Here is a 72,089-nt window from a genome sequence, read left to right as displayed (position 1 = left end):
AACTGTAAACCTATCACAAGGTGTAGTTATGCAATGGGCTTCTAAGCTACAACTCAGATGTTTTGCATCTAACATAGTTTTCTGTACAGATTAAAAAAAGTGAGCTGGTCGCATTTTACCCCATTGGGGTAAGATGGGACCNATGAATGAGACATGAGCAATGAATGAGGCAATTTCATCATTTTTAAGGCTCATGCTTAACTTTTTCCATTAAAGATAAGAAAAATAAAACATTTTTGAGAGCAATTTTCTAAAATTGCCCATAAACTGATAATTTTTTCCTATGCATTTTATAAAATTTTTCTCATTATTCCCAATTGGTGCACATGAACAATTTCACTGATTGTAATAGCCCTTACCTAATTTGATCTGAACAATTAAGAAAATAAGATTTCTTAAAATCACTTACAAAACTATAATTTTCATCTGCAAATTCTTTTTTAATTTCAACAAATTTCAGCTTGGCTGCACAGTCAGCAAACTGGAAAATTAGGCAGAAACCACCAGGCACCAGTAAACCTGTAAACATATAAAATTGCCAATAAAATTGGTCAATTTTACCAATTTATAATATCAGGCAGAAGTTCACTAAAATCCTGGGTAAAAACAGCCAGCCAATTTTTAAAATTGTTTCACAGCTAATTTAAACAAATAAAGAATTAAATAGGCTGTTTTATAATTTTTCACTGAATAAATTAGGGAAAAGCCATGGGAGTGGGTGAAATTAGCCACATTCAAAGGCATTTTGTCTGATTCACAATTAGTTTCTTCCAAGTTTTTAACTCTGGCAATTTCACCTGTATCTCTGAATCTTTTTTCTGTTTTTTCATATGGAAATGAAGAAATTGGCCCATTTTTAAATATTTGAAAATCACCTGTGAAACAATAGGTAGTTTTTACCTAGGTATACTGTTAGTGTTAGGAAAATACTGTCCAAAATTTTAGATTAGCAGTTGGCATAGGAATTTGGAATTCTCCTACTTTTTACTGGAATTTTGAGGCTTCTAATTGACAAACTATAGATTCTAAATCTTAGGGACCTGTACTGTACACTTTTCTTAACAATTAGATACTATAATAGATAGGGTTAATTCTAATTAATTTAACAGCAATATAGCAGTTATAAAAATGACAGGAAAGCTATAGTTGCAGCTTGAAACTGAAAGTTAAACATTTTCCTCAGTAGATTTGGCCCGTCATTTTATTTATTAGATTATTAGAATTTAAAACCAGGATAAATTTAAAGAAAAGGGCTAACTTGCATCAATTATCAATAAATTATTAAATCATGATTCATGAATCATGAGATATAATGAATAATTGAATATGGTAAAAAGTGGCCTAAATATCTAGGTTGGTGGCTCTGTTTCTCACAACTGTGCCTTCCCTTTCTGTCCAGTCCAAACTGTTCTCTTAAAATTTCATATGTGACCATGGAAATGGCATACACTGAAACTAATTCAGGCCAGTCAAGCTATTACTTCATGCAGGCTATCCTACCTGAGTTCCTCATAATCAACTACCAAGGTTCCTCATAGCTTTAATCAATCTCTTGGAAACGCAATTTAGCCTATCTACCTAGAACCGGGTAAGATTTATCAAGTCATAACTCATAGGCATTGTTATTGCAGTATACTGAACATTCATTATACGAAAAAAAAGAGCATGAGAGGTGACGGAATTACCTACGATGTCGGAATATACCGCGTTTACCCTAAAAAGTGGCCTACCTAATATCTATTTGTGGCTCTATTTTCCACAACTGTGTCTTATCCTTTCTGTCCAGTTCAAACTGTCCTCTTAAAATTTCATAGTATATGACCATTAACTATGAAAATGGCATAGGCTCCAGCCTCCCAGCCTCCACCGCTACACCAACACTAATTCAGGCCAGTCAAGCTACTGTTAGCTACATACCTACCTACTACCTAGGACAGGTCCTAGGCTGCTAGCTAGACTATTACCGTAATATTACCTACCTACTTCATGCAGGCTATCCCAAAAAAATATTCAAGTTAATCTGATAATGATCTAATCAAATACCTAGGTTCCTCATAAATCATAGCTAATAAATCTCTTGGAAACGCAATTTATCTACCTAGAACCGGGTAAGATTTATCAAGTCATAACTCATAGGCATTGTTATTGCAGTATACTGAACATTCATTATACGAAAAAAAAGAGCACGAAAACAGTTATCTTACTTATCTAGTCGCGAACAAATTGCAACAAAGTATAATCACTCATTTTTCATAGAACTTACCCATAACATTGCTATAGCCGTAAAGATTACTCATGATGAAACCGTGGTTCTATTAAATTTTCTGCCAATCAATAGCAATACCACCTCGGGCACCTAACAACGCCACACTAGATCACTAATCACTCTTTTTCTTCATCGTAATTTACGAATTCTAAAAGAATTTCAAGCTTCAATAAAGAATTAATTATTTTAAACAAATAATGGTTGTTCGTTTATTCATGAAGGAACCAAGAATGAAATACAGCACGCATTTATTTTTTAGTACTTCTTGGCAATTTGTCGTCATTCCCGCACGGAATGGAAACTTTTATTAATTTACGCTTTTTTACGTTGGAATTGAAATCCAATTGTTTTTAATGATTTTGTGTCCTGAATGGTATTAGTGACGCATTAGTTTTGATGTAGAGACACTTTATCAAACTTTTTTATACCAGTGATTGCAGGATATTTTCGTCATTTCTTATCACGCGTTGTTCGAACCTAGTGCGAGTTTACTTGCATTGAGAATCACAAGAACTGCACTCTAGCGAGCACCTTTCCTATCGATTTCAGTGTATTCTTGTCATTAAAATCGCCATTCTAATAACCCAGGTTCCTAAACACAGCCTAGATTCCACACAACACTGGGTTTTCATTCTGATGTAATTGAAGGTATTAATAACTTATGGGTGCAACCCTTGTCAATATCAATATAAAATACCCTGTCCGTATCAATACCCAGTCCAGTAGACACGGATGTATGATGTTACATTCTTTATATTACATGACCCACGCGTAACTATTTATACTCAATTTTTTATTACACGTGCAGGTGGTGGCATGGGGGGCCCTGCGATGGCAGCCATGGCAAGCAGTGGCGCGGGTAGCGGACAGCCTGGCCTCAAGATGCCATCACGCTACATGCCACCTGCCATCATGCAGCAGCAGGTACAGTGATAGGGCCTCAAGAATCTCATGTAGAAGAGAGCAAAATCTCAAGCTGAATCTCATGGAGAAATATAAATTATATTTTTCTTTGGTGAGTGGCTACGGGAGCGCAGCCGTGCACCACCAATTTTGTGCACCATGCGCTACATTTTACTGTAGCGTTAGCGCTCGCTACAATCTAGTGGGTGTAGCGGTAGTGATAGCGCCCGCTACATTTAGGGCATGTAGCGGTAGCGGTAGCGGTAGCGGCCGCTGCATTTCAAAGTAGAGCTGCCCAGCTCTGCTACTATATAGCGGCCGCTGCATTTTCAGTAGCGGTTGCGGCGCTACATTTAAGCAATTGTAGCGGAAGCGGTAGCACCCGATACATATTTAAGTAGCGATACGAGGTTTTGCCGCTACAGCGCTACCGCTACAATTATAGATAAAGCCTTTAGATTTTACTTAATAGTATTAAATATTATTTAAAAACCAGCATGATACATAGGTACATAATATAAATTACAAAATAAAACTGTACGAAAGATTTCGGTGTAATGTTGTCAACCTCAGCCTGTTACTAGTGTCAACATGTTAGTTGTTACCAGAGGTGGGCAGTAGCGCGCTACATGTAGCGGCTGCTACATTTTCAGTAGCGGTAGCGGCGCTACATGTAAGCAATTGTAGCGGTATAGCGGTAGCGCCCGCTGCATTTAGAGCATGTACTGGTAGCGGTAGCGGTAGCGGCCGCTACATTTCAAAGTAGCGCTGCCCATCTCTGCTTATGGGTGCAACCCTTGTCAATATCAATATAAAATACCATGTCCCGTATCAATACCCAGTCCGGTAGACACGGATGTATGATGTTACATTTTTTATATTATATGACCCAAGCGTAACTATTGCTATTCATTTGAAATAAATCGGAAAACTTATTTTTCCGCGTCACCTGTTTAAAATCACAATTTTTTTTTGTTGTTTTAACGTAAAGTTATTAGGCAATACGCGATTACACTGGAGGTTTTCTTGGGCTGCTGGACACGAACTCTGTTGTCACCCACAGTATAGCGACTGGCAGAATGATAAAATTCTGACTACATTTATCAATGGGTGATTGAAAATGGTAGCCACTGGATTACAAGCTGCATAAGTTATGCGTGAATCAATGGGTTATATTTAGATGGATAACTTTTTCTCTAATTTATGCAAGTTGATTCATAATTGCAGTAATAATTCTTCTTCCGCTTTTTGCTTCCGTATTATATTTTTTATGCAAACAATTGGAGCAAAATTTCAAGCTGAATCTCGTGTAGATATATAAATTATATTTTTCTTTGATGAGTGGCTACAGAACTACGAAAACAAGCAGGGTGGCCGAGTGGTGCCAGCTCGGAGTACAAGGATTGGACCATGGATTGGAGCAGTGAGTTACGGGTTCGATCCCAGCTTCCCGTGACAGTTCTGGTCAAAATCGGTGATTGAAAATAGCAAGATTGTAGGAGTGACTTTCGGGTTAAAGCCCAGTAACCCACGAGAAATCTATGATGTCAAGTCTCATAAGACTTTTTTTTTGCCAAATGAACGCTGACACCACTATTACTACTACATTATATATACTTCCATTCTGCCAAACTTGTAAAATGTTCTTGGCCACAATGAGTGGTAACATGTAAAAAAATAAACCGTTGTATTCCATTACTACAGTTTTTATGCGACCATCTAAATGCATGGAAAAATTGAATTTCCAGTATTTATCTAGAGAGCCCATTGGAATAGGAAACAAATATTACAACACAAATTACAGTTCAAGTACCTACTGACAAATTATTAATAAGAGTTAAATAAAAAAATAGTTCTCAATTTTTCTGTCGATTGTTGTTAGAGGGTATTATAATTATTAATAAAGTATTAGGAGATAAATTCTATACAATACCTTCCTTGTCCGTCCGAGAACACGTTTGTGACAGGAAGCTTCCACTTAGCGCGGCGAGATCCTAACCTCACTGCCAACGCAAGCACGAAGTGGAATCAGTGTCAAGCGGCAAAAAATAGATTTACTACAGTTCATAATTTATTCCGGACTACCTTGGAAGATATTCTTTATAAAGTAGCATTGAAAGAGCTCTCCTTTTAGCGCACTACTAACAACATGCTTTAAGCTTAATGCAAACTTAATGACATTCAATAGTTGTCGCTTCATTGGCAAATAATTTGAATTTGATGATGAGACCTTGGATGACTACTTTCACACGTAGAAGAAGGCACTTTCACAGGTAGGAGTGCGTTCTACAAGACTGATCACTTGAGATTCACCTCTCGTCTTCATCTAATTTCTGATTCTGAATTTTGCCGAGATGAATGGGGCAAAATAGGATGCGAGTTTGCCCTATATACCTGCACTGTTGAAAGTACGTTAATATAGATAGATGTTTGCACACACACACGCTGTTAATAAATGAATAAAACCTGCTGGAATAAGATATGCAATGTCTTAATACTTAACTTGAAATTATTCTAGATGCTCCTCAAAATCTAGTCCAATTTCAATATCGTATTTTACCTAAATGCGTTTCTTATTTTTAATTTCATCTTCAAAATCTTGTCTTATAAAATAAAAAGCTGTTACACAAAAAAAATATATATCTGACAGGCACGGCGGGACGGTGTGATAAATCTGTGGACGTTTTCTTACGGAAATTCTCACAGGATATGCAAATTTTATGAAAATAATTACCTTGAATGAATAATTATTATCGTCTACCGTGAGGCCTTTTAACCTTCATTGTGATTTATATCTTTGACTTGGCGGCTGCAGACCACTAAAAGATTTATATCGGATTTTCAAGAGAAATTGTGAACTCAACTACTTCGTAGAATAAAGAGTCACAGAGATATGAATTGTTGACATGCCTAAATTCTGAAATTATGCGAAGAATAATGACCTTGCATTTTTTATTCATGTTTCATTTGGTGATTTTTAAACAAAAAAAGTTGCGTTTTCGCAGCTAGGTTGATGATCTTGCACATCGGAACTAACATCTTTGGAATGAAAGTTTTGTTTGTGATGGCTGAGAAACTGGTATATTTGAAAAAAAAAAAAACAAGAACCGATATACTCCTTTGCTAAATGTAAAATCGATATACTTGACGCAACAGCACAATATCGATTTTGTACTCATATAATCGAGAAACATTCGTGCAAATAATTAAATAACAACTAAATCTTAGTAAAAGGTTTGAAAGCTGTTGGAGGTGAACATGTTTTTACATTAATTGGGAATGATGATCCAATTCCTGATAGACCAAACAAAAGATCAGAGCTTTGATTTTTCAAAAAGCATCGAGTATTATGTACTTCTGGCTTTTAAATCGTCAACCTTGATGGTTAAGAAGCATACAACTTTTATTCACAGCTTGATGGCACAATGTACAAAGCTCGAAAAAATTAGTATTTGAAAAGTAGTTTTTCGACCGCGAGTCAAACAAAGTAGACATCTAGCAACCATGGTTTCCAAGTCCACCGCTGCTCACGTCCCGTAACCATGGTGCATCTGCCTCTCACTTTCTTAGGCGGCATCAGATGTGGTCAAGGGAAGGAGCTTCCTGAAGGTCAATTGATGCCTTCTTGTCTGTGCAGAGTGCAAGTCTCAGGACCTCGTGGATGGCAGATAGATTTACTTCAAGTAGAGCGTCATCTGTTGATGCTGCGACCGCATATGACTGGAGTATAGTTGTTTATTTTACGGCGGCCGGAGAATGTCTTCTCCTGTGCCGCAAAGAACGTGTAGAGTTCACCAGAGTTCACTTATGCAGTGGTAGGTCACAGAAACAGCTTCTTGACTTGTCAGCTTCAATAGCGTGTTTGTTGTTATTTTTAAATTGTCATAAATCTTTCGTTGAAAGTTGTAACTAAGTCCCAATAGGTCAAAAGTTCGGGGTAAGCGAGAAGCGACGTCATCTGACACACACAATTCTATTCTATTATTCTATCTTAATCAACATTAATTTGAAGACATAATAAAAATTCATATTTGAAATAAAAATTTTTCTGTAACAACATTCGGCAGATACTTCAAACGGTCAATAAACGTCAATCAGAAAAGAAACTCTTAAATTTGTTGAACACGCACTGCTCACTGTGATATTGTCCATCCCATAAAATACTCGATATTATGGTTTTTGAGGCATGTGTTACGAAAAAAAATAATATCAGTAGAGTTCCAAATTTGGTGTCAGGTGTACACAAGTTCATTTCACAATAGCCATTACGTTGCACATCACGTACCTCTCAAGGAGCGAGCTCATTTTTTAATGTCTTTCATTCTTAGTTCAACACTTGCTGTGTGGATATGGTATCCTTAACTGATATTTTTCACCCACACAGTAACACTATAAATCGCTTACCATGAAGCACAAACAGAAATGATGGGAAGATCGCAACATTTTTTTTTCTGGAGAAATTATCGTCACCTTGTAGGCTACAGGAAATGACTCTCATCAAATCTTCCCAAGAATTCACCCCTCTCGAGGCAGATGCTCATTGAACCCAGAATAGACAATTTGTAAACTTGAAATATTGCAGACGTGAAGTAGTGGACAGAAGGTCGCTTGCCTTTAGCCTTGCAGGAACTCGGCTTATTGAACCTCTCAAGTCTTTTGGCTGCACCCTGTAACCTGTTTGTCTCCGAACCTGCCGTAGCAAGAAGTACATTCTAAATTACTATGGAAAGCAACAGCTACTTGTGTCAATTCTTGTAAAGGGAAACAAGTGACGAAAGCCGAAAGTTGAAGAGCGAAGTCACTGTGAGGGATGCGTAATTCAAAAGAAAAAGGGGGGATAAAGTAAGGATTTAATGTTGACACATTAGAAAATGGACGTAATTATTCAAGAAAATGAATCATTTAATAAATGTTTGAAAAAGTTTTGTATGAATACTAAAAATCAGGCTCCAACGAACTTGGTGCAATGAAAGAACATTATTAAAACGAAGGGAAAACCTAAAATTTTCATCCGAAATTGAGTCACCCGTAAGTAGCTTGATATATTGACATAACATTACATTATCCTTCAAGCTCATACCAGAAAGTATTGCACATCAATTATTATATAATTACCTACATTAGGCCTCATCACTTTCGACTAAATTTTGTACGTTTTACATTGACGCCATAACAAATAAGAATAATTTTGTATTGTATAAAATAATCATCTCGTGGTAAATACTGATCAGTGAGCATGACACAGCATAAATCTGAGGTCGTCGCAGGAGAAACGCTAAGAATAGAGCTCGGCAATTTGATATCAAGACACTGAATGAGTGGGCATGGAGCTATACAGTCATTATACAGATGGTTTTATCTGATGAATGGCTGCATATGCTTGGGAATGACTGCTCTATGGTAGCCACTCAACGAGCTATTATGCCGAATAAACTTCCCAATGCTCTATTCTTGAGGAACGCCTACATGACTCTCTTTCAAAATGTATAGGGGTCAAGTGTTTACAAGAAAATTAACAAAATTTACCGAACGATAAAAAATAAATAATTTTATAGCAAAAGTTTGGTGACAAAATCGTAGAACTAGGTTTGAGTTTTCGTGTTTTGAAATGACTGAATTGAAAGATTACGCTACCAATTATTTCCTATTGACACTTTTGTCATGTGACAATATATATGAGTGTTCTCAAAATGTATATTACATTTCAAATAAATAAATGGAAATTAGTTTCTTCACAAAGACTTTCATTAATATAGGTGTTTTAAACACAGATCTGAAGCCAGCACTCGGCAAATAATAATGCTCGGAACTTTCATGAGTGCTCGAATATAGTTAACAAACAAATATCACAACCAAAATAATCATTTCTGCAAAAAACTTACGTAACATAGAGTAACACGTTTCAAGGCAATCTTATTTCTCTTCATGCCAGAAGCGACTAATAGAAACACGTATCAAATCAATGTTATTTATATTTTACTCTTGGTGACAAATTTAGAGTGACACGCTGAAGCTATGTTTTTGTTGCGGTTGTAATCACCCCTATATAGTAGTTACAAAGCTACAACATTTGGAAGATAATGGACCTGTGCCCCTTACAACGACGCGCCTGGCGAGGCTAATAGCTTATGCAAATTTGACGACTCTCCGAATATTTTTAACTCACGCAAGCAGAGTCTCACGAAATTAAATTTCCATACTCGCATCTTGGCTGGAATTAAAAAAAAAACTCGAAATACGACGCTCTGTACTACAACCCACAAAGTGCCCATAGACTCAAAAAATTTTGCGCGGCTGCAGTGAAAATACATCGGAAATTATGATGATAAATGAACGCAGGTTTCTTTTTCGTGACATACGAGTTGGCGTGACTCAGTGGGCGTATAGCAATGCTACACAGGAACTTGCCAGGGTCGAGGATTCGTCGCAATATTGAAAAGATTATGTTGTCCGGAGTTTCCTTCCTAAATTGTGCGCTTGCACGCAAAATTCAGTGAAATGAATGGACAGATCGCAAAAAGTATTTGATGGACATATTTTTGTCATTGTATTCTCTGCAAAATTAGTGCATCAGTGCTAATTTCTCTAGCATGTTGGCGTCGAATTTTTGAGTGTCGAAGACAATGTTTCATTCCCACGAGAGGTTGAAAGCTACACTTTATTCGAGATAAAAGCTAAATTCCAACTGGAAATTCCAAAGGCACCGTAACATGTTGTAGAAAATTAATCGACACTGAATTTCATTTACTGTATCGCCATATCGGTTATATTTTCTGAGCAAGTACTATCAAGTATTACTTGGAATCAAAGGAATAGTTGAATAATGAAAATTGTACGGCAGCAGGGATGAAGCTTCGAAGATGGGATGTAATAATTGTTTTCCGGGTTACCAATGAAGTAATTACACACAGGGTACACTTCCTGTCACACGGCAGTCCGTGTTCTCTGCAGCGGGTACCCACAACGAACACTTCCTGTCACACGACAGTCCGTGTTCTCTGCAGCGTGTACCCGCAACGAACACTTCCTCGCACACGACAGTCCGTGTTCTCTGCAGCGTGTACCCACAACGAACACTTATTCTCAGTCTTTCTGATACACCGCAACACATATTCTCTTCAGCTTGCACCCAAAAACGAAGAAATAGGCGTTCGCTTGCTAATTCACTTTATCCGTTTTCCAGGATTTCATCGATTCAAGTGGGTGAGAAGAGTATTTCCAGGTGGCGTCAGGAGTGAATTCAACGGGACCAAATCATAAAAAATTGCCACAAAAACAGGCTTCATAGACATCAGGTTCTACCCAAGGTCATAATAGTAGTTATTTAAGCTCAAATGATAATAGTTCAATCGACATCAATCCACTTGAATCACGATCAATGTTGAATAATAATTCTGAAATGAAAGAAATGAATTTAAACATAAGAACTGGAATAATTCCGTATGATCGACTGAGTGATTGAATTAATTGTTCAAATCTCCAGTAAATTGTGTGACATCGAGGTTGGGAAGCGCCCTAAGACAAAAGGATTTCTCTCAAGGCTACATAACTCAGAAATTGATGAGTTTTCATCGAAGGTCATCAATTTATTACAGGAAATAAACATTCCAATGACGGTTGAAATGTTAACCCTTCCGCAAACATGGCGTAAGGAATGTCGTGGTACGAAAAAAACATCGTCTATCTCATTCATAATACTACAAAAATTTCAGCCAGGTACAAACGTTCATAATTGTCAATTGTAATCAAGTTCGTGATCAGACTTCCACTCATTATTATGAGCAAAAACTTACAAAAGCATTACTTACAATATAGGCTATTGTTTGTATTGTTTTTCTTTGTTGAAAAAAAATGTGGAGCTCCCCATTCAAATTTTGTATAGATGTTTTCTTAATGAAACAGAAAAATACAATTCAATCAATTGGAATTTTGAGAAAAAATCAAAGATATGAGTTATAATAGGCAGAGCGTTGGATATAAGTTAGATTTGAAGATTAATTTTCAAATCATGCAAATTTACTATAGTTTTCAAGCAGGTTTCATTGAAGCCCAGAGAATTTGTTTTATTCGCAATTTTCTTATTAGTTTTTTCAATATATCGAACAATATTTTTAGTTTGAATTGGTAAATCTAGAATCAGGTTACCGATGGACATTTTTATTTCGTTAACGACGTTTCGAATGTTTCTATCATTCATTATCAAGTTAAAAGGCGCATTGAGTGATGAAATTAGCGTCGACATAAGTTCTTTGATTCTAAATTATTTTGTGATTTTGTAATTATTCCTAATAATTTTGATTTTTGATTAGTATCCTATTTACTTGATTTTGTACTTATGTCGACGCTAATTTCATCACTCAATGCACCTTTTAACTTGATAATGAATGATAGAAACATTCGAAACGTCGTTAACGAAATAAAAATGTCCATCGGTAACCTGATTTTCGATTTGCCAGTTCAAACTAAAAATATTGTTCGATATATTGAAAAAAACTAATAAGAAAATTGCGAATAAAACAAATTCTCTGGTCTTCAATGAAACCTGCTTGAAAGAAGAAATTCTGCCAACCTATACTAATTTACTATAGTATACATGAAACCAAACAGGAATATAAGAATTGTTGCTTGGTGGATGACGTCTCTACTTTAAAGGAAGGATTTTTATTTTTGCGCCATGTTTCTAATCTATATTTTGCGCAATCATGACATACTTGCAAAGCAGGGAATTGTTGAAATCGAAGTAAGGATTTCGATGCTAAATTTAACACTGATCGAATAAGTCCAGCTCCAACTAGATAAATTGATATTCCATCACCATCAATTTTTTTTTGTCTAGCCATGAGTTTATTTTTCACTCAATCTTGTGGTATTTTTTTCAGTCATTCGTATTACGGCAAATTTAGTTTTCCAGTAAATAACTACTGTAATTCTGAATACATGAAGTTAGGTTCGCAGATGGCGGCTGTGGCCGTAAGTGTTTATTTAGGGTCTGAAATTTCTAGGAACCGACAGCGTGCGGTCAGTGTTGCAGGTACATTTCCATGCTTCTAATTAAAGTGAATAAAATTTTTTGCCTATAATTAAAATTTGATCCTTGAAATTAAATTAAATTATTTGGTTTTATAATGATAATAAAATCTTATCATAAAAGCGTTCAAGAGAAAATGATGAATTAAAATTTAGAGGCCATTGTGTGGGCCATAAGATACATTCCTATCCTGTGCATAACACGTATAACCCTGATGTAAACAAATGTAGTGCACGTACATGAAGCCAATTTAAGAAAATATGAAGAAGGTCAACAAAAAACTAACTCGTTATGGCGAACATTTTGTGGCATAAAATGTCTTCCTAAGGATGGTCTACATGCAGCCTGACCCTGGGTTCTGTCTTCTTAAATAGTAAGCATTTATCCGTGAATCGTAAAAATTTTCATCCATCAAGTAATACGCATGAGTGATGCGTATTTGCGTTGAAGTCATCAAGGTTAAACAATACAACCTTTAAGAATAATTATTTCCTAGTGTCAACGTCATGTGTGTGTGCGTTAGTGACCGCGCAGCTCATCAACACCGGCTACTACGCAGCTCGAATTTCTCCTCATACATAGTTGTACATCTTTATATCTTTTTTATATCTTTTATGTTTACCATATTTTACACATGTTTACCATCTTTTACCCATTTTATATCTTTTATGTTTACCATCTATACCATCGCCCATGTTTACCATCTTTTTATAGACTATAACATGGACGAAAACAAAAAACCGTGTAGGTATATTTTAGAGCATGACAGATTTTTAACCCTTTACAAGAATGTTTTTGGAAATAGGCATTACCGGTATCAGGATACCTAGTCGAAGCTGGATTGATGAAAGCGCCACAAAGGCAGGTTGTCTCATCGGCACCTTCGTTGAGTTGAAAAACACAAATTACCGTAATGTGCAATTTTCATGCAAGATTTAATAATTAGCCAAATAAAGCTTGATTCATCATATAGGCCTAAGCTAGGAATTATTGAAGGGTTTCCAAATAAAATTTTTGTACACTAAACTTTTAGAATGAGCCAAAATATGTCTTCGGATAAAACGTCTAATTAAGTTTCCCATAGACTATAGTACATCTAATTATCTCTTAATCGTCTATGCAGGATATTTTTGCCAATGTAAGTCAGTTAAATACGATCTAACCTCATGACATTTCCACTCTAAAACATCAATTTTCTATACCAAGGAAATAAAAAAAACTGTGCAGCAGGAGAAACATATTGATATGGCTTTTAAAAAATTGCATGAATTTTAAATCATCATTAGGTACAAGAAGAGGCATCCTGTTGCTAATAGGCTCAAGATTTGCACAATGCCGCCCTGTCGGCAAGTTGGAAGAGATGCGCCAGCGCACACAAAGGCAAGAAATGTCTATAAGTGACTATAAAAGAGGACTTTAATCAACTCCTTTCCATTAACAAAAACTGGAGAATACCACAAATGGGACAGAAAAAAAAGTTCCGAAGATACCACTCTAACAAAAGCAACGTAAATTCTCGTGCAATTGCTCAATTTACACTCAAAATTTTAAAACAGACGGAAACAAAGGACCAATAGAAATAACAAATACATAGAATAACTGCACGCTCTAGTGATTTCACTTTGATTACAGACTGGAAGACATTCAGTCTATAATTCAGACAATTGAACGTACCATCTAAGTCTCCTTGACTTGTCAGCTTTGACCACAATGGCGGCTAGGGTTTGTTGACGTGAAATGGGCGGGAATCCTCACGCCGAACCGGGAGCGTCTGCACGCAAATCCGGAAATTCACACCCGAGGAAAACCAAAACGTTCTTCCCGGACTTGCTGAATCACGTGACGCCCATCTTTCCTTGAATCTTTGGAAGTTTGACATTTCGAAGGGAGTTTGTGTATAACGCGTTTAAGAACGGACCAAATAAAGCAATGTATAAGTAGCTACGTATATGTTCAGACTAGCAGTGTCTTCCACCTCACTCATTGGAGGCTGGTGAACAGCTACTTAGCTTCAATGTCAGTTTTGGATAAATCTGCTCAAAAGCCAGTTCTCAGATCTCCCAGAGACAATTCAAGAACATTACAAGAATCGCCGACCGCCTAATTTTAGCTTATTCGTCAGCCCCATTTCTACGATGCCACATTTTATTAATAGTCATTCTGTGTTAGTTTATAGATTTAAATCCGATGTAGACAGAACGAAGATGGTTTTTGAGCATACTACGAAATAATTTCGTTAAAGATTCACCCTATGCAAATTCTGAAAAAAGATTGAGTACTAACAACATTAAATGCCGCTTCATTCATTCGGTGTTGCCAGAATAAAACGTCGAACACAATTGAAAGGAAAATCAAGCTCACCTTCATGAGGCGCAGACATTAATATAGAAAAAGAGAAAGCAGGTCCTTGGATTTACGTAAATGTTTGTAGTTCTTCTGTCCTAATAATCAGTAGCCGCTGGAACATTGTCCAACTCACCATCATTTTTTTCCAGTACAGACCCTTCATGGTCAGACACTGTATTTACAACTAAGAAAGTCCCGCCAGAATTAATTTAATAACTACAGACATGGGACTGAAGAAACCTTTTCGAGGTTACGCAATTGCATCATTCAGTTGCAGCTGACTTTGCTTCGTTAAAAGTTCTCCTGTGGGATGATTTATAATGTTGTTTCAAAACCATCGTGTCGATTCTAGTATTCCTATAATCGTCGTTATTAATCACTAGAAATGATAATTATGCATATTAAAATATTAACCGCATCAAAAATATTTTCTTATCCGTCCCTATCAAATTCAATGAATTAAAACGGAAAAAGACAAATTGTTTTATTCGAGTTCATCATTTCTGGATAACAACTTCATATTTATTCATTCGATTAAATAATTTCAAGATAACAGCTTCAAATTTTTTCATTTAAGCACATCATTCCACGTTAACAGCTTGCCATTTTTTTCGAGGATAACTACGCGCCTTAGTATTTCTCGAATACAACGATGATAACAGGCGTAGTTCCATGTTATCTTGCGATTGTTCCTGGAAAACAAAACACATTCTTCACAACAAGAATTGAACTTTGTACGAACATCTTGCGTTTTTCTCTCATGCTCAACAACGCCGAGTATTCCAAGCAGTTTCGTCACGCTGAAGCAAGAACTTTAGTTCCCACGGTTTCAGAAGTTATGTGAGCTCGCGAATGCCTCTTCACTAATAAGTATGACACCGATCGTTTACTCCTTTGTTTGTTCTTCGAACCTCGCACTAGTGTAGTATTAGAACTGCAGTGCGGCTTGTGAATGCTTTGTTGAATGAAATTTAAGTTACGTATGTTCAGATTTGTCTTGCAAAGTGAGGGCTTTTGTTTTCAAGGGACACTTTTTCATATTTTAACATCACAACAGCTCACCAGTGAATGAAGATCAATGATTCAGCAGTAATAGCAATCTTTATAAACATGTTGACACGTTTCATCATGGTCCATTCACACTCTGATTTGAAAAATTAAAATATTCTGACCGTTCGGTCATTCAAGCTTTGATGACCAAATGCGCGTAATGAGTGGATCACAACTTAATTCTTTGCCGCCCCATACACGGCAGACTACGAAAAATGACTAACTTATAAGGACTAGGAAATTATCACCTGGCCCCGCCGGCTTCATCTGTTCTCTCTTATTACGGGAGGTAATAAATTGTACCTCTCAAACTGACCTTCATTGGGCCATTAAAATCTTTCCAGCTCAGTGACGAATGACTGGAAGCAAGTGAACAGCCGCTGAGAAGCACTGCCAGAGTTCACATAAAGCCGAAATACCACCTCAACACCTCAATTTTTTGTAATAGCCTCGAAGATTTTAACCAAATGGAATGCTCTTGATCCACAACTTCTTCAAGTTTGCCCATCTCAGACATTGGGTGATCGTAGTAAAACTTATGACGCCTCGGGTATGAACGCAACCAAAACCCGACTAGATAAAGCTATGCAGAGGCATTTGTTTCGCCTAAAGGTGCCCCTAACAAACTAGTAAATGATCACTATCGACTTAGCTTCACTATCAGTTTTGGGAAATTTCCGGTCAAACGGCCAGTTCTTAGATCAACGGGAGAAAACTCAAGAATATTTTAAGAAGCGGCGTCAGGCAAATTTGGCCTATTAGGCTATTATTCAATGCCATTGCTAATAAACTATACTATGACACACAAAAAATGTTTGAGAATCTGCATGCAGGCTCCGTCACAGTAACTCCTTACTTGCCATGAGGCACCGTCGAGGCTGTAGGACTGCTGGCCTTCAGTCTAAAACAATCTTATCCCACTGAGTGCATGTTCCCGGTGACCGCTGAGATCAAAGCAGGGTGTACAAGTAAGGCTGTTTGATGGCATTATAATTAGGATTTACTGACGTGTAATATTGATGAATTATTTAAACCCATGTTCGTGGTTGTTGACGACCATAAATGCGCCGTTTTTGAAGTAAAAGTGTACTGATTTTGTACATTTTTTTTGTTTTAACGCTTAGGCTTATTGTGTACTTTAATTCAACGAATGTGTTGATTTAGGAACTTCACAGTGGGTAATTTTTACGTGCATTGATCTTTGTATCAAGATTGAATGCATACGACATGCGCGAAATGTTATAGCAGATTATATTTCATTTTTTTCATCATGTAAATTTAATCTTTAAAGCATTAACTTCGTCCATCTCTTTGGCCTGCATCCGTGGATTGGAGCCATTTCCTACCATCGCTATCTTCTATGGCATAAATATGAACAATTGGTTTACTACGACATTCCCCTGCTTCAAAGTCATACCGTGCAACAAAGTTCATTAAAACGCTTGAAAATTGCACCCAGGCAAGGGACGGGCCATTCCAATCTCGCAGAGCTTGTTTGCCACCATCCTACCCCTTAAATGAACCTCGGGCGACTTTTGTGAGGTCTTGCCTTGGCTGAATAATGATAGCCGGCGTATCGCCGGTTTAACGTCGGCGGATGATGGCCAGCAACGAGTCTGCACAAATAGTAATCGTCTTGCTAGGCACGAACGTAAATCACACTTGGTTGCTACGGGCATTTCCCGTCGCGTAGACCCAAGGTCGAGTCTTGTTCTTTGTCGCTGCATTTTCGTCGCTCCTTAAAAAAGGCGGACCATGCAGGACAGAATTCCCGCAAGCTTTCCGGCAACAGAAAGCGGATTCCCGCGAGCCGCTCATTTCGGCTGGTTCGGGGACGTTCTTTGCAACATCATTAATAAATAATGAAAGTTTTTTTAGCTCGTATATGATCAAGATTTATAATCGAAGTTAGACTTTACGGCTCTTCTGCTTTTCATGTTCTCCAGGACACACAACATCTGATGGTGAATAGAAAAGTAACTAAATTCACGAATTGTAAGTGAGCGATAATGTACGAATTGTAAGTGAGCAATAAGGTATTCCTGTTAATGAAAGGCAGCAAATTTTTTCAGATTCCTTTCGCTTCTGACTTCAGATTTTGTCTGTGTCTTATATCAGTTATATGGATATTCTTTCCTTCGGGTTGTGTGCACAGTGCATATCAGATAACAGCGTGCGTGTACTGACTGACATTCAGCTGTTAGAAAGACACAAAACTTGCTTGGTCTGAGCTACAAGTGTTGGAAAGTTACTAAACAAACGTGTTTTAACTTATAGCTCTCAGCAAGACTTAGAACGAGTGTATACTGCCCCCCCAGCTGTTAGACAAGACACACTGCAAGCGTTGAGCAGGGGCATACGGCCTACTCCTTTAGCCTACTTCTTCGGCGAGCTTACAGTGACCTTCGGCAGGTAGCCAAGTGAGCACGGGCCATCCTGCTAATGTAAACTAAATCCATCCGAGAGCCTGCAGCATCTTGCGGCAGGTCGCCAAGTGACAGCTTGTGCACATGCCGTCCTGCCAAGTCCCTCCTATGTGACTGCAGCGTCCTGCTGCAGGTAGCCTGCAGCATCTTGCGGCAGGTAGCCAAGTGAGCACGGGCCATCCTTCTAATGTAAGCCAATTCCATACGAGAGCCTGCAGCATCCTGCGGCTGGCCGCCAAGTGACAGCTTGAGCACATGCCGCTGCCAAGTACCTCTTAAGTTACTGCAGCGTCCTGCTGCAAGTAGCCGGCGGCTTCCTGAGGCAGGCTACCTGCAGCATCTTGCTGCAGGTAGCCTGCAGTATCCTGCGGCAGGCCATCAATTGACAGCGCGAGCACACAACGTTCTGAAGTGCCACTCCAACACTTGCTCCCGTCGAGGTCGTCGAAAGGAGTCAGCGATCTTGTGACGCGGCCGTGCAACTTGAGATGCCCTCGACGTCTGCCATTAAGGGCATTAGCGAATTTTTTCCTTTGCAAATCCTTTGTCAACTTGAGGCTTAGCCACCCCCGAGGAAGGACGATTGCATTTAGAAGACGATTATTCACAGGTACATCGGCTCAAGTACGAGTGACGATTGCTGCTGTTTGTCAATCAGAAAAATTCCTTCGATCGTTATAATCGTCATTACGTGATTTAATCATATACGTTTTTTTTCTTTGAAGGAGATATGAGATCTGTCATTTTCTTAAAAAATTCATTTAGCTGGCAAACGTAAACTAAATTTTTCCTGGTCTTCAATAACGCCATCACTCTTCCTGATTGTCATTTCCTTGTGACTGCGCTAATGTAATCCTTCACTCGATCAAAAAGAAACATTGCGGCATGTTGAAGCATTTATTAGTAAAAAGTTAGTATGTTGAAATATGTTAGCTGTTGAAACATCACAGCGTGTTAAATAATATGCCCATGAAAGTACTGGGCATCGTGTTAGAGTATGTAGTGTGTCTGTTAAAATAATTTAGAACATATTAATTAATCAAGTTTGCAAGTTATAGCAAGATTTTCGGGCTTACGTGCCAGTGCATGTTTGAACATATCAAACACGTAAAAATGTACTAGCATGTTTGTGCCTTATGAAAATGCAAGCATATTTAAACATGTAGGGATGTTAGAGCTAATTTGAAAATGTTATAAACATGAGCCTGTTAGAGCATGTTTGACCATGCTAATCGTGTCTGAATGTTGCAATGAGTTTGAACACTTTAATCATGTTAGCACGCTTCTGCATGTTCGACTTGATAGCATGGCGCAACACATTCACTGCTCATAATTTAAGCTCATATTGGTGCACATTAAACATGTGAAACATATTATAAACTTTTTGGAACATTTTAGCATATTGGAACATGTAAGAACCTGTCTCAACATGCAAGCAATTCAAATAATGGAAGTTATGCGCATATGAAATATTTTGTTTATCTACGACAAGTATTAAAATATCTATTAATGTGTCTCCACAAAAATTCACTGCAATTCGTTCTTTTGAATTTTTTTTGTAGACATTGTGATGAGAAGGAAGGCTCGTCATCTGCCAGAAGCTTTATGGTAAAAACAAATGTCCACGACAATCACATACAATATTGTCATTTCTAGACAGAGTGACAAGCATTTTGCAAGACACAAATTTGATAAGGACATGGCGCTAAACCCTCATATTCATTTTTTCAAGTCACGCGCAAACAGATGAACTGCTTATAAAATCTAGGAAATGCCTGGCAAAATGTGTTCAAGTTTGCTAGTGAGATTTAGCGACGATACGAAAGTGCCGAGTCACCGCTTCATTGCTGCCTCAATAGTGACTTTCGTGGGTGCATCTCCAGCTTTGTCGAGGTCAACGCGTGAGCAAATACAGTGGCTGATTTAATTAGATGTGGAAAAGGTTGTGGCTTCAAAGCAACAAGCAAATGCTGGGTAAAAGTTCTGCGATAACAGATTTCTCTATTGAGTGTTGGAAACTTCATTATTATCGTAGAAGCGTGATTATAGATTCGTACATTGAAATTCGTTTCCAAATTATCATCCAATTTGCGTTTCAACGTTTTCATAAGTGATACAGTAAATCAAATTGTTTACAATTGTATTCGCAGCAACATGCGTTTCTATATTATAAACAACAAGTTTTATTTAAGGTTGAAACACTAAATCAATTGTCACAGACTTGTGTAAATTTTGGAAGCGAAGCTTGAAATCGTCCATTGCATTTAAACTAGACGCTAACTGAAAATTGACGTGCATCATTTAATGACACAAGGTGGAGTGCGCTACACTCAAGGGGTTGAACAGAATCATCTAACTTGCGTGTTTCTGAGAGACCCCGCGCGATGAATGTGGTACAGGGCAACCCGCCGGCAGCTGACCTCTTGAAGGGAAGAGGCTCGTAAGCATATATAAGAGGCTGCAACCCTCGCTGCACTCACTGCACTCCAGGCATCCACGACTGGAGGTTGTCTCATAGGCTGCAGCTCACGACTCGATCCCAAACCCTTGTGTTTCCGAGAAACTCTCGATCCGTCCGACAGCTCCAAACCGAAAAATCTTCTTAGTTTCCGAAAGCTCTTTGCTCTGCAGTGGCAAGGATTTATATTTCCAGGTGAGGACTTATGTTCATTAGTTTACTGTCTTCACGAATTTCATCCGTTCACTTTTGTGAGAAGTGTTAACAAGATACCCATACGAACAATGTCATCAGCATACCTCTATCAGTATACATTGTCAATACCTATCTATCAATGTCATCAGTATACATTAAAGCTACGGGACTTATCAAATTATTTTCAAGCGAGCTACTTATATGAGTATTATTTCAATTAGTCTTGGATAATCTGACTGCAATGTTCTCACAAATAGTGTTTTGATCGATAACGATGCCTAACCTTTAATGCTATTTTATCCATTAATTTGTTTTAGCGGACTTTTTTGATGACATCAAAGGAACAAATGTTATGTAGTTTGCCAACAAAATACTTCAAATGCGATACAATTGCACTTGATTAATTCTAGTGATTGAGAACCATTCACAAAGACCAGAGTTATTGATACTGAAATATAATTTGATTTACATATCACAGTTAATCCAACAGAAACTTCCTGTGTATTTTACAACACTTCTCTTTAACTTCACTTCTTGTTGTTTGTTTGTTTGTCTGCTACAAATCTTAAAATCGATATTTAAAACACTTCTACCTCTCCAATCAATCTGAAAATTTGTCCACTTGCGTAAAGTTGAAGACAATGCATGAATCAATTGACAGAATAAATAATTTAGAAAAAATATAATTTTTTTTATTTTAAGAATACAATTTATAAATTAATTTTTTATATTTGATAGTAAGTAAAATTAGAAATTCATTGTACATTTGTAACATCAAAGACACTGCATTCTTTTGAAGTGTTGTCTTTAAAAAGTAATTTTTAATCGCATATTATTCTGCGTAGGTTTCTGATCATCTATGCTATCATATTCCCGCTCTCTAAATTCATATTTAACACCAATATGCATAGATTTGAAGCATGCGCTACTCGACCAACCACGTACACTTTAAGTGATGTTTTTTGTGCCTTGAGAAAGCTCTGTCCTGGCACCCACTTTCTACCCGCCTTGCTCTGTTTGTACATCATAGCACGCCAAACCCCTTAACATTTAAAATTAGGGTCATTTTATGATTTAATTTTCACGGAGCCCGATAATGTATGTAATTTTATCGAAAAAAAAGTTTTTTTAAGTTTTCACGGAGCCCGATAATGCAGGTAATTTTATCGAAGAAAAAAAATTATTTTCAAAATTTTTGTACGCGAAGGCAAAATTTTTTAATCAAACCGATTTATTTTCTATACTTGTAATATATGAGTCATGAAACATGAAATAGATAAGTCCCAGCATCTGTTTGCTTAGATCATCCCTCGACAAAACATAGTCAATAAAACTCCGTCCTTTATTAGAGATGAGATCCCAGCAGTGAACCCACTAAGTTTTCTCAACTGTCCTGAGCAGTGAGTAGAAAATGGAGAGCAGAAGAGAGAAATTATTGAAGCTTGACCGAGCACGCTCGGAAAAAATTTACCTGTCTGTATCTGTGCCACACATTATTTTTTAAACTGCGAAAAGCAGCAAAATTGCAAAATGTTTTGTTTAAATTAACAGTCAATTAGTGTTAATTGCTGTTAGTCATCTATTCAAAAAATGTCATCCGTTCAAAAATGTGATTTTTTAATGTCATCTGTTTTTTTAATGTCATCTGTTCATAAATAAACTTGAAGATTGCGAAAACTAAACATTATTTTAGTGTTCAGATGAGATTAAAATCAAGTCATCATATGCGCATAATTTGCTCCCAAAGAGTGTCTTGTCCTTAACAAAGCTGCTTGTGTCCTGCAACCTCGACTTTCTAAACAGGAACTCGTGCATAAGTGGCGGGCGTTGTGCGCCGACGCCAGGTGAAAAGAGTCATAAAATATATTGATTATCATTCCAACTTAAATTTTCCATTCAATGTTTTTCTTACTTATAATCTTCTTTAAAAAAATTAATCCGGAATAATGGATTTAAAATACAAGAATACTCATAACAATTAAGAACATACGTATTGATATTAACGAATTAACAACAATGTAAGTAAAACTCAGTCAATATTTACGTTGAGGACTGAGTATATAGTTACTTCGATTAGCTTAAAAACATTTGTAGTAATGCAATCACAAACACTCTGAGCAAGCGTTGTAATTAATATTCCGATCAGATTCAATAATTTAAACATGACTTGTCAAAGATTTATTATAGATCTTGCATTTATGAAAGATTATCCTATTACAGTATCCTATGAATCAGAGAAACGTGTAAGAATTTTTCTAAATGGCAATTTGTTCTTTACGCTTTTTTGGGGTCGTCCAGTTTGGCCCTACAAAAGAGCATTTCAGTAGTGTGTCCGCTCTGCTCGAACTGAGGGATAAGAAAAATGCGTCGCTATTTGGACAAAATGCCCACATTATTTTTCTTAGTGTGCCTATCACACCATCTTCTAACCTCGACCATACAAAGCCTACACGCAGGTCACGATAGCTACGTCGCTACAGAAGATGCGTACAAACAATACTTCTGTAAGGCTAAGGGGACCTCGACGCTGCTTAGGTAGTTATCTCCCGCAAAGGTAGAAAGCTTTCTCGCTGTAAAAAAAGTTATTATTGAAATGATACGTGAGAGTTTGCACGTTTGTACTATATGTTTTTAATTTTCTACTATGACTATGAACATGAAAATCATAAGACTTTGCCATGAGATGAACATGATTTCTGGCTTTTGATGATGGTAATTTAGTCACCAGAACGACTTCCAGCAGAATGAAAAATGCCATTTCAAGTATTTCATCGAACACTAAAACTTATTTCAATTCCTGGATGCTAAACGATTTAATGGTAATTTCATCAGAACCCTTAATTAATCATAGATGTGATTGTTCGGACATTTTTCATGTACATATTCACCCCAGCATGGAAATTCAATTTTCACCTATGCATCTATCGTAGTCGACAGAAAGCAATACTGCAAATTCAATAAAACTTTCTTGGATCACCAATAACCTTCTTGTATTATAACACAAAATAATAATAACTTAGATGCCCATTAACATAAGTGAATATTTTCTTGAGAATTCCTCTATCAATTCATATGTTGCAGATGTATTTGTTCATATGCAGATATTCAATTTTGAACATCTCCATATATTTATAAGATTACCAACTGTAGTTCTTATTAATTTCGTGGCGGAAGAACGACTGCCGAATAATTGTGTAGTCTTTATGAGGACAAGCGAAATGAATTGCACGTAAGGGAAAGTGTTTCTGACTGATGCTTATTTTTTCCTGATTTGCATGGATTCCATTGTTTCATTGTCTCTAGCTTATCAGTACAGTGAACGCTTTCCTCGTCTTTAACCTAAAGTACGCACTAATGGCAGGGAAAGTAAGTCAGGTTTAGGAATGACTTCATAACAATTACTAAATCTTATAGTGTATTTATGAAACTTATGTATTATTTTGAAAAATTATCTTAACACTCACCTGCACGAATTATGATCACAAGTTATTTAACATTTCAAAATTAAAAATAAAATCACAAATATTTCTGTCTGCATGTTTATTATATTATTCAATAATTTCGAGCATTCCATTTTATAGTACGGCAAGATCATCACCACCACATTTGCCAGAGCTTGCATGGTTATCATATTTCGACATCTTATTTAACCTCAGTGTCACAATTGAGCTCCTGAAAAGAAACCTTCCCAGGAGTTGCGCATTATGTAATTTGCCCTCAATTGAGAGTAGATTATACCATTTACCCTCAAATTAGGGTAAATTACTTGAAGACGAATTATCACGTGAACCTTGAGACCATGACAAGCTTATCTCACCCCAATGATAATTTGAACGTATGATGTTATTTCAAGGCTTGGCAGTCATGAAATTACGATATAATTCAGTAAAATGATTGAATGACTGCTGTAATACTTTAGTGAGATATAGAAGATAAGAATGTGATAGGACAGGCGTTGATGAAGGGATTATAGATTTATCGCTGCATATGAAAGAGCGCTCAGAATGCATTCTTTGTCAAAATAATAAAGAAAAAATATAACTCAGTACTCACAGCAGTGAGTGACAGAGAGCGCACTTTCTCGTCGATGAAAACTTGAGGTCACGGACAGACGGACGGACAGACAGGCAGACAGACGGACATGGCGAACACAATAATGCATTTTTTCCATAAATGAGAAAATGCGCTAAAAATGGGTAATGAATTTTCAAAAACTCATACATTTATGAAGTCAGAACCAAATTTTAACATTATTTCGAAATAAATTGATAATTAAACGTTATTGATTGCGTATTTTTTAAGTCGAGCCGCCTATACCCTCGAAAAAGTACAAGCTATGTTTTTATTATAGGATATATTGCAGCCCGGCAGTTCTAATAGATAAATTCTTCTAAGAACATTGTTGGGGCACCTTTTGAATAATTAGCCTGTCATATGTATTTTTGAAATTTTTATTCAGAAATTTTTACAGCCCTTGCAAGATCTTTCTAACAGTTGAATACTCTCAAACCAGTACAAATAACGTGAAATGACAGTTCACTCTGACCAAGATTATAGCTGAAAAATTTACGTTCATTGCTTCCAAGACTGGTTATGAAACCATGGGTTATTTGCGGTAGGAACCAGTTTTTCACTGATTCCTCAAGCAGTTTCCTTAAACATATAAACATACCTTAGTTTTTGGAAAATTTCCACGAAAGATTCATGGGCAGTACAGCTTCGAAATAGGCAGTATAGCTTCGAAATAGGCAGTTCAGCTTCAAAATAGACAATATAGCTTCGAAATAGGCAGTACAGCTTCGAAATAGGCCGTACAGATGGCGGCAATACAGCTTCACGGGCTGTTTCCATAAGGTTTACAGGAAAAGTTCATGTGCTCTTTAGAGGATGTCGGCACGACAGGTTCATGGGCTGTTGCGGAGGGGTTGGCATGACAGGTTCAAAGGCTGTCTTAGGAAGGCCAGCGTGGCAGGTTCATGAGTTGTTTCTGGAAGGTTTATCGGACAGGTTCATGAAGTTCTTGGGTTTTCAGTGGACAGGTTTTGGTGCCGTTGAAAGATATGTCCCGGTATGCGCGTCGAGCTGGACTTTCCCTTGCGATAAACAACAGGTCATGGACGTTGTCGGAAATTGTGACTTAGTAATTCAAACCATAATGACCTGGTAGAATAATCTTGCTCTTCTCTCTTGATTCTCAGAAGTGTGAGCATTGGAGCTGGAAAACGGTTATTGATATTTTCATTATATGGGCTGATGTATGATTTATAGCACTCATATTGAAATTATAGAAAAGAGTACACAAATTCATTAATGATATAAAAAGTCTCCAAGAAATGCACGTTTTTGGTCAAAATAATTGAGTTAATTGAATGCAATCATGCATGAGTTTGCTGCATTGTTTGAATTTCTTCCATTGTCCTTCTACCTTCATTATTAGCGCATTTTCTCATTTATAGAAAAAAGGCGCTATTGTGCTCGCCATATCCGTCCGTCCGTCTGCCGTCCGTGATTTCACGTTTTCGTCGACAAGAAAATGCGCTCTCTGTCACTCACTGCAGTGAGTACTGAGTTATATTAATTTTTTTTGTTTACGATTCCAGGCACAACGCGTTCGGTCATTCTTCCATTGTCCTTCTACCTTCATTTTGTTGTTTACGATTCCAAGCACAACGCGTTCGGTCAGATTATAAGAATGTGTTCACTTGGTATCGCCATACTCGGTGCAAAAGCTCTTCTCACGCTGCTGTGCCAGCGGGTGCAAGCGGGAAGCGGTTGCCTTTCCCTTGTGCTGGTAGACGTGCAGACATAAGAGCGAGCTTTAGCCTCTTGGTTAACTTCGCTCCATGTATGGCCGACGACTCAGGCATGCAAGTCAGGATACATGGAGCGGGAATTTGATAGCAATAATTGTCTGAAGAAATAATAATTATTATCAGTTCTTAATTTAAGGGTATACCGCGTACATTACGAGTCAACAATTCATACATTATGGCGGTTCAGTTCATGTATAACGCGTTTTCATTTCTTACATTACGGGTAACAGGGCTTACATTACGGGTATTTAGCGCTTACATTACGCTACATGCAGTTTTAATTAATTAAAAGCAGCAGTGCTTACATTACGTTCAAACAGTTTTTCAGCGGGACCAGTGAAAGGCTGCTTTTGCGCCGAAAATGGAATCGAAAACAGATATCACTCCAGTCGCATGCAGTTCTGAACAGCAAGCATAAGTGCTCTTGATTCAAGGCCGACAAGTCAGCGATTCACCACATGAATTATTCTTTGTCTCATTAGGCGCTCCACATGCTGTGCAGTGCATGAGCCTATGATTGGAGTGTGATGACACATAGAGTGAAGCCACTGCCACATAGAGTGATTAGACAGCATTTATTCACTAGCGTCTCTGCGTCGGCGCATTTGTAATCGGGATGCGTCTGGCATGTGGCCGTGCGATGCAGCGATAATTGGTCATTAGCTGGATATTTCAAATTGAAATAATTAATTTAAGTAAAAAATATTGAACTCAAGTTTCACATTTTAACAATAGCTGGATAGATTTTAAAAGATTTGTGGAAATTTAAAAATGTATCGAATGATTGAACGCTTTAAATAAATACCATACCATAATACCATTAAAAGGCTGAGTAAATAGTTGATTTAAGTGTTTAAGTTTTACACATGATGAATTGGAAGCGTAGTTAAAATTAATATTCTTCATGCTTCATCTTTATTCCCTGATTCAGAAGCCATGCAAATGTACTTTCACTTTTCAAGAACTCCATCACTGAAGCAAGCACGTATCGCACTCCAGTATCTTGAAGGCAGATGACTTCATTTACGACTAACAAATGACTTGCATTATCTTCTGTCCCTCATAACGATGTGCTCAACGCAACGGAAGAGTTTCAAGTCATCTTCTCATGCCCATCACCTTTGACTTGCGTGACCTGCATGGGCTCCCTTCTCTTGGCTCAGCTCTAACGAATGTTAGGTCATCTTGCTCTTCGTGGGTCTACTGAACGCACGCGACATGACCTAAAGAAGCCTAAAATGCACCATGCACAATGTGAATTTTATGCATAATTCATAGGAAAATGTTATACATGCTCGCTATATTTGTTGTTTATGCATCCTTTTGTTATTTGGAAGGCGTTTAGTTTCTATGTGTGGCCATAGTCATTCAAGACATTCAATTTGTTTAAACTGATGGCTTGTTTCGAGTTAGTCAGTTATAAAAATTACGCCTTTCAATTTAATCAGGTATACTAAGACTATGTACTGAAAATTATCTATGCAAGTATACTCAGGCCGGAACATGGCATTTTAAAATTGTTATTGCTATCATATCTATAAATTCTGCACTGCCACTTTACGAGAATATCAATACCTTTTTAATTAAGCTGGAGATGAAGATTCTAGTTAAGTAATTAAAACCTATTCTGAATATTTTCTCCAGAATCATCTAAAGGCCTTGAAAATGTAACGCAATTCAACTAAAATTAAAAACTATACCATCAATCAAATAAAATTTTTTGATCATTCACACCTTAATATGCCACGTGACTGAGACCAGTAGCACTTCCGATGCCCACATCATTTTTAGCAACCTTTACTTTAAAGCCGTTAGCAACCACGAACGTTAAGGCCGTTAACAACCAAAACGTTAAGGTCGCTATTTTTAGCGAGCACCCGCCAGCCATGTATGCTGTTGACTTTCGCCCCCGGCTTCGCAACTACTAATCCCAGATTACGTTCGTGCGCTTCTCGTCATCTCTCTTCACCAAAGATTAAAACGCTAAACAAATTTCTATACAACTTAGGGAAGTGAATTCTCAGTTGTATTCAGTGTCCGAAATAAGAATCAGAATATTATGACACGCTATTATTACTGTCAAACTCTATTATTATTTTATCTATCAATGAAGGGTGAGAGTAGCCATCTGCGCACAGAGATATAAGCTAAAAAAAATTTTTAGACCGAGAAAATAAATTTCTACGTAATTTACGTTAATCATTATTATTTAATGCATTCGCAACGTTCCTTTAACCAAGTTAGTTAAAATACATACTGTATCATGAGTCTAAAGCAGTTGAATATACGTTACTTACTTTTTGCAGGAAGCAAAAGTCTTTTGCTATAAATAAAATATATATAATAAAATATAATAATAAATTACTTACAAAATAATAAGTAATTTTCTAACTTATATGAGATACAGACGCATTTATGATGTTTGTTGAATTCGTCTCGTTGAGGGTTCAAGTATAGATAAATTAAAGTCTCGCTAGCGACTTTAAAGATACCTGCGCTGCAGTGAAGAACGTGTGTTCAAAATAATTTATCCTCAAAATATCCCATGTAGGAAATAATGAACGAGCCAAGGTATACGCAGCCCTGGCATGTGAATGTCACCGAGTCCAGCTGAGTAACCGTTAAGGTGAAGATGCGCCTCCCTCTCTCACAACCTTGAGGTTTCGCTTTCTAAAGTCGTTACTCATGTCAAACTCACCGTGCAGCTGCAGACAATGGCACGACCGGAGATGGCTCAGAGTGAATTGCTTCCTGATTCACAGTTACATAACATACCCGCTAATTCGATACGTAATTTTACTTCTCTCGTGGAATAAAATGTTAACTTTGTGTTGACTGATTTGTATTTTGCTGATGGATATTATGAATGACAGAAGATAGTGAACAAATAAGAGTGAAAGAAGTTAATGATTAGGAAATTTGGCGGGCGGGGTTATTATTATAATGAGGAAATGATTATTATACAAATTTGCAAGGTTTTGAATACCTGCTTATGAAATCGAACATAGGTATTGCTAACTTTAACACTCACAACTCATTACTTCGACCAGCAAATGTTTAGACTTTACAAACTTGTTCCAAATATCATGAAAAATAGAGACTGTATATTCTTAATTCAGTCATTCAATTTACGTTCCTTATTTTTTAAGGAACACTGTGTGGGTAACTTCTTTGGGTTAACCGTACAGAAAACCCAAAAAGACCCATGACTCATTAACTAACTACCTCAACAGAAACTCATTACAATACCCAGGATCCAAAAGTAATTTAAACAAGTTTTCATCATAATTCTAACAGCTCAAACACAAGCAAGGTTTGCTTGTTTGTAAACGAAACAACTATTCTGCGACAAAGCCTTTCGAATGTGCCTTCCCCACAAGGTTGTGGTCGCCCTGAGGCCGCGGTCTCAACAAATGTTAACCGCAATCCTGTCTCATGCATGTAAATAGCAGAATATACACAAATTAATTTTAAAATAATTGTGTACTTTTCATTAGATGCCTTATATTTATTTATTTTATAATAAGTCTGTTTATTAAATCATTTTGGAATTGATTTCATTCTAAATATTGTTATTGCTCTTAATATATTGTTATTGCTCTTAATATAAATTGTCAAATCATTTAATGATTTTGTAAAATGTAATGATTAGTGACCGTAAATTAGAAAATTGAGCTCATACCTGAAATGTTAAATCCGTATCGTTACACCATGGTTCGGAAATTATTGCCATTGACATTTTTTCTTATTGTTTTGGTTGTACAATTTTAATTACATGATTAAATTTCGAGATTTATTACGCCAAATTGTAAAGGCTAAAAATAAAATGTTTTCCAGTGATGGCTAAATACGTGTTGATAAACAAGCATTTAGCGATGATTTATATAAATCGCCAATAAAAAATATCAAAATTTGTGTGTGCAACCACCTTGTTTATGTTGAAGTAGGGCGGGCGTGGGCGGCCTGCCACGGTGAGGTGCATGGCGTGACGGACCGCCCACCCCGCCCGCCAAATTTGGTGGATTGTCCAGTCACGCCTTGCATCTCATTGTTGCAGAACCGCACCTGCCGAACCTGTCACCATGGCCGCCTCACTGCCCACCCTACTTCTGGCACTTGCTGGAACTCTCTTTGTGCTCACAACCTCCGTGACAGCCGCCGACCTCAATGCTCTTAGACAGCAGCTTGGAGGTTACCTGCCACCAGCTAATCCAACATGTCAGCCCTATGTAAAGACCACTACAGCTTACCGAGTAGAGACCACTAGAGTTCTGCAGCCGTTCACTGTTGGCCAAACTCAGACACAGTTCGCTCAAGCGTTGGCCACAGCTACAATGGCTGTCACTACAACAATGCAGCGTATTGAACAACGCATAATGAGTGTACCTGTGACTCGGACTTATGAAGTCACTGCTACCTCGATTACCACTCAAATTCAGCAGGTGCCGTTCCAGCCACCTCCAGAGACTCGTGCAGTTACCTCAACATTTGTTCAAGTTCAGACAAGTGTCAACCAACAGTTCGTGACTCGCACGGAAACCAGTATTCGTCCTGTAGTTATTACTCAAACTCAAGTGAACACTCAGTTTGCTCAAAGCTTTGTTCAACAGACCAGAGTTGAGACTCGTCAAGTAACTGGCAGAAATGAAGAGCGATTCGTGACCAGAACAGAACAAGCTGTTAGAACGCAACAAATCCCTCAACCGGCTTTTACATCAAATATCGCCACAACACTCGTACAAACAAGTCAAAATATTCAATTCGTGACCCCTCGACCTGAAACTCGAGTTCAAACTGCCCAGAGCACAGTATTCAGCAACTTTGTGTCGCAAGTCTTTCAAACTCAGACAGCGGTCGCCACGCAGCAAGTTGTTCGCACCCAACCGGTCCAAGTTACGCGTACCCAGGTCCAGACAGTCACCAGCACTCGTGTGATGCAACAGGTTGTCGTCAGCACACAATTTGTCGACCGAGTAGTAACCACCACCATTGTTATTCCTCAAGTCGTCACTTCGACCAGCATCTTTAATCAAATCAACACTCAGTTTGTGACACAGACTGCTGTATCAACGGTCATTCGAACGCAAACTGTTCAAGGCCTGAATGACATACGTGAACAAGTCATCACTTCTTACAGGAATACGGTCGTCACCTCCGTCAATGATGTACAGGCCGACCAGGCAACAGTTTTCCAGACCGTGACTCAACCTTGTGGGCAACGGGAACCAGTTATCCAGCAGACTGGATATAATTACAATGAACCAAACCGGCCATTTAACTTTTAAAGTGTAATCAGAGGTAAATTCCAAATATTTCTCAACATTTTTAACTTCATTAAGTGAAGCATTAAATTAGTTCGTTAATTCTCTAGCTCTTACATGTAGTTCGGTGATGAATTTTCAAACCAACGTTTCTCTTTTCTTTTCAGAATGCGATCATTAAATACTCTACCGACATTACTACTCCTTCTGCTCGCACGGTTCAACGAAGGCGCAAAACTTCCTCGGGATGCGCCACTTAGATCATCGATAAACCAACTTTACGAATCACCTCTTCAGGGATCGGCAACTCCAGACTTTGGATCAAATGATCTGAATGCCCTGGACAACCTGCTGACCAATCAGTTTGCTCAGTCAGCTGGTTCTGAAGGGGCTGGTTTTCAGCAGGGTTTCGTTAGTGGGGGCAGCGGGTTTGAACAGAGTGGCGTGGGCGTGAGTCTCGGAAGTGTCACTGGAGGCGCTGGATTTGAACAGCAATCGTTCGGGCAAGTCACTGGGGTTGGTCAAGAAGTCGGTTTGTCTGGTCAATCGTTCGGAGGTCAGTCACTGGGTCTTGCAGGAGGTCAATCATTCGGTCAATCGGGTCAGTCCTTCGGAAGTCAGTCATTTGGCCAATCAGGACAGTCATTTGGCCAGTCAGGACAGTCATTTGGCCAGTCAGGACAGTCTTTTGGACAGTCAGGTGTTTCTAGCGGATCTTTCGGTGGTGCTCAGTCCTTCGACTTTAGCAGCGGCCAATCCCAAGTTCAACTTGATGCTGGATCATTCTTCCCCGACAACGCTTTCACAGGCGTGGGACAGCAGGAACAGATCTCCTTCGGGTCAGGCTCAGGAGGAGGAGGTGGAAGCTTTGGCGGTGGATTCGGCACTGGATTTGGAGGAGCAGCTGCAGCCGGAGGCGGTGGCTGCGAGACTCGAGTGGAGACTCGTTTTGAAACTCAATTGTCTACGCAGATTGTTCCCACAACCATCTTCTCGAATGTGGTAGTTACCAGAACATCGCTAGGCACCACGACAATAATTGTTCCTCAAACAGTCGTCATCACCAGCACCAATGTTCAAACCGTTTTTACCACTCAATTCATTACCAACACTCGCACTGTTTTCTCAACTGCCGTGCGAACCAGCCAAATTCCCCAGCCGGCCCAAACCGTCTTTATTACGCGAACACAAACGCAAGTTAGCACCGCTTTCATTCAAAATACTCAGACCAGATTCACAACCGTTGTGTTGCCCCAAACCAGAGTTGAAACTCAATTTAGACAAGTCACTTCAACTCAATTCCAAACACAGTTTGTTACAAATACTCTTACCAATACTATTCCTGGTCAGACCTTCACTCGCACTCAATTCGTTACGTCAACTCGAGTGGTGACTCAGCAGCTTCCTGCCCAAACTGTGTTCGTTACACAGACTAGATTTTCTACTTTCATTAATAACATTGCGTCTACTCTTCCTGCTCAAACTGTTTTCGTCACTTCCACACAAGTAATTCCTCGTGTGAATACAATCTTCAGCACTCAGTTCGTCACGCAAACTAGAACTCAGACTGTTGAACGAACTCAACTGGTTACTCAAACACAGACGGCGTTCTCGACACAGGTTGTTTTCTCAACTGTCATTCAAACTCAGGTTCAAACCCGTACTGAAGAGCGCATCCGAACACAAACCCAGCAAGTCCCGAGCCAGGTCGTCCAGACTGTGGTGTCTACCAACTTCCGTAACGTCGTTAACACCCAGTTCGTCACCAGCACCTTCGCCACTGTCCAGCTAGTTACGGTCCCAGGAGTTACCTCCACTATCGTCAGAACCGAGACTCAGGTCAATACAGTCACCAGTACCATTGATAACTTCCGAGATGCTGGAACTGTCACTAGAACTACGACTGTACAGGGTTATTGTGGAGGTGGTAACGTCGTCCAGCAGACCCAGGCAGGATACAACTACAACGCTCCAGCTGTAGCTTTCGGTCGATAAGTGTTCAACTTTGTCAGCATAAAGAGCAGCGATGTCGTAGTTGTTTGGTGTTCACATTCTCAATGATGAAAAAACATCCAATTTATTTTATTTAATTTTGGAAAGTTGTGCCTGTTCAAACTTGATATCCGCATGCCTATACGGAATCTAAAACTTAATTCAGAATTTCTTCCGATTATTTAGGACGAATTTTTCATTCCACGATAGATTTCTTTATCATACTTTAACATAACTAAAGTGCCATGTTTCTCTGTCCCATGTTAAATTAAACATCCGACTCAAAATCCGTAGAGTTCTTTGCCTATTTTTTTAGACAATTTCGTATGGAATATGCATTTAATGTAATTTTCTTTGTAAATAACACGTAAATTTATTTCAATGACATAATTTGTGCAACCCATACTACCAATGTATCTGAATTTCAAGAGATAAGATTTCATAAAAACTCTAATACCATCATGATCGCTGAACGTAAATCATGAGGGTTTTTATGAATTTTCTTGGATGTTATTATTTTCATCTGAAATTAAGACACAGATTTTAATTTGTACCACATCTTATACGAATAAATAACTAATATTTGTACGTTTTTTTTATGACCGACGATCTATTTTATATAGAATTATTAATGAATCCTGTACTATATAATGAATCCTGTACTACTATCAACGTTAGAAATGTTAACAGGAGAATTAATACAACGGAAGAAATGTAAGGTTTATTACTAATCGAACAAAGTTATTATTTATCACACAGAAGAGCATCACTTAGAGGCAGCGAAAACTTCATAAGTATAATTCCCATTCATAACTGAATGCGATGATCCTGAGAATCTGTCTAAATACATAAACTAGTCTAGGTATTACTACTTGCGCAAATGTCATTTGTCTAATATTTCAAAATTTATTAATTGATGACACAAAATTATCTAAGTTAGACAGTAACATTGAACCTCACTATGCGATTGCGGCACATAATGGCATCACAAACCCATGAATTTGGTAAAATTTTAAAGGAACTCATGGGGCATGCATTCTCATACGAAAAGAGCAGCGTTTTTGCCTAATGTTGTCATGCAGAAAATTTTTAGAAAAATTAATGCAAAGCACTCATTTTCAGATTCCGAACAGTAAAATTACACGTTTTCAATAGACTACCTTTTCTTACTACAGTAACATTCGTTGAGATAGACTTGTGCGAAAATTGACAAAGACTCGTTTACTGCTCCCAATCGTTCGCTAAATAATAACATTGCGGAAATCACGTTCTCTCGATCTCTACTTGAAGGGTTGACCAGCAGGGCAGTTTTGAGTAACGGTTTGCGTGGCATAGACAATGGGCGTTGTGAGAGTGTTGGTTACTGTCTTGTACACTGACACGAATGTCGTAAAGGTGCTGTACGATGTTACGACTCCTCCAGGTACAGTTACCGTTCGTTGTACCCCCGCGTAGTGAGTGGACACCCTTGTTGTAATCGCAGGAATATCGTTGGTTACAGACACAGTCACATACGATGGCACGGTAGTGGTAAAGTATTGAGCTTCTGTTACAGTTTCGGTAATGGTGGAGAACTGGGTGTTAACAGCAACACCCAAGCGGAAAACGGAGGAATATGTGGTCGCAGTCTTCGTCAAGATGGTGGGTATCGTGGAACGAAGAGTCTTCGTACGCGTTCCAACGCTGGTGGTGTATATGGTGGAGTACGATGGAACAACAACAGTTTTGGTACGGATGATCGTCTCAGGCTGGAGAGTCTGAGTTGCAGTCAATGTTTCAGTTTTATAGACCGTTTCGCTGACGTACAGAATTTGAGGCGGTAGAGTATTGTCCAGACTCACTGTCCGAGTTTGTTCAATGACGAAAGACCGGACAACAGCTGGCAGTTGAACAAAATCAGTTGTGTATAAAGGAATAGACACAGTAGTTGTGGATGCCCGAGAATTTGTTACAGTGACAAATGCTGTCGTTCGTGACACAACCGTATCGGTGATCGTTGTAAGAGAAGTTCTATCAATGAATTCAGTTACCAAAGAAGTAAAAGTTGAGGTATGAGTATTAGCAGGAACGAGTTTCGTCTGAGTAGAGAAACGCTCTACCGTACTGTATACAGTCGAAATTTGGGTACGTCGCACGGTGTTGGTGTGGATCCTTGTTGACTGAATAGTAGCAATTTCAGTCCGAGTACCAGAGAGAGTATTGGTCACTAGAACGGTACTCACTATGTTGGTAGCTATCGGAACAATGGATAGTGATGTCGAACGAATGGTGACGGTATTTCGAATACAATCTTCCTTATTAATCCCTGCTGCGGCATTTGCATCAAACCCGGTCAGAAACTGACTTTCACTTCGCTCGATGTTGTTTTGTTCGGGGTCGAATTTCGGAGGGATAAATTTTTCTCCAGGAGTGAACCCTTCAGGAAAGCCAGACGATGAGCCTCCAAATGATCCGAAAATTTCTTGCGCATCTTGACCAGCTGCTGGGGAGAACTGTGATGAACCACCCGAAGACCTAAATGATTGTTCTCGATTCCCTTCTCCAAATGTGGATACTCCTGCTCTAAAATTATTTCCAGAAAATCCACCCACTTCAGTTCCAGACCGAGATCCACCAGAATGCGACGCTCCTGTACCAAATGCGTGAGCCCCTACATTATGCCTTGTATCATGAGAAAAACCTCTTGATAAAACTTCACCCTGAGGCAAAAATTTAAAATTGTTTATGCCAGCATCGCGCGAATTTGTATTAAAACCAGGAAATGCTAGATTTCTTGTTCCATCTGAGCTTGATAATTGATGGTTAAACTGTAAAGTTCTACCTCGGGAAACAGAAGGACCTCCATCATCTGCTTTGAAATCAGGCCAAAGAGGATCGGCTGCTGCTTGTGATTGAGACCTCTGACGTTCTACAAATTCAGACGAAAGGGCGTTACTTTGAACAGGTTCAAAGGCTTCTACTAAAGGTTGACCTTGTACCGTTTCAAGCACCGGGGAAGACCTAGCAAAACTTTCGACAACAGATGGGGCATCGAAAGAGGGTGAAATGTAATGGTTTGGAACAGGAAGTTTGCTGCCTTCAGTAGATGAGGCAAAAAGGCAGCCCACCGTAACCAGCAGAGAGAATGAGAGCACACGCATCCTGAAATAGAATAAAAAATGAGTGAATATGCTCCTTACTTAAATTTAAAAACTAGAAAATACACAGACATGAAAATTATTTTTGAAGTAATTAATAACTTTAGCAACTAAACCTCATTTACCTTATGTAATTCATACGCAGTTTATTTATGGTTGTCCATAGAAATAGCCAGACGGTGTGACAGTGGTGTATTCGCCACATTTGAGATAAACTGTCGCAGGCTTCGTCATTGTAGGCGGCTGGTATTCGGACGTTCTAGTGAAAAATTCAGTGACAACATCTGTGAGGATCATAGGTATAGTTTGTGGCGGACTTCGCTCTGTGTGAACTCCAGTACCGACTACCGTCGAAGTGACCAAGAATTCCTCAGTCACATGTCGCTCGACTGTAGCAGTAAGAGTTGTTACAACAGGAATGGTGACGGTTGATGGTAACACTTTTCTGACCGTGCGGGTGACTTCAGCAAAGACTTGTGACGCGGTGAAAGACGTGGCAGTGTCAATAACGGTGGATGTTACTGTATCGTAACCAGTGCTGAAAACGGGAATGTAGTTCGTCTCGGTGGTGTAAGTAAGTACTTCCGAGTACATGATCCTTGGCTCAGTGCTCGCTTCACGACGATCTTGCAATACAGGTCGTGGGGTGACGTATGTAGTTGCTGTTGCAGTGTCGGTGTTCGTGAAAACAAACGTTGAGGTAACAGGAGGAGGCGTCTGGTCAACAGTAATGCTGATCACTCGAGTGTTATACGAAGGCTCAAATATAGGCCGTTGATTTAAAGTAATTGTTCTGGTTTGTGTTACAAAAACAGCATCTGTACTAACTTCCGTGAGAGACACTGTGCGTGTATGAGTTTCTGCCTGGACATGCGTAGTGGTCTCCGAGATAGTGTGCACCTGCAGTCTGGTGCTGAGCGAAGTAACTGAAGCAAACGCCGTGCGCAGCACGAGAGGTCGTTCAATATTATCAATCAAAGTTTTTACGTCGGTCACAAGTGACGTTCTACTAATTGTGTTGAAGGTCTGAACTTCAACTTCTGAAATAACTTCCTGAATTTTGGTGACGGTTTCAACATCTTGGGATAAAACTGGAACTGTTTGGAAAACCGTGACAATTTTCGTAAATGGTTGGTAGACGAGCTTTGTTTCGACGAGTGTGGAGGTGTCGGTCGTTCCGATGCATCGCTTAGCAGCGACAAGATTTTGAGGTTGGAGGTATCCTCCAACTAAACGAGGAGTCGTTGGTAGTTTATCACCCCAAATTGGCTGATAAACGACAGCCAGCAGCGACAACAACAGCAGCAGCTTCATCCTGCAACGAGATGCAAAACGTGATTGATCGTACCAGAGGGCGGCGGACCAACCACGGCTGCACCTCGCTGCAATGGCTGCCCGCCGCCGTGTTACCGCTACATGACTATCATGTTCAGGACTAATTTAGCTAGCCTATTTGTACTGTATTTTCAAATGTACTTATTTACATGGCGTTGAATAATAATTCAAACGAAAACTACCGCTTCAATACCGTTACCGGACTCATTCATCAGGACTAATCCTGCTAAGCAAGATCATTTATTTCTTCACGGTTACTCGCTGATTTACTCGTACATTGCGTACAACAATAATTAAAATGGAAACAACTGCTTCGATAACGCTATCGGACTGTTATATTGTAGGACAATATGGCTCAATTCGACCTTACGATGCATTAACGGAAGTGTTCCGATTCAAATGAAACTAAATAGCAACAAAAATGAAAACAACTCGGTTCAACGTTAGTTGAACTAATAGTGACTTAATTGTGTTCATCGATTTGCATGAATCTCACATAAAATTGTTCTAAAACCCATCACTACAAGCCGCTCCATATTTTTTTATTTTGAATATTTTCGCTCAATATATTGGTTAGGCAAAGACCTTCACAGATCTGAAGTCTGAATTTTTTTTTTTTTTGTAGTTGCTGTTAGTTTTAAGTACTCAAAAGCCGCGGGCTAATTGATTTCCTTGTTTGAAACGCAATGAGTTTAGGTACTTAAATAGTACTAATTTTTTTCTTAGTTTAGAAATTTAACTCTCTTGACAAGTTGTCTAATTTTCATTGTAAGAAGGACTTCAGTTATTTTTTGTTATATCAGTAAGAATTTAATTTATGCTATATTCGAGCTTGGGATTTTCTACTATGACTCATTGTATGCAACCTTAAAAGTAATATTTCATATATTAAATATATATCATACGTAAATAGCATAATTTAGATATTACCGATAGCAGGGGTTGCATATGTCCCTGCTGCATATAATCTTTTAACGAATCGTGAGTTTTTAAATACATATGCTTACGAGGCGTTAGCTTTTACATTGAACAGAGTGAATGTGGAAAAAATGTACTTGCCTATTTTACATATAGGTAATAGTTGATCTATGAATTCTTATCATGGGACTAATTTTACTTATCCCCTCGGAATTTGGCACTCACTCGATCATTGCCACATGAGTATTTTAAATGATTTTAGGCTGTATTCAACACAAAATTCTAGATTGACCAAACTAATATAAAGTTTTACACAATTAAGTTGTTCCTTAGAAATTCCCTCAAGATGGGTTAATGCATTAACTGCATTCTATTTCCCATCAGACAAACTAGAAAAAAAAACAAATTACAAATCTAACTTTCGGATTCAATGTTTTGTTAGAATTCTCCCAATTTAGTTAATCAATAAATCGGAAATTACTTCCACTAATTTCTTCAATTAAGATCGTCACTGCAGTTCTCAAGCCTCCCTACTTTAATCGATTTATATCAATTTTTATAGTGCTCGATTTATATTCAATTTTTAGTTATGTTCTACATCTAGAAAACTTAGCCGCGGATTAAGAATCGCTATTAAAAGAAAAATTAAAAATATGTGAGCAAAATAATTATTTTGCTCACATAGCTACAACTTAAATTTTAACGCATAAGGGTAAAAATATGCAGAAAAATCTAAATATCACATACAACATGCCTCCAATAGAAACGAAAATATTTACCTGTATCCAATTCAATTCCAAATTGTTTATTTCTGACGTGTAAAATTATAAACGTACCTGACGAGAGCGATGCGACGAGAATCCGAATCTGCACCTGAGTACCGCGGACTCAGACTCTGACTGATACCAAGTCCGGATCACTTCAGTTAAATACTCCGAGTCCAGAGTGGAGAAGTCCAATCCTCTAACGACCATCACGACTATAGGCCTCTCGAGAACACAAAAAAATATATCGGGATTAAGCCTTGCACCAGTTCCATCTTCGGCGCTTGGGAAACCCACAGGATTAGTGGATGGCAACATGGCAACCGAAGGAAGATGCGTCGTAAAGATCCAACGAACGTCTTTTCTGACCGTCTTCGATGAACGTCTTAAACGTACAACTCCTCGTCAGTTAAGACATTTTAACAGCGTCTGGAGCTGAACATTACGAACATCGCATGGGTTCTCTCAAGTTACAAAAAAAAAATTATGTAGATCGAAGATTTACTCTATGGAAAATTCATTTTTACTCCCGTATTATTATTGATTATATATAGATTGTGTTATAAAAGCAAGAATCTACTTCAAAACACAAACTAAAATACCAGTCAGGTAGAAGATACTTTCATTAAAACCTCATTAACGACCATTCTATTAGAGAAACAAAATTAACATGCATATTCAAAATAAAATTAGAAGGTACAACATATATACAAATAAAGCAACAGAAATTGAGAAATTGCTGATAATTAAATAGTAAAACACCTTATTTTCATTATGACGGATTTATTTATACACTTAATTTTGAAACAGTTTTGTCACAATATCCGAGGTAAGAACCACATTCACCAGGCAAACTCCCAGCAACAGGGCGAGCAGCATCAACAACTACACTTGCCTGGCAACAAGAACAGGTGAGCGGTTGCTCTCCCAGCTGACCCAAAATACAATGATGCGCAGACAAAGAACGCAAAAGTGAATGATGTGCTGACAAAGTACGCAAATGTGAATGATGCGCTGACAAAGAACGCAAAAGTGAATGATGCGCTGACAATGAACGCAAAAGTGAATGATGCGCAGACAAAGAACGCAAAAGTGAATGATGTGCTGACAAAGTACGCAAATGTGAATGATGCGCAGACAAAGAACGCATGAGTGAATGATGTGCTGACAAAGAACACGCAAAAGTGAATGATGCGCTGACAAAGAACGCAAAAGTGAATGATGCGCTGACAAAGAACACGCAAAAGTGAATGATGCGCTGACAGAGAACGCAAAAGTGAATGATGTGCTGACAAAATACGCAAAAGTGAATGATGCGCTGACAAAGAACGCAAAAGTGAACGATGCGCTGACAAAGAACGAAAAAGTGAATGATGCGCTGACAAAGAACCCAAAATTGAACGATGGACTGACAAAGAACGGAAAACTGAATGCAGCGATGATAAAGAATACATTTTTGACAAGCTGAGGAGTTATTGAAGAAAATTTTGCCGAAGAAATCTAAGCATCCAAAAAGTCTGTTACTTTAGAAATACTGAGGGCTCAATTTTAAATCGGCACAAACTTTTAAATTTTCCATCAAGCCAATGGAAACTGGAAGGTTAACTGAAAACATCGCAACGTTAAAAAAAGGCTTCAAGCACGAACAAAGGAGTGAAGGACGCAGCCTGAGGCCGCGCGTAGGACGCGTTGAGGATCCTTCGATAGGCCTAAGCTGTGTCCTAAAACGCGGCCGCAGTAGCGGTAAGCCCGCCACAGACATAGGCATACTACACTTAGAAAAATGATTTTGGCATTGTCTAGATAATGACACTCTACTTACATACAGTAAGAGTAGAGAGCGAACGGAACACTGCATGATTTTTGGACAAATTTTCAATCCTTTTTCACACACCTGTTATTGTGAACAACTACCTTGTTAACAGCCCTTATGTTATTGTAAACACCAATTAACATCATCAGAATCCTATACAGCATATGAAGATTATTTATTGATCGTTAAGCACGAGAAGAATTTGTCAAAATAATTGGGAGGCAGACAAGTCAGCCGAGTGCTGACTTCAACAGAAAGCGTCAACACTGTGAAAGCCTTAGATACTCAATCAACAAATATGTAAAAAGTATAACTCAGTACTCACTGCAGTGAGTGACAGAGAGCGCATTTTCTCGTCGACGAAAACGTGAAGTCACGGACGGACGGACAGACGGACGGACGGACGGACAGACGGACATGGCGATCACAATAGTGCATTTTTTCATAAATGAGAAAATGCGCTAAAAACTGATTCTTCGGACGAAACGATGAATAAGTTGAATTTTATGATTTTATCATCACTTTTATTGAGTGTGAATACGACTGAATGCATTTGGAAGTCGACCACTCTACGATTTTAACGTAAATGTTCAAACTAATGGAAATTATAAATTTGTTAAGCAAAAATATTTTTTATTATTCAAAGAAGAATCAAATAGTATTTAAATTAATTGCACTACTATGATTATGTACAATTCCCATGCATGAACAAAAAATAAATAGAATAAAAGAGAGTCTTGATTTCTCAAATTCCATTTTATCCAGTTTTTTTATTGAGTTGAAAGGAAGACCAGAAGAAATAAAAACCCAGTATATATAAGAGGTAAAATTTATTAATTGATTTAACGAAGAATAATTTATTTGCTATGGGAATTTTCCAGACAGTTGGGCTCTGTAAAGACGACAACCCGTACAACCCTTGCTTCATGCCTTTTTAGGCTTTGGCCGCGATAAGAATAAGGGATAGATTATGAGGGGATTCTACAACAGCAATATGGTTTTAAAACTGATTATCTCAGTCTTGCTGGAAGACTGGCTCTCTAGTATATAAACTCCGTGAAGTCACGTATTCTTCACTCAGCTTTTGGGCTTCATGAGCCGGCGCTTGCTCCTGCTCTTACTCAAGATCCCGGACTAGTTCTTGAAGCGCATCTTTCTTCACAGTATCTTCTGCTCAGGTGAAGATTTATTTGCCAATAACTTAAATAGATCTCAGGGTTTCTGTTTAATTAGAGTATGAAAACTGGTTCATTTAACTTTTCTCTCCTCTTGTGTTGAATATTAATTTAGATTTTTTTTTGCATAAACAAAAATTATCCATGAATTTCAATTGTAATTAAATTTCAGCCTCACCTTTTACCACAACAATACACATAGTTCCCGCGGTGGAAACTTTTTCATTAAGTCACAACACACTGAGTTACTTTTGTTTAAAATTTTTAGTGCAATTCAATTAAGGACTTGGCAAAGATTCATTGACGAATAATGAATGATACATCATAGACCATATTGTTTTACACTTAATTTGAAATTCTATTAATGACCTCGCGAGGTCCATTGCTCTTGCTTAGCTTGGCAAGAGCGCACGAAGGCTTGAAACTCTTGTTAATTAGGTATATTTTTCCCAGTGACCCGCTTGACAGACTGAAATTTATTTTTACGCGATTAATTATTATCATAATTCCACGGTTGATTCGATTTCTTATCAACATACTTACACAGCTCCTTCGCCACCACGCGACAAACTTTAACCGCAGCATAAAGGCTTGATATCATAGATATAATTTGCAAATTTTACAAAATAAAATGTGTATTGGGCTAAATGTATTTATATCAAAATGTATTTAAATTTGACGATGTAAAGATACTAGCAATAACACCATGACAGCGACAGAGTTTCTAATTGAGGTAAACCAATATATACGAATTAAATTTTTTTCAAACATCATAGAGTATATTTCCTTTGAATTTTGTGGAAATTTGTTGGCCCGGGATATAATACTCCATCAATTGAGGATACTTCTAAGTTATAAGTTTTATTTAATTCACTAATACGATTGATGGTATCGATTTTGCTGTGGAAAGCTTTACATCAGTGAGCTTTGAAGTGTGTAATTTTTAATGAAGGAATCGAATGCTTTAGTAATGCTTAATATTGCAATTCATGTCGTCGTCAGAGACCTCGTGTTAATTAATATGAAACTCTGAACTATCGATCCAATATACAAAAACAACGAAATTTGACACAGCCCAAGAAGATTGTCCTCCTGTATTGATCCTTGATTGATGGGAAAATTGAGGTAAATTTTAAGTAATATTTCATGCTAAATTCAACCTTCAACTCTGATTTCTCAACTCATAGGAACCAAATGCTGAAGTGCAATGTTGGTGGACCGATGCTTAACAAATGTTTCGAAATTTATTGCTCTTGAAAACAATATTAAGAGAAACAATCCAAAAACAATAATATTTTTCCCCATACCTGTGAACTTGACTGAAAATTCAGTCGTGCGATTGTTTGAGAACGATGTTGAATCGGTTCTTTTCATTTGAGTTACTCTCATTTAACGTCTTTTTAATCGTTACACTTGAATTATTAAATAGTCTATTGTAGTTGGGTTGTTCCTGATATACGAGTCTAGTAGCGGTTTACATTTGAATTATTATTCAACGTCATGCGAGTCACTACATTTGTATTTTTAAATAGTATAGCCTATTTGAATTAGTCTTGCAATATGAGAGTCAAGTAGCGGTAACACGGCGGCGGGCAGCCATTGCAGCGAGGTGCAGCCGTGGTTGGTCCGCCGCCCTCCGGTTCGATCAATCACGTTTTGCATCTCGTTGCAGGATGAAGCTGCTGCTGTTGTTGTCGCTGCTGGCTGTCGTCTTCCAGTTAGCTTCGGCCGTACCAACTCCTCAATCTCATCTCGTCGGCTCTTATTTACCGCCCGAACAAGAAAATCATTTTACGGTCCTTGATGCCGTAGTTGCTTTCTGTCCCGGCACCACCACTTCTGTCGTAACTCAAACATTGACCACTAGTGCCTACAAGACCACCTACGCCACCAGCACTGTTACCTCTAGGCGAACTGCTATCGTAGCACGCACTAGCACTCTTACCCGAACGCAAGAATCGATACAAGAGAGGTCAGTCACAAGGGCTGTCACCGAAACTCTCACTGATTTCCTGACCTACACAAAAGAAGTCATTGTTCAAAGTGCTCCTCCTCCAGTCACTGAAACTCGTACTACTGTGGTTATTTTCACGTTGCCCTCAACTCAGGTCATCCAAGCAACATCAACAAGTACAGTGTTTGAAAAATCGACTGGATATCGCTTCAGAAATGCGATTGCCTTTAGTACTGAGCCTGTGGTAAAAACCATCACTGAAGTTGTCGAGGTAAAGCCTCAGACGGTTGAAATTACCCAAACTTATCAGACCGTTAATACCTTTACTAAATTTGCGCCTCCCGAGACCATAACTCAAACTGCGACTTCTGTGTCGGTTTTCACAGAGCGTTCGATCAATGTTGTAACACCTCCACTCATATTGGTAACATCAACAGAAATACTCTCGACCGCCTCATACCTTACTTCCACAGTGAGTGCAACAACGACTTACACGGCTTACAGTGTGTCAGATCTTGCCAGTACCGTTCATCAACGAGTTGAAGCCACTACCACAACAACTGTTCGTACCACGTATGCAGTCACCAAAACAATCGTTCATACCGAAGATTATATAACCGAGAAAACTATTCCAGTCTCTGCTGTGTCTACATTACGTACAACCGAGTTAATTCCTAGCGTGAGCACAGTTCAGTTCAGCACAAATGTCGATCAAGTTGAATGGAATGTAGTGACCATCACTCGTGCTGAGGTTATTCAAGAAACCAGCAGGCTTCGAAACTTTGAGTATTTCACTGAATTCTCGCGTCCAGATGATATTGTCTCCACTTCAACGAGAATCGTGAACGAATGTTCAACTGTTTCAAGCGGATATTCATACCCAGAACCAAAATCAGGATTTGTGTTTTAAATCGATGAAAATCAGGATAACGCACTGAATTCAAACCCAACTTATACAGCAAATTACTTGTTCCAATTTTCTCAAAACTTTATTTGTGCTACTAAATTTTATTTTTGTTGTCAAACAGGGACCATGTGGGCGGTGATGATGCTTTCCTTAGCCCTTCTAGGAAGGATGGCAACATCGGAATCATTCGTCAGACGAACCTATATTGCACCTGATGCAGTTTTTGAAGCTAGGCCGCTGTCTCAGAACAAACTTGAGCCGTTTAATCTTCTCAGTTTCGATAAAAATCATCGAGATTACAGGCCCCAGGAAATCATCACAGACGTTTTCCCTGAGGACGATTCTTCGATACACTGCATCCCTCGTATCGTGACTAATACAGTCACATCAACCATAACAAATACCATGCCTTTCGCTGCCGTCACTTGGCTTAGTACGCTGGTGAGTACTACTAGCTACTCCGTTCACCTAGACTACACTACCATAACGAGAACAAAGACGGTCGATAACGAATACTCCATCACGCACAGTGTTACCGATTATACAACTTCAACTTCAACTGAGTACAAGACTCAAATTATACCAGCTGACGTTTTTTACGAGACACATACAACGACCTCTACCTTTATTGACCTTCGTCACGTTACGAGCACCGTAACGGACACTCATTACTTGAAGGAAACTGACTACGTCACCATATCATCAACTGAAACCTCAATCGCCGTTAGTTACGTCCCTCTCACTACCACCCAGTTTTACACGCCTCCTCCGGTAACTAGCTACATTAAAGTCACTGAAGAAAACTTTGTGACACGAACTATTGAAGTTCCAGCGTTCACAGCTGTTAAAACGGTGAAGGAAGTGTCAACCTCCACCCAAGTCATCGAAAGGTTTCTCGCCGCTCAAACATCGACCGTTGTTGTCACCCAAAAAGTTCCTGATTATCACTATCACTCTGTTACCCAGTACTTCACATCAACCACAACTCGTATTGAAACAAATGTGATCCTCAGCACAGCAACTTCAACCTCAACCAAAACAGTCACCTACATCCAGAGCTCGACCGATACGCACGTTAGAGAAACCACTGTAACCTCTTCTCAAGATATACAGGTCACGTCACAGGTCTTCAGCTATGAGACCCAAACCATCTCAAAGATTGTACCTTCGTTCTTCAGCACCACCACGACGAACTACTTTACTAAAACTAAAACCCAGACCATAGAAGTACTGAAGTTCGTCACTAACACGGTTCCTCTGGTGGAGACCGTCGTCAGCACAGTGCATGCTCATCTACCAGCAAAAACAAGAATCGTCACTGCAGAGATTACGATTCCTTGTCAGTCATCGACCGGCTACAGTTATCCCGAGCCGGGTTTCTCTTTTGATTTTTAATGGGCATTGACGGTTTGATTTGAACTTTTTTGTAAAGCCTGGACCTGCAGCCAACCAGATGTAGGTCTAGTGCCACATTTATTGTTAGGTAAATGCGATAGAGAGCCAATAAGAGTCGATAGATATCCTCTTTACAGATCGGATCGGATGGGACTCACCTTTTTTTGCCGTTTTGTATGTTTTACGTTTTCCCACTTTCTTAAAAAAATGCCTATGATCATTATGTTTTTCTTTTAGTGATTTAAATATGCATACGAAGTTTCAAAAAGATCGTTCATATAGTTTATTAGATAATTTTTAGAAGAGACGTTCCCCTTAATTCATGCAGGATACATTTTGAATCTATATTAATTATCATATAAAACGTGAGCCAAAAGATGTTGTTCACATGACATAAATTCTATACGATTCATCATTCTATTTTTAAAGATATTTCGTACTTTGGAATCTCTATTTACGTTCACAGATAGTATTTTATCGTCTGAATAAGTTTATCATAGCTTAATACAATTAGAATTAAAGCATATCATATTCAGAGCTTTGTAAGCTACTTATAATTTATTGAATAAACTCGGGTGCCATCATCTGTGTTTTAATAGATTTTTAATACAACCTAGATAATTTGTAGTGGTCATTTTTAAAGTATACGGATACTTTTCCACTCCACTTTTCCCTTATTTCCTTACATGCTTCACGAGAAATTAACAAACTTATTTCCCTCCAAATATTCAAAAAATCTTATAATACACCGAGTTTACGAAGTACTTACTAATCTACAGCAATTTCATATCATTTATTGCCATTTCGATCCTAATCGCCGACACTCTTAAAGGAGAGAATAATTATTTTAATTAGTGCATTCAGCAAGAATTACTGACCGCTACAACAATCAAATGAGCATGCAAGTATCATAAAAGTTTTCCAGCCTTATTTAAAGATGCGAAAGTATGATAGTATCTTATTGCATTTGAAAACATCGCAGGTATATTTGTCTTACACTTTAGCGTAAATCGCTTAACTCAAACTCATGCCGTATGCATGTGGTATACGGCATGACTCATGCCGTATACCACAAAGAGTTAATGCCCAGAGGTGGGCAGTAGCGCGCTACATGTAGCGGCCGCTACATTTTCAGTAGCGGTAGCAGCGCTACATTTTAAGCAATTGTAGCGGTAGCAGTAGCGCCCGCTACATATTTAAGTAGCGATACGAGGTTTTGCCGCTACAGCGCTACCGCTACATTTATAGATAAAGCCTTTAGATTTTACTTACTAATATTAAATATTATTAAAAAACCAGCATGATACATTCATAGTATAGTTTACAGAATAAAACTGTACGAAAGATTTCGGTGTAATGTTGTCAACCTCAGCTTATTACTAGTGTTAACATGTTAGTTGTTACTTCTTAAGTTAATTGTTACCAGTTACCACTTACAGGTATTTTTTCATGTTTCAGTTTGCTCACAGTTATTTTTATGCTTCACCTTCCCTACATGGATGTCTACTTTAATCTGCCAATCTCAAAAATAATCCACATATATATACAAATAAAAGACTTATTTTTCATATATATATGTGGATAATTTTTGAGATTGGTAGATTAAAGTAGACATCCATGTAGGAAAAGTAAACATAAAAATAACTGTAACTTTTATTTACTGTATCTAACCCGTACTAGTTCGGTTAGGTTAATTGCAATAAAGTTGCATTGATATGTTTTGAAAATGTTTGATTATTATTAAATGTTCATGAGTAAATCCCAATAGCAAAACAATAAATATTTAGAGATTTCCAACAATTTTGGCCATTGTAGCGGTTAATGTAGCGGCGCTACATTTTACTGTAGCGGTAGCGGAGCGCCCGCTACAATCTGGTGGGTGTAGCGGTAGCGGTAGCGCCAGCTACATTTAGAGCATGTAGCGGTAGCGGTAGCGCCGCTACATTTCAAAGTAGCGCTGCCCAGCTCTGTTGATGCCATATACCACACCTATATATACGTCATGAGTCATACCGTATACCACAAAGAGATAAAGCCGTATACCACACGTATAACATAATGCCGTATACCACAATGCTTGGCAGCTCAGTTACTTGGCGAGTCTAGAGACAGTAAGTCGGCAAAAACTGACTTGCAATTATTTTAATAAATTATTGCGAATGTATTTCATGCTTGATACGAAGTAAAGTTGAGGGCCAGTAACTTGAATATTGTCGTTATTGCTTTATAGGAAAATAAAAAGTATAATTCTGTAATATTTTCGATATACCATAATTTAGTCGTCATTTTACTTCACAGTCACCATCGCATCTTTGCGTAGGCGCCTCTATGAATGACCGTCATTTCACCATGGCCAGCATGTCACTATATACACTACACATAATCATATAATATATATAATAATAGCGGTTTCTGCGTTTAGTAAGCCGTAGGCCGGTCGCCGATTCTTAACATCGCAGAACATTCACGGCATTTTGCGGTCTCGAACTCGCAACTCACTGCTCCAATTCTGCTGTGCTTAACCGCCCGGCCTCCTCGCCGATTCTGACCAGAAACTGGCGCACAGAGCTGGGATCGAACCCGCGCCTCTCTGCGCCAATCTTGGTACTCTGAACTTTAACCACTCTGAACTTTAACTACTCTGAATTTTAACCACTGAACTTTAACCGTGCTTAATTCATAATTTTATTGCATTTTATACTCTCAAATGAATCCGATTTACCATAACAGGAATGAAAAATTCATTCTCTACAATATCCTGGATATCATATAAATTCTTTTAACTATATCAGAGTAATTATTATTGTGGAAATTATTTTGAGATTTGTATAAGGAAAGATGAATCAAAGTGTATAGACATCGAGCTTTATTTTCAACACAGAACAACAGCAAGAATCTCAGTTAATAAATTCATTCGAATTGAACAGCAAAACAAAATACTAAGATCGAAAATATTTCTTTGGAATTTTCGCCTATTTTACGTTAAATTCTTACAACATTTGAATGAGAGTAATGTGTTATCTATTTTATATCCGCACAATGCAGGTATCGCTTTATTATGATAAACTTAAAGAGAACGAGTCTCAAGTTGATTTTTAAGGAAACGACATTGCGTCATAAAATACAACTAACGAAGAATAATTACATTAAATAAGAAGATTCTCAAAAAATTCCTTCGGCTATTTTCTTACTACTGCACTGTAACCGCTAACTCATATTAGCAGCCATAGAAGTAAATGGCAAGTTAAGGAGAACAAAAAATTGTCTTTGTTTCTCTGTAACAGTTTTATAAAAAATCAAAACAGCAATGTTCGTTCAACAAATGTTTTATAGAATACTTCCAAATTCGCAGGAACGAGAGTATTCATGTTATTGAATTATTCTCATATGTTAACATTCAGCTAAATTCCTGGAATGTCGTCTCTTTCAAACTAATCACTGATAAACTGCATACATAGAAAAAATGTCCCCCGACACCAAAAAATAACCCCCTCACTAAATCTATCCTAAAAGATACAAAAGATGCACCTATTTGATCATAGAAATATTTAGAAATACAAATTTCACCCTCATTAATTGGGTTCATCAATATCATTAATTTAATGAAGAATGTTCAAACAAATTGATCAAACAATCGTAAACACACAAGTCAAAAATTTTTTTTATAAACATATGGGCTTTCATTGGATGCGCATAGCATTCCTGCAGGCTCACTGTCAAAACGGTCGTGAATGTAATTACCATCCACACGGCTGAACAACTGTAGTGGTAGAATAAACAGTGGGCGCGGGCAGAGATTGGACGAGAGTCTCCGTATAAGTGGAGGGAACCACAACGCGTGCCGTTCTTGTAACTCCGGGGTCAGTAATTGTTACGGTTGCAGTCACGTCGAAGTAGCGCAGACTGGTGGAGATGGAAGTGGAAGTAAGTCTCAGAGTTGAGACCCTGGTCTTAGCTACTGCGAAGCCCTGTGTGACAATGACGGATGTCGACCAAGTGCTTGTTGAATCGACGACTGCAGGATATGTGACATCTCTAACTTGGTAGATCGTATTTGTTTCTGTGAGAGTATGAGTTCGGTAAAACGTGTGGGGAACATTTGATGTTATGACGTTGGTCTCAAATGCAATGGAAGGATAGTAGATAATAGAAGGAGTATATGATGTGGAAACAACATACGAGGTTGCACCTGCGACGGTACTAAAGACGGGTACGGTCTGGTCAATGGTTGAGGTCCTTGTATCATAAATTGTTTGCGCTGGCCTCACCAAGGTAGTGGTTTGGTAAACAGATCTTAAATCCGTGTAAACGATTGTTGACGCAGGGAGGTCGGAGTAAATGGTTTCTGTCTGGTCAAAGAATTCGGTTACAACTGAACTGGTGCTCAACGTTTTTGTGTGGTATTTGGTTCTCTTTACCACCACAGTGTCCACCAAGGTAGTGTGTTGCACGACGTTGCTTACAACTGTAGTGGTAGAGGTGAGTTCTATGGTCTGTGTTTGGGCCGGAAGCGTCTGAGTGACGACATTCATAGCTGTGGTAGTAGAGTAAATGGTCCGACTGTGGGTGCGTGAAAATTTGTCTTCAATCACTCGTGTGTTTGTCACTGTGTCGTAAACGGTTTCAGTACGTGTAACATATTCGTTGATTGAAGTCGTAGCTAAGACGTACGATGTGGTGGGCATGACATTTGTGGCAGTAATGGTGTTTGTATTGATGACAGTTTCAATAACGCAACGAGATGACTGTAAATCGTTACCAGGAAAAGTAGGAGCTTGAGGTAATAAATTGGACGAAGGAGGGGCGGCATCGGGAATTTCAGGAAACGAATCATGTAATCCGCCCGGAGATTGAGGAGCGTTTCCAGGTCCAACAGGGAACAACCCCGAAGATGGTGGGAATCCCACAGGAAACTGAGTGTTGACTTCAGGCTGTTGAGGTTGAAGAGGAGGAGAGTTTACTTGTTGTGGAGGGCCATACAGGCCCCGCACAGAGCTCTGCGATGGACCAGATGACCCAAATGAAAATCCTTGCGTTGGACCGATAGGTAGCTTGGCAGATGACGACAGCTGCACGACAGCCAAGAGCAGCAGTGCCCCAGCAATACTTAGCGATGATCTCATTCTGAAAAGAAAAGTGATACTTACAATTAATTTGCGCAGAATAAATCGAATGAAAAGGTTGTATAAACCAGAATAAAAATATTGTCGCTGAGTAGTTTCCGACAAAAAATCACTACACACTAAAAATTAAATAGAGGTTTCATTAATTAACATAATAACCACGAGCTGAACCAATAAATTTAATACTCACTTTATTTTTACAATTATTCAACGAGCCATTCCATTAGTCCCTTATTCGAATTAAATAAAAAATTCCCAAGTAATATTTAGAACAACAAAAATTAAAGACAAGAAGAATTGAAGCAAACACTAAAAATGTTTCCACGATGCAAGTGGATAATTGAAATGTTCAAATTTTATCTGAGAATCTTTATATTATAGGAAACGCAGTTACCTTTAATAGAAGGACCAAGGCTTCGCTGGTGGATTGTAATTGTATCCTTGAGGACGTGATGTGACCGCGCAGTTCTGTCTAATTGTTTGTGTTTGGAATACAGTGACCGCAGGAGCCCTTAGTACACGTGTAGCAAAGGCTCGGTGGAACGACACGGATGTGGTAGTAAGTACTACATCGTGCGATACTCGTGTACTGATCCAAACGGTGTTGTGTATGTCGGAGTTTACTATCTTTGGTGCACCTACAACTTCAGTGGTAGTGGACCAAATCTCCGTCGTGAACGGCACCAAGACGGTACTAGTGTCTATCTGGATCTCCTTGTGGACAATAGTTTCTGTTTCATACAGCGTCTTTGTGTTAATCTTTGTTCTGTGAACTGTCGTAGTAACCTGCGTAGCCGAGGTTACCTGATTGGCGATATAGGTGGTTGAAAACAAAAGACTGACTTGTTTGGTAGCCACGCTGGTGATTTGAGGTAGAATTTCAGTGTTTGTTATGAAAACAGGAGCCTGAGTAACGAGATTAACGCTGGGCACAGAGACAGTGGAATATTCTACAACAGGAACTATTATTGGCTGAGCTTTAACTTCTTCAGTCATCACAATAGTTTGAGTAATAACTCTAGTATCGAAAACTACTTCTGGCGTTACTGACACATGTTGAGTGACTCTCTGTACCTTAGTGCTAGTGATATAGGCTGTGGCTACTTCATGATGAACGCCGGTGTTAATGTCAAACACATTGGATGTAGTTCTATCGGTTACGACATTAGTGTTGGTGAGCGTGAATGTCACTAATTTATTAGTGGTTCTGTAAACTGCAGGAGGCTGGACTTGAACAGTGGTTACTTTAGTCTCAGTTAACAAGTCTTGAACGGTCACGGTAATGTCTTGAGTCACCGACGCGTGAGCAATAACCTCAGTGGTCCGAATAGCATGCTTAGTTTGCAAATTTTTTACAAAATTACGAGTGGTTCCATACTGAGTTGAGACAATTGTTTCATATTTGTTAACTGTTTCTGTCTTGTAGCGATTGACCACAAGAGTTGATGTGCATGGATTGAACAAAATTTCTGCCGGCACAAATGGGGTATCGTTTTCACTGATGGCTGGAGTGTGTGATGGGGTATCGTTGTCAGTGATAGCCGCCGGCAAGTATGAGGATTGTAGCCTGGTGTATCCCGTTGGTGTTGCAATTGCTAACTGAAGAACGACAGCCAGCAGCGACAACAACAGCAGCAGCTTCATCCTGCAACGAGATGCAAAACGTGATTGATCGAACCGGAGGGCGGCGGACCAACCACGGCTGCACCTCGCTGCAATGGCTGCCCGCCGCCGTGTTACCGCTACTTGACTATCATTTTCAGGACTAATTTAGCAAGACTTTCTATTGATTCCATTGTTATCATTCATTTGTCATTGTTTTAATTCAAATGTCAACAGCCGCCACTCGACTATCATATTTCAGGACTTATTCAACTAGGCAATACTATTTATGGATTCAAGTGTACTGATTTACATGAAGTCGAATAATAATTCAAATGTAAACAACCGCTTCAATACCGCTCCACAGATTCAACTCTGTTGTACTGATTCATGATCACGTATTTACATGTTAAAAAAATAAAAATGTACTTTAATTAATTTAAATGAAATGAAATTAAAATCGACCCCGTTACCGGAACATCATGTTTTATACGTGTTCTGAGCTTTGTTCTGCTAACAGGTTGTAGTTACCAGTTAAGTCGACAGACACGCACAAGTTATATTGATAACACAATTGATGCTAACGTATAATACGTCCGATTGCCTATTTTACATTATAACTTCTATTTATTAAAATAAAGTCTACAAATGTCGATTTGTTTTAAGTAAAATATTTATTAGTTTCAGGTTAATGTGAGTGGGTGAAACTTAATTTTATTCCGAAAAACCCTCATTTATCATTTTGTTGCGTTTATGATTTATAGTAATAATTTTGAAAAAATTCTAAAGTCCATAATTCTTTTTGGGTTTTGCATTTGAGAAATTCAAGACCATCGCATCGACGCCAAGTCTGAAAGACATTCTCAAACGAGAAACTGTTGGATTTCAGGAATAGCTCCAGCCAATATATTAGACGCCGAATAATTCATTATTTCAAACTAAAATTTGTTAAGCTGAAGCAAGCTGCGTGTAAAGTTTGAACAAAATTTTGCCCCTAATTATTCTGTTTTGATAATATTTTATTTAGCACAAATTTTAATGGCGCAAAGCGAATGTAAAAGTATAATTCAACGTGTTTTTCGGAGTAAATTTTTTTGACGAGGGAGAAATAAGTATAGTTTAAGTTATATTATAGAATATAAGGCAATTAATTTTCTGGAATCCTAACTTACTTGTTTTCGGAGAGAAAGGCTGAATTTGGAGCGAAGAAAGAAGCTTTCGAAGAGAAAGCCTATGGGACAACTGGAGGCCTTAGAACGTCATTCCCCCTTTTATACCAAAATTTTGAAAAAAAACAATCCCTTTCGGCCTAACTTCTCAGGTAAAATATTTTGGTTAAGGGAAATGGTCTGTGTTTTTTAAACCTGCCTTAAGGGGCCAAACTGGTCCAGGAGGCCACATCTTAGGCCTTCTGGATGCACTCGTAGCTACATACATTCACGCATACATTCATGTGAGACGAAGCCGGGCATCCGAAGCGTTCATTTGATGCCAGTTATTTACCTCATCAGTATTGAACTCTTGTCATTTCAAATGATAACAATAAAAGCGATGATGAAATGTAATAGATTAAAAAACGTGTATATTGTTATTATTATCATGTTAATATTTTAAGACGAGAAACAGCTTGCATTCAAAAATTTTATCCTCACTACATACTTTCATTTTTATGACGAATTTATATACGCTTGAAACATTTAATGACATTTTTAGATAAAACTATTATGCTCCATTAAAAAGTAACGCATATTGCAACGAAATAACACATAACTTAAATATTTAGGAAAATACACTCGCTTCATTGTAACTGATTTCTCTGAATACTAATATTTTCATTGAATATATAGCATTAACAATGCTTATTTTATAGTATCGCCAATTATTTAATTGGTTATCTGATCTTTTTCTCAGCGTAAACGGAGATGTGATCGCGTATATGAGATACCAGGTCATAGTACAGACTACCGTACTAATATTCTGTCAATTCAGAATTTCAGAAATTTGAATAATAAATTTGCTGAGTTAGTAAAAGGTATAGAACCCCAATCATAACTAGCAATTTCATGTTTCATGATATGAAAATAGAGTAGCGAACGCACTTAATTTCGAACCCTTAGGAACAAATTCATATTTACGAACGCTGTTACTCAATCCTATACATTTCTGTCATATATTAACTCTGATAAGAAATAATATTACGCAATTATGAATTATTATTCAGTGTATTTCAAAGCATTGGCATTGTTATGGGCAGAGAGTGTTGGATTTGGGGGAAATTGTGATGTATATTTTGAAATAGTTGAAAATTTTAGATGCAGAATGATTTGATGAACGATATTCAAATGCACTAGCAGTAACAAATACAAAAGTTAAAAATTAATAATGGATCTACGGTGAGATTTTAAAATGAATTGATTTAATCGTTTAAATTTTGAATGTTGCATTTATTATTTTCTCTGAAAATTTTCACGCGATATTCCACATTTCATGTGAAGTTCTAAAATTTGTGCACAAATCTAAAATTTACGTGGTACCCCAAAGTCATGCGGAGTTCCAAAATTCACGTAGTGCGCCTAAATGCACGCATTATCTCAAAATTCACCAATAACTCAAAATTCACGCCGTATCTAGAAATTCATACATATGTCCAAAATGCACAAAGTATCGAAAAGTACTTGCGAACTTTCAAAATTTACGCATTACATAGAAATTCACGTGATAGCTTAAAATTCACGCGTTCTTCTTAAAAACACTTGGTATCATAAAATTCCGTTATCCAAAAATTCAGGTGGAATCCAAAAATCCCCGTTCATACCCAAGCCACTGCACGGCCGCGGTGCCGAGACCGGTTTTTGAACGGACTTAGGCCTCCTGAGCCTCCCTGCTGAATTACCACTGTTACCACGTAGCACCTGGACTCCTCTGCGTGTTTCTTTCCTTTCAAATAAACACGATAAAGTGAATTATAAAAAATTTTGTGCTTTTAATTATAATTCTGGTACATCTCACAAAGCAGTTCTGTGAGTATTTTCCTCATTCACTACTTCATTCACTACTTCATTCACTACTTCATTCACTACTTCATTCACTACTACATTTACTACTTCATTCACTACTTCATTTACTACTTCATTTACTACCTCATTCATTACTTCATTTACTACCTCATTCACTACTTCATTCACTACTTCATTCACTACTTCATTCACTACTTCATTCACTACTACATTTACTAGGTCTACCAGCCTGCTTTCGTTTTTAGCACGTCGCCCACAGCCTTGCGTCTAAACACCGGCGAAGGACGCACGATAAGACGTGCTATTCCAGTGCCTCCTGTTACCCACGCGTTACTAGCCTCCTGTTACCCACGCGTTACTAGCCTCCTGTTACCCACGCGTTACTAGCCTCCTGACCCTCGCGTTACTAGCCTCCTGACCCACGCGTTACTAGCCTCCTGACCCACGCGTTACTAGCCTCTTGTTACCCACGCGTTACTAGCCTCCTGTTACCCACGCGTTACTAGCCTCCTGTTACCCACGCGTTACTAGCCTCCTGACCCGCGCGTTACTAGCCTCCTGTTACCCACGCGTTAGTAGCCTCCTGACCCACGCGTTACTAGCATCCTGACCCACGCGTTACTAGCCTCCTGCTACCCACGCGTTACTAGCCTCCTGTTGCACACGCGTTAGTAGCCTCCTGACCCGCGCGTTAGTAGCCTCCTGACCCACGCGTTAGTAGCCTTCTGACCCACGCGTTACTAGCCTCCTGACCCACGCGTTAGTAGCCTCCTGACCCACGCGTTACTAGCCTCCTGACCCGCGAGTTACTAGCCTCCTGACCCACGCGTTAATAGCCTCCTGACCCACGCGTTACTAGCATCCTGACCCAGGCGTTACTAGCCTCCTGCTACCCACGCGTTACTAGCCTCCTGCTACACACGCGTTAGTAGCCTCCTAACCCACGTGTTACTAGCCTCCTGACCCACGCGTTACTAGCCTCCTGACCCACGCGTTACTAGAATTCTGACGCACGCGTTACAAGCTTCCTGCTACCCACGCGTTACTAGCCTCCTGTTACCCATGTGTTACTAGCCTCCTATGACCCACGCGTTACAAGCCTCCTGACCCACGCGTTACTAGCCTCCTGACCCACGCGTTACTAGCCTCCTGAACCACGCGTTACTAGCCTCCTGACCCACTTGATACTAGCCTCCTGAACCACGCGTTACTAGCCTCCTGACCTACGCGTTACTAGCCTCCTGACCCACGCGTTACTAGCCTCCTGTTACCCACGCGTTACTAGCATCCTGACACACAGGCTACGAGGCTTCGATTTCATACAACAAAACTCGATTTTCGCAACAACAAATTTACACTTGAATTTGCCCAATATATCATACGAGGGGAAACCGGTCAATCACTTGTGCAACGCGCATGAACAACATCGAACATTTGTTTAATAATTGAATTTTTGATTGATTGGATTTTTGAATAATTGAATTTTTGATTGATTGAATTGCTTATTAATTTGATTTTTGATTAATTGAATTATTGATTAATTGAATTTTTCGATTATTTAAATTTCTGATTAACTTAATTTTCAATTGATCGAATTTTCGATTAATTTGTTTTTTTTGCATAATTGAATTAATCTAAAGTGTTATACCATAATTTTTCAATCCGCTCATTTATGATTATTTATTCCTAGTTTATTCACTAAAATTGCAATCATGCTGTTACCGGCCAAAATTAAAACTAAATTACAATTTTCCTTCCTTGCATTTAACTTGTGCCTCGAGTAAAGGTAATTCTGGAACTACGTCCTTGTCCTACATCTAATCAATCCTCTAATAAAATAAAATAATAAAAATTATTTTAAAAGTTTCGACATCTATCGACATGAAAATATATTCGTCGTTTCGTAAATTTTAGACAGAAATGCTCACGAGACGTTTAGAAAACCCCTCATCATCAGCAGTAAATTCAATATTAAAAATTTCCCGCGGCCGTTGAGTGCACAATGGATATCGAACATTCTGCCATTTCGTATAAATTTGATATTCATCTCACCAGATTTTGTAAATTCTCATTCCACAGATTTCTTAACTACAGTTTTTGAGGCAAAAAGCTGTTAAATCATCTTTAATAAACAACCATGACCTGTTCTTAAGATAATAACTAATATCCTGTTATTTCGTTTTCTTTTCCGAGGTGCGAATCTTGAGCGAGGCGCCGCCTATACACTCAAAGAAATGAGCAAGACTTCGTCCGAATAGCGATGCACTTTTGACTTCTGCGCGTGTCTCCCTGATCCAGTTTGGCTCGGCAAAAAATGCGTATCAGTGATACGCACAATAAGTGTGCCACTTTTTGGACAATATGACTCATTTATTCTTCTGGGAGTAGAATTCAGTGTGTCCCGTGGCCTTGACGGGCGCATTACGCTTCGCTTTCACTCACCGAGCTTCACTTTATTTTACATTCATTTATCGCCATTCAATCGAATTTCTCAATTATCTCAATCTCAATTTCTTAACTACGCTCTCAGTCGAGAGCAATAAACTATTCTCAGAAAATTAACAGATCTTATTGTCCAAATAATGACATACTTTGTTACCCACAGTCTGAGCAGAAAGAGGACATAGCACTAACACGCTCAGTTGCTTGGCCAATAAGACCAACTAAAGGGCAAAAACTGCATCGCAATTCTGACAAAGTCTCATTCGTTTCACTGAGTCTAGCTCATTTATTCAAGTGTCTGTAAATCATCGCCATATGTGCGAGACATTCAAAAAAGGTAGAAGAGTTAATGGAGTCCAAATCATTCAAGAAAGTATAAAGAGAACTGACTGGCATGAGCAGAATACAATAACACTGCAACTGTAGTCTCAAATTTCTCGCAGCATTTGCGAATATTTCTTATTTATTTTAACATCGTGAAGGTAACCGCAAAGAATCAATTAGTGTCTTCCAAGTTTATTTGGTCAAGGGACACGCGAGGGCAAGCTCTGCAATTGCGTAATGATGAAATTGATGTCAGCGAGGCACCGGTCGCCAGCCCTCTCCCTGTCTCGTCATGGGCCGGTCATTTATAACACTTCTTTCTTACACAACACTTGCATCACTTACAAGTAAATGCATTTCATGCACTGGTAGCAGTTGCCATGCAATTCATTCACCGGTAGCACTTTCAAAGAATATTGTAAGTGCTGTATCAACGTACAAGAAATATAAAGGGATATACCCCCTATCTGGTTTAAAGTACCTTTTCAACACGCATAAATTACGATGAATATAATGTAAAAACATCTTTACATCATGTCCATACAGGAAAATTATGTGCCATTTGAGTGTAAAGTGTGTAACGTAAGTTAGGTTTGTTCTGTTGCACGCTGTCAGACTTAAGTTAGTCTGGTGTGTATTGACATCTGCTCTTCGTATTTTGTATTAAATGTATTACCCAGGTACACATACATGTCTGTGTTACACAAACATACGATCAGACGAGATCGTATATTTCTGTGATGTACATGTTTGCATGTAGCACAGTGGCCTTCAAAACAACAGTTTCAAATTTATTTATTATATTTATTTTTATTTGTTTGAATAAAATTTTACTGCTGTAGATAGGGAACAAAATCTAAAGACTTAGCCTTGCAATAACCATGTGGACAGCCATACACTCGGAGAAACGAATGGGTCATTTACCAAAAAATGACTGAAAAGTGCGTCGCCAAATCGATTAACATCGTTTAGTTATCATCGCACGACTTCATCGAAGTTTTAAATTATTCTTAAAGAATCTCGCTTGTGATATTTCTTTCGAAAAAAGTTATATTAACTCCTAATGAAGCTTAAAAATTGTTTCCAAAGTTGCTGATCTCCTCCTGTTACCCACGCGTTACTAGCATCCTGACACACAGGCTACGAGGCTTCGATTTCATACAACAAAACTCGATTTTCGCAACAACAAATTTACACTTGAATTTGCCCAATATATCATACGAGGGGAAACCGGTCAATCACTTGTGCAACGCGCATGAACAACATCGAACATTTGTTTAATAATTGAATTTTTGATTGATTGGATTTTTGAATAATTGAATTTTTGATTGATTGAATTGCTTATTAATTTGATTTTTGATTAATTGAATTATTGATTAATTGAATTTTTCGATTATTTTAATGGGTCATTTACCGAAAAAATGACTAAAAAGTGCGTCGCTAAATGGAAATAAGCTCTTAGTCATCATTTCACGACTTCATCGAAATTTTAAATTATTCCTAAAAAATCTTGCTTGCAATATCTCTTTAGAAAAAGGTTTTATTAACTTCTAATGAAGCTTAAAAATTGTTTCCAAAGTTGCTGATCAATCTAAATTAGATAAACATTTTCATCATCATTTGCATGTAGTTGTTACATACCTATATTAAAACGTCGCAAGATGTGAGAGATGATTTTGCCACAAAAAATGCTATTTTATCTAAATTTGTGATGTCATATTACTTAATTATACCAAAGATGAAAGAGACACGTTGCTCAAACAACACAAAAATAAGGACCGTCACAACCTATTTTAACTACGCCTGTGTCAATACTAATCACCAATTCCAATATTTGAGCTCTGCCAACTGCAATTTGAAAAGATTTTCATGCATTTACATTACCTTGCAGTTCCCATCGCGAATCTTTAGCGAGTCAGGAAGTTGCATGTTAGTGTGAAAACTGAGGGATCTACATTGACATTTCAATGTTCTGAGAGGTTTTTCCACGTTATAAAGCAGCAAGAATTGTATTCTTATGTTAAATAAACGCTTATTTATTGAATTATTTCGGGGCAAACTATTGTAACAAGTCACTGGAAAAATGGAACTTAGATACATTGATGTTTTTCTTCAATATCAAAAATAATATTAATTCGGTCTAAGTTTTAGAAGCTCACTTTACCTGCACCAACGGTTATTTAAATATCGTTGGAGAAACAGAAACCTTAGCGCCATGAGCTTAAATATATTTAAAAACAATCAAGTCATGATTTTCTAGTAAAAATTTCTCGAAAACATACAAAGAAATAGCGCTTTCTTGAGAAGATGTGGTCGACGTTAGCCCTTTTCAAGGACTTACGACTTAGGCCTAAGCAGAGCCAGGTGAGTAACATAGGATGAGCCTAAGCGTCCTTTTATTTATAGAAAAAGACAAAATAAATTCATGGTTGACTAAACATGTGCATTAAAAAGTATTGGCTTTTAATCTACGTGCTGGTATTTTCGAAATACTTATTAATCGAACATTATTCTCGACAATATAATAAAGGTAGCGATATCTAAACGGGCAGTACACGTTGATTATATACGTACAGGAAAGGTTACGTAAACTATTCTTACATTCAATATAAGGCATGGACTAATATTTCGATTTATAAATATTTAAGAATAATACTTCTTTTCGACGGTCAGCACATAAGTATTTTAAGTAAATCCAGGGTCCCTCCAATTTCTCTGCCTTCATGACATGGCAGATATGAAGGCATGATAACATGTATGTGTATGCAGGCTTTATTGTTGAGTTATAACACATCAGAATGGTTATTATGAACCTACCATGTAAGGAACCTACTATGTATTATTTTATGAACGTACAATGTACGGTTCATAAAAAGTATTTTATTAATTCCATGACTGTGATCGATTAATTAGCGAGAAACAAAAGATCCGTTAAGCACAAAATATTTAAACAAACATACGTATTTCTCATTGTAATTTTCATATTTAAAACGAAGTTATCTTCTTATTTCAGAATCCAGCCAACGATTAAACGCTCACAAGGTGGTTTTGGTTATTTGAAGCCAAAGCAAATCCGGTTGCGCTGTGACGGTATGGAACGGTTTAGGTTTTTCCATGTTAGGTACGGTAAATCTTAAGATCAGATCTAACTCCAATGTGTGGCGGTAAACCTTGATAAAGCATTTAACTTCATCATGTGGTCGGACAATGTAGAATATTTAAACATATCAATGTATTGCGTGTGTCGTATCATTGCGAATTCACTCAAGCTGAGAACATAGTATACAAAAAGGAATATATTATTGAATTGTTCTACTCGTCTGTGATTTAAATTTCTATAATTATTTGAATGAGAATTTTCACTTCAATTTACATGAGTACGCTCTAGCATGGTTGTTATATTTGAACGAGGATGCAGCTGTGGCGAAAAACAATGTATTCATATTTTGATACTCATAATTTTACATTCCAAGGCTTAGTTAGTTCGCGTAAAAGAAAATTCTTCAAAATGCTTACGCCTATGTGTAACATATCTCCCTAGTATTTATTGTAGTCTTGCCATTACAGCCAGAGCCGCACGCTGGTCAGCTGCAAAGACGTCAGCGACGCTAAAGATTGAAAGCTGCCGGCGCTCTACGTCATCAACGCGGGACGATGCGACGTCCAGACAACCTTGACCGATAGACAAGAATTGTAATACAGACATGATGGTCCAAAGACAGGAATAATAATCCAGACATGTTGGAGAGGTAGAAGACAAGACAGACAACAGACAAGAATAGTAAAAGAGACAAATGTGCTCAGAGAATGAACAGTAATACAGATATGTGAGCCCAGAGAGTGGACAGTAAAACAGACATGTTGTAGACAGTAATGGTGACAACTGAGCCCAGAGGTAGAAAATTTAATAGACAAGTTGGGAGAGACAGTGGACAGCAATACATCCATGTCTGCCATGATAAGAGCAGCAAAACATACAAGTCGGGTCAGATAATGTAATTGACAGTGAAACAGACGAGTCTGCCCAAATCAGATTGAATTGAAATTGTAACCAATGGTTTTTGAAGTATGGGATCAAAGCCAGTAAAAAAACATGTCTCTAAACGATATTCTACTATAGTTTCTAGCTACTACGTAACTCTATGTATAATTTAGTCTTCTTCTGTTTCCACTTGTGAATTGTAAAATTGTTTTACAATCTATTATATTTATGTGAAGAGAATAACGTATGTTTTGTCAATCCGTTACTTTTTTCTGAAGGAAAATGTTTTCCGCGTCGAATACAGAAAGGAATTACTGTAGCTTTAGCTCAGTCGCAGTTGATATCGAAGCCAGTGTGTGTACGCTATAAAATTAAACGTTAATTAAAATTGAACTATTACCGAGAAAGATCATACTGATTGGCAGAAATACTCTAAACGATAATGGTTTTTGGTTGTTCTTCGATGAGTTGCAGAGTGCCTACGATTGAGAATGAAGCGTTTCATCGCGTATATGGTAAGATTCAATTCCTGTTGATTGTCCTTTTGGCCGAAAAATAAGCATGATGATTAGTTATGAGCGATCACGTTTTGCAAAACTTGAACAGAAGCAAGAGCTTCTGAAATATGAAACAGAAGTGCAGCTTATTGTTTAGTAAGAAAATCAGCATAAAAACCTAAATACGAAGGCGTATTCTAATTCGGTTCGCAACTCTTAGTCTGCATCAGCGAACATAATTTACTAAAACGTAAACGACGTCGAAATAACTCAATAACTTCTTTCGTGGAATAAACTTGGTCGTGATGCCCACAAAAACAAGCCTGCCCTCTCAAACGTTAATCAACAAGTAAACATATGGCGAAGATACAGGGTGCGGCGCGGGAACTTACTTATTTGAATTNCAAAAAAGCCTGTCTCTTATACACATCTAGATGTGTATAAGAGACAGGCCGAGGGGTTCACGGCTGATTGGTGAATGTCCGGAGATATCAAAGGCGTTCGATTCAGGGCTTATTGGTGCACAAAATTGGTGGCTCCCGGCTGCGCTCCCGTCTCGTCGACGAAAACGTGAAGTCACGGACGGACAGACAGACAGACGGACGGACATGGCGAACACAATAGTGCATTTTTCCATAAATGAAAAAATGCGCCAAAAACGGTTTAATAAGATTTTATTATCAATACAATTTCTCGGTCAATAATGTGCATTCTCAACATAACTTGGATTTCGGACCAGTAAAACCGAGATTTTATCAATGTTGAATTTTTGTGGAATTTACCGTTTTATTCTAAGTTTTCACTGCTAGACGGGGAATTAGGTACCGTACTGCAGCGATGAATACATAACTATTGTTATATGTTGCTTCATTTTAGTTACAGGTGCTCACTCACAGCGAATTTGCGATCATTTCCGCAGAATTTAATGGTATCTATCCAGAGCCCAGAATATGAGGAAAGTGCCATCGAGTGAATGAAAGACCACCATATTAAATCAGCCCCCATTTATTAAGAAACTGCCAATAATAAAGCTACACAGCGTTTCGTTTTACACATAGAACGATCCGAAATTGTGAAGTTCTAGCATGTTGAAGAGATTTTACGTAAGAAAAAATTTCCTTTTCGGTGAAAAATGAAAAGACACGATTAAAATGCATACCAGTTTAACTCTTACTTCAAAAACTCAGAACACTTGCAGAAAAACTCGCTTAACAGTAAAACACTTAGGAAGTAACACCTCTACATATGAACTGATACTGATTTTTCATCGCGAACAAGAGAGCGAGATCTTGAGATCTCAAGTTGACATGTCTAGACAAATAACCACAACATTATAAAAAAAAGATGTCATCACAGCAGACTAGGCTGATGAAGCAAGCTTCCAGTTTCGGCCCACCTATGCATAATATCAAGAACAATAATTGAATCTTCAGTGAACCGTTTAATTTAGCAATGTTCTGCAGCCTAGACACGATCTGACGAGTGAATTGATAACTTATCATAGGGACAAACAAGCGAAAATAACTTATTGTACAGTCCTGAGAGCTTGAAATTAAAGTCTCCAAGAGAAATGAAAATTGCGAGTTACGCAATTTAACCGCTTGAAAAATCATTAATTAAAGTTACAAAGTAACAAGCCACTTATAAGGTGAAATATTAGCACACAATTAATAAGTATTTGCACGCTCAATCACTAGCACGGCGATACAATTAATATATCAAATCATCCACAAAATTACACACATGTTTGCAAATGTTCAGGCAATCAATCAGTAACGCAACTAAAATATTGCCTTAGGATGTGGCGACAATTGCGTAGCGCGTTCAGATTGCGTGCGTGAAGGGCATTTGAGCAGGAATGATGAGCAGAGGCTTGCTTCACAGGAGTGAAAAAACAAAATTCAAGACAATCTTTAGAATGGCTTTTAAAACTACAATAAAATAGCTAGTGGTCATTAATGGACTGGCAAAAACTTATTAAAACGCTGAAACATGAAATTTTATTTAAAGAATCTGAGTTTTAGAAACAAGTTTCTCTGCAAACTCGATGCTAGAAATGGGGAAGAAGAAATAGTTGAATCAATTGTTTCTTTGTGGCACAGATCGGTTACTGTTAATCTGTTATTCCTGCCCAAAACGCGATGATTTGTCTTTCTTTAGTTTTGGTTTGAAAGCAGCTGCAACAAACTATAGAAATGAGAATTTGTAACATGGCATCAATTCTTCAATAAAACAGAAGATTAATAATCAACATTCACTAACGGCAAAAATTGTTAATGGCGTCAGTTGCTTTCCTTTCAAAATATTGAAATAACTCAAGATTCATCTTCCACCAAGAAAAAAACATTTGAAAAGGTGACAATTTAGTACAAAAATTATATTAATAAGAACTGAAGAACCAGTTATAGGTCAACTCCAACGAGACCATGCATTGAAAACCTGACTCGTTACAGAAAGGCACCAAATGTTCAATAATATTAGGTCACAAAGCTAAATCGTCACAGCCATAACACTTAAATTCCTAGCTGAAAAATCCTTATAGCCATCAGCACCACCATCAAAATAAGATCAGCTTTCAGCACTTTAACTAATCATGTAGCGTAGCTTAAAATTCAACACAAACCTTCATACTGAGAATATGACCATGACCATACACCAGATTATATTAAATATCACTTATTTGAATGATGCCCAAGTTGAATATTTCTTACCTCATTGCACCTTGAAAACCTTCAACAAATATATTGCCAGACACAGTTACTCATCAACACCCATTTGTTCTATAAATCACATTGCAGCTTGAAAATTATTCTTACCTTAATTGCTTTGCTATGTATTTTATATCATCAAGTTAAGTCAAGTGTGTATTAAGTAAACCTTACTGAATAAATACATATACAAAAATTAACTAATTCAGTCATAGACCAAGTCCGTCAATCTGAACATAGAGAGCAATAATATGAGTGTTAATATTGTTCAGGTGCACATCCGAGGTCCAGATGTTAACAATGTTGTTGAGTTGTCTAATGCAATCTTCACTGTCATCCTCATGGAAGCAGGCATTCATGAGCTTTGTGCACGCAGCTCTCTTGTAGTCGTAGTCGTTGCAGTACCTCTTGTAGCAATCGACCAGAGTGCAAACTGGAAAGAAGGTATTCATGTAAGAAGGTATTCATGTACTCATGTAAGGTATTCTTGGAATTCACGGTACGAATAAAAAACCTTTTGCAATGATTTAAAAATGTATTGTCAAAAATTCAGGGAGAGACAGAAAGTCACTGGATTAATTAGTATTGAAAACATGCACTGGAATTATATCAGGTCAAACTTGGAAGCTCTATTTATCTATATATATATATAGTATAGCAATGCTTCACATGCTTTGATTGTACTGCACTATTACCACAATACAAAATAATAATCACCAAAACATTCAGCAAGGTATCAAGTCAGATTGCACTAGATTACAAGGTATTTTATGTTCAAAATTATGATCAAACTTAATTACAGAGTAATGAACAATTCATTAATCTTGATTATCTTGGTACTGAGGAGAAGTGCTCAAAATATGATTGTGCTGGCTCACCTATGGTTGAGAAAGGCTGCACATCAAAAGGCTTGAAGGTTACAGCCACTTCCCTGCTGACTCCAAGATTTTTAATGGACTGCAAGCTGTCTTTCATTGAGTCACATATTTGTACCTAAAAAACAGGTAAAAGCATTAGAATTTAAATGAAAGCAATATTTAATTTCAACAATCCATGCATACATCAAAGCTCTTTAACTGTCATTTATTCAAATCCTGAAGCAAGTTCTTAGTTTTAGACTCAGGAGAGGGTTCTTAAGAAAGTACACAAGTGTAAGCAGTACGGTAAAAGGAAATTTAAATATCTCTTATAAAGTATCTTCATTCGAAAGTCTGTATTATCAAGAATGACAATGGAAAATAAAATTAATAGCTATGTATACAAAACCCAGGGCTTTGAATAATGACAAATTCAAAGCTCCTTGGCAAGTAATCAGCAAACTGTAACATAATATTGTGTTTCATTTGTTCCTAAAAATTGGTAATAGATTGTATTTCTTAATTCATTTATTTTATGGTGAAGCAAAAATGTATTTATCTTGCACACACAGTGAAGCAAAAAATGTAGGTATTATTTTGCACATACAGTGAAGCAAAAAATGAAGGTATTATTTTGTACATACAGTGAAGCAAAAATTTATTTTGCACATATGGTAAAGAAAAAATAATTCATTTTGCACATATAGTAAAGCAGAAATACTTTATTTGGCATATATGGTGAAGCAAAAATACAAATTAATGGCAAAAAACTAGATGTTGAGCAGTGAGCACTAACCATTGAGTTGATCACATCAGAAAAGTCTGTGAGGTAAATCATAGCTCTGTAGTCAAGCTCCTTGGCAATTCTCCCTTCATTGTCAATCTTGAGACCAACAAAATTTTGCAAGCTGATTCTTCCTTCTCTCTTGTTCTTGGTCCAACTTTTACTCAAAGAGAAAAATAGCTGTACACTTTTCACAAGAACCCCTGAAATATTGTTAAGCATCAGAAACATGATAATGTGTTTACAGAAAACTTTAGAGAGACAATGTCACTTCAAGTTTGAAAGGAATGAAGACAAATTTTGTACAACACCTTAGCTTGTAAATAAAGTCCTGTTGTCTATTTTGCATATTGCATCAGTTACAATGATACACACAAACCTGTTATTTGTTGTGACTTAGATTTGGTGAGAAGACAACTATTTTCAACATTGAATTTTACTTTTCTTCTAGTACTTGAGGGTTGACTTTCTTTAGGAGTTGAGCAAGCCCGAGCAGGAGTTCCTCCACCAGGCCTCTCTCCGCCAACTAGCAAGCGGTCACCATTTTTCCCTGCTGCCAATGTCAAGCCTTCTTCATGTCCTGAAGAAACATCTTTAGATGCTTGGAGAGCTCTCAGCTCCTTGCGTGACAAGATTTTCTTTCTACCCGTGGTCACAAGTCCATTGTATCTGTCTGCCTTTAAAGGGAGACTATTGGCTGACAGCTCAGATGACACAATCAAGTTGTCCATTTGCAATTGTTGAGAAATAGCAGAAGTAGCTACATTTTTGCTGCCCTTTTTTTTTCTTCTATCAGACTTAGGTGTAGTTGATTTGGGATTGTTTGAGAGTAATACCTCATCACCTGCAGGTGCTAGTGATGTGTCATTTCCAGAAATTTTAGTTTTGGAAGTTGGAAGCATTTTTGTTATTTTTTTTGTTCAAAGATAATAATAAATTTTGTAGCTAAGTTTCAAAGCAAAAAAAAAAAGTTTTTTGATGGTTATTCAAAGTTGACTCAAATTTGTGTTTGAGCTCTGAAACAAAAATCATTGACATGTTAACCATACAGAATAAATTTGGCACTAGAGTAAAGCTAGTAGATACAGTTTATTCAACACAACAAAGAAATGAGCAAGCAACCTCATTCATCAGCATGTGTTTTAAATTCATACTCAAAGATGATTTATATTTGGTGCACAAATAGGAACTGGTAGTGAATGGGCATAAGCCACAAATTAATGAGAGAAAAATGACCATGCTTACAAACAATTTCACCTATTCCTATGGCTATGGGTATGGCCATAGTGGCAAAGCAAACTTTTTAGACTCTTCCCCAAGTGCATTTTTGAGTCCTATCATCCTATGAGTAGACCAGCAAAGTATCATGGATACCACATGGCACATAACAGCATTATCATAAATAAGATATTAGTTTAAATCTTAAGTAGATAAGAAAATTAAATATGAACCAATTCTAAAAAATCTCTGGTTTGCCATGGCCATGCCAGTGATGTCACCATGTAATGCTGCAACTTAATTGTTCCCTGACTTCAAGTTTACGATTGCTCTTCGTTTTAAAGTCCTTGCGTACCAGGCTATCATGCACAGAAAGATGGGTCAGGTGCTTAGGAATTTATGTTCTTAATCAATCTCTGCAGTGCAAGAAAATATGTTGAAAAAAATAATATGCCAAGGTAAAGTTCTACCTACAAATGGAATTGAATTGACATCAAAGTTTAATTCAAGAGAATAGTGAATAGCAAGCCAAAGTGAGTGCCAAAGCATTAACCAAACAAAATTAAAATTATATACAATAAGCATGTCATAACAAAGATCCAAGACCCAAGTGAATTCTAGGAATGGCGGAGGATGGTAATTCAAATATTCAAGGTTGGTCAATTTTACCATGAAGCAGAAAATGGTGAATATCCAAATATTTTTGGCAACACACCACATCAGTATCAACCATGTTGCAACTTTGGAAATAAGTTTCCTAAAATTTTGGGTATGAGTGATCTTTTGATTTTTTTCACACCGATTTTTAGAAATTATTAACAAATTCAGGCTGTTTTTATAATTTTTTACTAAATAAATTTGAAAAAGGCCACAGGAACACATGAAATTAGCTCAATTTACAGCTTTTATGTCCAATCCACAGGTGGCTTTTGCCCCATGGCCCATATTAATACATTTCTCTTTAACTTCACTTCTTGTTGTTTGTTTGTCTGCTACAAATCTTGTAATCAAAATTTAATACACTTCTACTTATCCTATCGATTAATTTTGTCAGCTACAAATCTTATAACTGATATTTGACACACTGTTACCTGTCTAATTGATCTGAAATTTTGCACACTTGTGTGAAGTCAGAGGCAATGCATGAATCAATTAACAGAATAAATAATTTAAAAAAAGTTATATATTAAAAAAATTGAAAAATTTATTTTTTTAATATTCGAAAATTAAATGAGAGATTCATTGTACATCTGTAAGATTGGAGACACTGGATTCTTTGGAAGTGTTCTCTTTAAGAAGTAATTTTTAAACATATATTATTTCAGTTACACTATAAGAAGCATCAAAATTTAAGCCATTAAAATCATGCTGGCATATTTTTCTCTAAATGCCCATCTACATGTATTTTTAGCAACTTAGCAAAACATTTCAATTCTCAAATTATTAAGTACTAGCTGTAGTTCTGGCAAGTGGCAACAAATTCTTAATACTGGCAACACATTGATATTGAATATTGATTTAGCCTAGAAACCTTAGCTTGGCAACACAATTTCTAAATTCAGCAGCATAGTGAACTGGCCTGGGTCTTGGAAAGTGGAAACTAGATTAGTTCCAAAGTTCAAAATATGAGCCAAAAATAGTAGAATATACTTGTTCTGTTGTTCATACAACATACATTATCCCTTCTGGCACTGGCAGAATGGAATTCTAAAAATGATGGTTCATATATTATTTCTGATCTACAAGACCAGTTTTTGATCCAACAATGTTATTTGAGGGCTCAGGGCTCAATTTCAACCATTTCAACATTGCGCAGGGTGAATTCAATATCAGTAAGAGTAAGACAGTGACGAGTGACATAGTAGCTGAGCTAATAATTTCACACCTGTGTTTCTAGGGCAAATGCGGTATATTCAATACACATTAAGGATGTAGCAAGAAATGAACGGCTATAAAAATATCACCGTATGCGTAACTCGAGTTCTGCTTGCTTCACGTCACTCTCAAAACACCACACTACGCGCCAGCAACAATGAAACGTCACAAACTGTTGCCATATTTATTTAAAAGCCTTTAGAATTCAAACCTACAAAATCTCTGAATACCAACGCTGTGTGTGACTAAATTTGGCATATTGTGAGACTAATTCTGGCAGCGCTTCAAACTCTATTAATTTGTAATTCTGGCGCCCTGTGTTGGAATTTCGACGCCCTGTGTGAGCTGTATCGTAATACAACACAGCTCGGAACAAGCTTAATTAAAAAGTTTTGATTTTAAAATTAAGCTTTTAACTAAGAGCTATTAAGCTTTTAATTAAGAAAAATTTAATATTTGGACACAGCTCGGAACGAGCTGTGTGTGTCTAATTCCAAGCTGTGTTGGAATTAGTTTTTATGTGC

At 37.9% G+C, this 72,089-nt stretch overlaps 5 protein-coding genes across 11 annotated transcripts; 2 read left to right on the top strand and 3 right to left on the bottom strand.

Moving 5' to 3' along the window:
- The first annotated feature begins 20,485 nt into the window (after positions 1–20,485).
- Positions 20,486–34,323, top strand: LOC108679341 (agglutinin-like protein ARB_02240). 3 transcript variants are annotated; one of them, XM_047882718.1, is made up of 3 exons: positions 20,486–20,672; positions 31,914–32,383; positions 32,426–34,323. In XM_047882718.1, exons 2-3 carry the CDS (start codon positions 31,915–31,917, stop codon positions 33,739–33,741), a joined length of 1,785 nt encoding a protein of 594 aa, XP_047738674.1. In that variant the 5' UTR covers positions 20,486–20,672; position 31,914; the 3' UTR covers positions 33,742–34,323. The 3 variants fall into 3 exon arrangements, with proteins under 3 accessions (XP_047738674.1, XP_018023434.1, XP_047738673.1); XM_018167945.2 differs by having other exon boundaries at positions 31,914–34,323; XM_047882717.1 differs by lacking the exon at positions 20,486–20,672 and adding an exon at positions 31,714–31,783 and having other exon boundaries at positions 31,914–34,323.
- Positions 34,324–34,447: 124 nt separating this feature from the next.
- On the bottom strand, positions 34,448–40,059 carry LOC108679343 (mucin-5AC-like). Of its 3 annotated transcripts, none has more exons than XM_047882716.1 (3): positions 39,965–40,045; positions 37,021–38,190; positions 34,448–36,879 (listed from the first exon to the last, which is right to left on the bottom strand). In XM_047882716.1, exon 3 carries the CDS (start codon positions 36,876–36,878, stop codon positions 35,019–35,021), a length of 1,860 nt encoding a protein of 619 aa, XP_047738672.1. In that variant the 5' UTR covers position 36,879; positions 37,021–38,190; positions 39,965–40,045; the 3' UTR covers positions 34,448–35,018. The 3 variants fall into 3 exon arrangements, with proteins under 3 accessions (XP_047738672.1, XP_047738670.1, XP_018023436.1); XM_018167947.2 differs by having other exon boundaries at positions 36,813–36,879; positions 37,001–38,190; positions 39,965–40,059; XM_047882714.1 differs by lacking the exon at positions 37,021–38,190 and having other exon boundaries at positions 39,965–40,046.
- A 2,709-nt stretch (positions 40,060–42,768) lies between these two features.
- Positions 42,769–47,720, top strand: LOC108679340 (cell wall protein DAN4). Of its 2 annotated transcripts, none has more exons than XM_047882713.1 (2): positions 42,769–42,883; positions 44,553–46,124. In XM_047882713.1, exon 2 carries the CDS (start codon positions 44,554–44,556, stop codon positions 45,742–45,744), a length of 1,191 nt encoding a protein of 396 aa, XP_047738669.1. In that variant the 5' UTR covers positions 42,769–42,883; position 44,553; the 3' UTR covers positions 45,745–46,124. The 2 variants fall into 2 exon arrangements, with proteins under 2 accessions (XP_047738669.1, XP_018023432.1); XM_018167943.2 differs by having other exon boundaries at positions 42,770–42,883; positions 45,863–47,720.
- A 2,267-nt stretch (positions 47,721–49,987) lies between these two features.
- Positions 49,988–55,116, bottom strand: LOC108679339 (host cell factor 1-like). 2 transcript variants are annotated; one of them, XM_047882712.1, is made up of 3 exons: positions 55,034–55,115; positions 52,654–53,904; positions 49,988–52,260 (listed from the first exon to the last, which is right to left on the bottom strand). In XM_047882712.1, exon 3 carries the CDS (start codon positions 52,257–52,259, stop codon positions 50,874–50,876), a length of 1,386 nt encoding a protein of 461 aa, XP_047738668.1. In that variant the 5' UTR covers position 52,260; positions 52,654–53,904; positions 55,034–55,115; the 3' UTR covers positions 49,988–50,873. The 2 variants fall into 2 exon arrangements, with proteins under 2 accessions (XP_047738668.1, XP_018023431.1); XM_018167942.2 differs by lacking the exon at positions 52,654–53,904 and having other exon boundaries at positions 55,034–55,116.
- An 11,587-nt stretch (positions 55,117–66,703) lies between these two features.
- Positions 66,704–69,392, bottom strand: LOC108679347. The gene is made up of 4 exons (XM_018167951.2): positions 68,852–69,392; positions 68,485–68,675; positions 67,710–67,824; positions 66,704–67,264 (listed from the first exon to the last, which is right to left on the bottom strand). The coding sequence occupies exons 1-4, from the start codon at positions 69,372–69,374 to the stop codon at positions 67,041–67,043; spliced, it is 1,053 nt and encodes a 350-aa protein (XP_018023440.1). The 5' UTR covers positions 69,375–69,392; the 3' UTR covers positions 66,704–67,040.
- Between the last annotated feature and the right edge of the window lie 2,697 nt (positions 69,393–72,089).

Source organism: Hyalella azteca, unplaced genomic scaffold, assembly GCF_000764305.2.
Source record: "Hyalella azteca isolate HAZT.00-mixed unplaced genomic scaffold, Hazt_2.0.2 contig11111, whole genome shotgun sequence".
Lineage (NCBI taxonomy): Eukaryota > Metazoa > Arthropoda > Malacostraca > Amphipoda > Hyalellidae > Hyalella > Hyalella azteca.
Note: the sequence above shows the minus strand (reverse complement) of the source record. Positions and strands in the feature narration are given on the sequence as shown.

Bases quoted from the DNA above. Each gene is read 5' to 3' on its own strand.
- LOC108679341 (XM_018167945.2), top strand. From the start codon at position 31,915: ATGCGATCATTAAATACTCTACCGACATTACTACTCCTTCTGCTCGCA.
- LOC108679343 (XM_047882714.1), bottom strand. From the start codon at position 36,878: ATGCGTGTGCTCTCATTCTCTCTGCTGGTTACGGTGGGCTGCCTTTTT.
- LOC108679340 (XM_018167943.2), top strand. From the start codon at position 45,868: ATGTGGGCGGTGATGATGCTTTCCTTAGCCCTTCTAGGAAGGATGGCA.
- LOC108679339 (XM_018167942.2), bottom strand. From the start codon at position 52,259: ATGAGATCATCGCTAAGTATTGCTGGGGCACTGCTGCTCTTGGCTGTC.
- LOC108679347 (XM_018167951.2), bottom strand. From the start codon at position 69,374: ATGCTTCCAACTTCCAAAACTAAAATTTCTGGAAATGACACATCACTA. The intron at 68,676-68,851 runs GTTTGTGTGTAT...ACAATATTTCAG, and splicing joins TAAGTCACAACAAATAACAG to GGGTTCTTGTGAAAAGTGTA. The intron at 67,265-67,709 runs GTGAGCCAGCAC...CCTTCTTTCCAG, and splicing joins GCAGCCTTTCTCAACCATAG to TTTGCACTCTGGTCGATTGC.